This window comes from Muscardinus avellanarius (assembly GCF_963383645.1).
Source record: "Muscardinus avellanarius genome assembly, chromosome: 16".
Lineage (NCBI taxonomy): Eukaryota > Metazoa > Chordata > Mammalia > Rodentia > Gliridae > Muscardinus > Muscardinus avellanarius.
The window spans coordinates 59,572,709-59,644,062 of NC_137802.1; the positions used below are offsets into that span (position 1 = coordinate 59,572,709).

Consider the following 71,354-nt stretch of genomic DNA (forward strand, 5'->3'; position numbering starts at 1 on the left):
TTAAGATCCAAACCTGCCAGGTGGGGTGGTGCACGCATGTAATCCCAGTACTTGGGAGGCTGAGACGGGAGGATCGCAGGTTGGAGGGCAGCCTCAGCAAGGAGTGAGACTATCATCAACCTAGCAAGATTCTGTTTCAAAATAAAAATAAAATAGGGGCTGGGGCTGTAGCCCACACCTTGAGTTCAGCATATTTCCATTCCTTAATCCACCCAGTTTTTTTTTTTTTTTTATGACCGGCCCTTCTAATTTGATTAACAAACAACCCTTGACCCACCAGGGCCTGAGGCCCAGCACAGCCGCCCAGGATGAACGCTGTGTGCCCCAGGTGCACAAGGCCCCTGGCTTTCAGAACAGTCCTCTGGCACCACAGCCCAATTAAATGAGAACTGAATGCTCCCTCTCTCCTCCTCCCTCCCTCTTTGTTTGTTTATTTATTGTGGTGCTGGTGGTTAAAAATGTAGGAGCATTCTATCTCTGAGCTATACCTCCATCCCTTTCTTTACTTTTTTTTTTTTTTTTTTTTGTGGTACTGGGGGTGGAACCCAGAGGCTTTCTACCTCCGGGCTATACTCCCAGACCTATTTTCTACTTTTATTTGGAAACAGGGTCTCACTAAGTTGCTGAGAGCCTCACTAAGTAGCTGAGGCTGGCTTCGAACCCGTGTGATCCTCCTGTCTCAGCCTCCCAAGTGCAGGGATTACAAGCATGCGCCACCACGCCCGGCCTTTTTTTTTTTTTTTTTTTTTTTTTTTTTTTCCGTGGTACTTGGGATGGAATCCAGAGGCTTTCTACCTCCGGGCTATACTCCCAGACCTTTTTTATATTTTATTTAGAAACAGGGTCTCGCTAAGTTGCTAAAAGCCTCACTAAGTAGCTGAGGCTGGCTTAGAACCCGTGTGATCCTCCTGTCTCAGTCTCCCAAGCACTGGGATTACAATCATGTGGCTCCGCGCCTGGCTGAGACCCTATTTCAAAATAAATTAAAAAATAGGAACCTGGAGTTGTGGTACATGCCTGTAATTCCGGTACTTGGGAGGCCGAGACAGGAGGATCTCAGGTTCGAAGATAGTCTCAGCAAGTAGTGAGACTCTCATCAACCTAGGAAAACCCTGTTTCAAACATGAAAATAAAATAGGGTTGGGGGTGAAGATCAGAATACCCTGAGGTTTAATCCAAGTGTTACACACACAAGCCAGTATCAGCCAGGCATGGTGGCACACACCTGTAATCCCAGTACTTGGGAGGCTGAAACAGGAGGATTGCAGGTTCAAAACCAGCCTCAGCAATTTAACAAGATTTCCAGCAACCTGGCAAAAGCCTGTTTCAAAACAAAAAAATAAAAAGTGCTGGGGGTGTAGCTTAGAGGAAGAATCCCTCTGGATTCAATCCCACTGAAAACAAAACAAAACAAAACCAAGCCAGTCTCTGAGCCCCTCTGTTAGGCTGAAGCAGCAGAGGCAGCGATGAACTCGGTGCTGCCGGGCGCACTTCCACTGGATGTTGCAAGCTGCATTGGGCAGTCGGCTTCCCTTCCTCCCCGCAGTGGGAGTCGTGGCCGGGAGGGCAGAAGCAGGGCTGGTCCGCCTCCGAGCTGGCCGCATTTCAGTAACAGCCTGGAGGACTCTCCCGGGGCTTTCCAGGCATAATTAGCTCTGATGTGTGAAGTTCCTTAGGAGGCTCTGACCAGGATGCGATGGAAAGCCCATCGCATTCTCAGCACACTCTTAGAAAGAACATTCCCACATGCAAAGGCCGGTAGAGCCGGCGCGGAGCTCCGGGACGGATGTGAACAGCCAAGGGTCCTTGGGAGCTGCACTGGAGACTGTAAAGAAAGAGACCAATCGTTTCCAACTGTCTGGCCCTCCTCCTAGTCTCTAGAGCAGGAAATTATTTAAAGTATTTCCTGAACAGCTGAAGTATGTTAGAAACCTGCTTGCATTCTCTACATTATCTCCAGGAAATGGACACTGAAGAATTTTCTTGCAATAAGAAATACTGAGAAAGAAGCTGGGCGTGGTGGCGTAGGCCTGTAAGTCCAGGACTTGGGAGACTGAGACAGGAGGATCATGTGTTCAAAGACAGCCTCAGCAATGTAAGCGAGACCAGGTCTCTGCAACCTAGTGAGACCATTTCAAAACAAAAACAAGCCGAGTGTAGTGGTGCACGCCTTTGATCCCAGTACTTGGGAGGCTGAGACTGGAGGATTGGGGGTTCTAAGCCAGCCTTGGCAATTTAGTGAGGCTGTCAGCAACTTAACGAGGCCCTGTTTCAAAATAAAAAAAATAAGAGCCAGGCATAGTGGCACACGCCTGCAATCCCAGTACTTGGGAGCCTGAGACAGGAGAATACAGGTTCCAGGACAGTCTCAGCAAGTACTAAGACTCTCATCAACCTAGCAAGACCCTGTTTCAAGATAAAATAAAAATAGGGCTGGGAGTATAGCTCAGAGGTAGACTGCCTCTGGGTTCAATCCCCAGAATAATTAATTAATTAACTGGACATGGTGGCACACACTTGTAATCCCAGCATTTGGAAGGCTGAGACAGGAGGATTGCAGTTCGTGGACAGCCTCAGCTATTTAGTGAGACCCTCTGCAACTTAGTGAGACCCTGTTTCAAAATAAAAATATAAAATATAGGGCTAGGGGTATAGCTTAGAGGTAGAATGCCCCTGGGTTCCATTCCCAGTACCGCATAAATAAATAAATAAATAAATAAATAAATAAATAAATAAATGCTGATGGTATAGCTTGGAGGTAGAATGCCCCTGGCTTCAATCCTCAGCACCACAGGGAAAAGGTGGGGGTGGGGGGGTGTTCAGGTTTGGCTCAGATATAGAATGCCTCTAGTCTCAGTCCCTAGTACAAAACTAAAAACTCTGAAAAAGGATTCTTCTTGTATACACGTGAAAAGACACTTTTTAAATTTTTATTTATTTATTTTTTATTTATTTAGTAGTACTGGTGGTGGAACCCAGAGGCTTTCTACCTCTGGGCTATACTCACAGACCAATTTTATATTTTATTTGGAAACAGGGTCTCACTAAGTTGCTGAGAGCCTCACTCAGTAGCTGAGGCTGGCTTCAAACCTGTGCGATCCTCCTGTTTTAGCCTCCCAAGCACGGGGATTACAAGCGTGTGCCACCACGCCCGGCTCTTTTATTTTATTTTTTATTTTTTGCAGTACTAGAGATTGAACCCAGGAGCATTCTACCTCCAAGTTACACCCTCAGTCCTATTTTTATGTTTTATTTTGAAACAGGGTCTCACTAAATTGCAGAGGACCTCACGAGGTTGCTGAGGCTGTCTGAGAACCTGCAATCCTCCTGTGTCAGCCTCCCAAGTACTGGGATTACAAGCCTGTGCCACCAGTGACAGGCTTAAAAAGATACTTTTTTTTTTATAAAAATAAGTAATGCTCTCTCTCTCACCCTCTACACACACACACACACACACACACACACACACACACACCACTCATATATAGAGAGGGAATGAGAGACAAGTAGACAGAGACAGAGAAAAATTAAGAACTTTCTTTGCTAGTCTTTAGCTTATCAGTAGTATCTTCCTAGTTAGTTATTCTCACTTATTCTTTTGTGTGTGTGTGTGTGTGTGGTACTGGGGGTGGAACCCAGAGGCTTTCTACCTCCAGGCTATACTCCCAGACCTTTTTTTTACATTATATTTGGAAACAGGGTCTCACTAAGTTGCTGAGAGCCTCACTAAGTAGCTGAAGCTGGCTTCGAACCCATGCGATCCTCCTGTCTCAGCCTCCTGTCTCAGCGGGGATTACAAGTGTGCACCACCACGCCCGGCATATTCTCACTTATTCTATGGGTGGCTAAAAATGAGGTCAAACTCTTCTGTTCTCGGCAGGATTCTAGAACAAGCAACCAAAGGAAATGGTGTGGCCTTGGCGCACCTCTAGATCCCTTCCCTCCACAGCCTGCCCACAAATCGCCCCGGGGGGTGGGGGTGTGGGAACATCGCGCCCCAGTAAGCTGAGTTTGAACATCCCCGGCAAACCCGTGTTGCGTGTTGGTGGGATCACAGGTCTGGGAGGCACCTGGGGGCCGGCGGTGACCTTGGCTAGCAAATCCCCGGGTCTCCAACGAGAAGAGTGAGTATGATTACCATTGCAGAGACGCCAGAAGAAAATGGCAGTCGCCCCCTCGGAGCAAAGCACAGTCCCAGGAAGGAGCCAGTTCCTGGAGAGAATGACAGATCTGATTAAGCTGGTGAAGGCCAGGCCACTTCTGCGCTTCCTGACCACAGCTGGGAAGCATTCCTCCTGCAGCAGGAGGCCTGGAGCCGCACTGGGGCGAGACCTGCTTCTCGGAGGCCTGGCTGTCAGTGGGAGAACAGATCCCACTCAACCTGGTTACTGCCAACGCGGGGCCTGCGGGAAGCGGGACTGGAGGCCACGGAGAAGCACCCAGCGCTGCGGCGTCTCTTTCTCTTTGTGGGGACTGAGGGACCGCAGTTGCGTTTTTCCTCATGGTTTTGGAATGAATGTCTGTGTTAGCTTTCTGTCACTAGAATCAAATACCTGAGATAATTATAAAGAGGAAAAAAGAGAGAGAGAAAGAGAAGTTGATTTGGGCTCATGGTTTCAGAGATCCCAGTATGATCAGGGAGAGCCATTGCTCTCAGGCCTCCTGGTGATGGTGACAGGAAGCCTGTGGCAGCACAAACTGCTCCCCTCACGGCCAGGATGCAAAGAAGAAGAGATGAAATGGCCGGGCCCCACGGCGCCCGTCACAGGCACGCTCCCGATGACCTATGCGCCGGCGGTCAGGCCCCCCTCCCAAGCGCACCACCCTAGGGACCGACACGGAGGTCTCTGGGGACATTCAAGATTCAACCCATAGAGCCAGGGGTGGTGGCCCACACTTGTCATCCCAGCACTTGGGAGGCTCACAGCACGGAAGGATCACAGTTCACGGCCAGCCTCAGCTACTACTTAGTGAGGCCCTTTGCAACTCAGTGAGACCTGTTTCCAAATAAAGAATGCAAAAATAGGGCTGGGGGTGTAGCTCGGAAGTAGAATGTCCCTGGGTTCCATCCCCAGTACCGCAAAATAAATAAATAATGATAATATTGAAAAATAAAATAAGGCTGGGAGTGTAGCTTGGAGGCATTCTACCTGTGGTTTCTACCCCTAGTATCACAGTAACAAATAAATAAACAAACAAACAAACAAACAAACTGGGTATGTATCTGGAGGATCATGGTTCATGGGCAGCCTCAGCTACTTAGTGAGGTTCTCTGCAACTTAGTGAGACCCTACCTAAAAATAAAAAATAAAAAGTAGGGCAGGGGGTGTAGCTCAGAGGTAGAATGCCCCTGAGCTCCAACCCCAGTACCAAAAAAAAAAAAAAAAAAAGATAGGGCTGGGGTTATAGCTTGGAGGTAGAATGTCCCTGAGTTCAAACCCTAGTACCACAAAAAATGAAGAAGAAGAAGAAGAAGAAGAAGAAGAAGAAGAAGAAGAAGAAGAAGAAGAAGAAGAAGAAGAAGAGAAGAGGAGAAGGAAGAGGAGGAGGAAGAGAAGGAGGAAGAAAAGAAGGAGGAGGAGGAGGAGGAGGAGGAGGAGGAGGAGGAGGAGGAGGAAGAAGAAGAAGAAGAAGAAGAAGAAGAAGAAGAAGAAGAAGAAGAAGAAGAAGAAGAGGAGGAGGAGGAGGAGGAAGAGGAGGAGGAGGAGGAGGAGGAGGAGGAGGAGGAGGAGGAGGAGAAAGCAGCTGGGCATGGTGGCTCATGCTTGTAATCCCCATGCTATATATATAGGTCTGGGAGTGTAGCCTGGAGGTTGAAGGGTTTCTGGGAACTCCAGTACAACAACAACAACAACAAAAAAAAAAAAAGAAAGAAAGAAAGAAAGAAAGAAAGAAAGAAAGAAACTAGAGCCAAGAGCCAGACATGGTGGGACATGCCTGTAATCCCAGTACTTAGGAGGCTGAGACAGGAGGATCACAATTTTGAGGCCAGTCTCAGCAATTTAGTGAGGCCCTTACCAACACAGTGAGACCCTATTTAAAAATAAGGCTGAGCTGGGTCTGGTGGGGCACGCTTGTAATCCCAGTACTTGGGAGGCTGAGACAGGAGGATCATGAAGGTTCGAAGCCAGCCTCAGCTACTTAGTGAGGCTCTCGGCAACTTAGTGAGACTCTGTTTCCATATAAAATATATATATATATATATAATATATATATATATAATATATATATATATATATATTATATATATATGTCTGGGAGTATAGCCCAGAGGTAGAAAGCCCCTGGGTTCCACCCCCAGTACCACCACCAAAAAAACCCCAAAACCCTAGGGCTGGAGGTGTACCTCAGAGGTAGAATGCCCTTGGTTCTATCCCCAGTGCTGCAAAATAAATAAACAAACAAATAAATAAACAAATAAATAAATAAAAGGCTGGAGTGGAGCGTGGTGGCGCATGCTTATAATCCCAGCATTCAGGAGGCTGAGACCTGGAGGATCGTGGTTTGCGGACAGCCTCAGCTACTTAGTGAGGCCCTCCACAACTTAGCAAGATCCTGTTTCAAAAAATAAAAAATAGGGCAAGGGGTGTAGCTCGGAGGTCGAATGTCCCTGGGTTATATCCCCAGACCCTCAAAATTAAATTAAATTAAATTAAAAATTAAAAGTAAGGCTTGGACATAGAATGCCTTTGGATTTTACCTCTACTACCAAAAGCGGGCATGTGGTGTGTGTGTGTGTGTGTGTGCACGCGCATGCGTGTGAGACAATCAGGAGCAGGAGCTGCACGTGTGCTAGACAAGCACTCTTCTTCTGAGCTACATCCCAGCCCTCTTTCTCCTCCATACTAGTCTATTCCAACAGCACACACCACCTCCCGGAATTCGGCTGGAAATACATAACTGCAAAGCTGGGAGGAATGCATGAACCGATCGATTAAAGAGGGTTTGGTGTGTACAACTCCTACACAGTGTTGTGAAACTCTCAAATATTTAGGAGGAACTGGGTGTTTAGAGACACCAGAATTATGCTTTCAAACCATGCCAACAACATGCCACTTAACATACAAATGCTCAAAATTAAATGACACTTCTGGCCTCAGAAGACCCTACTTGATAGCTGGGGTGTTTTTGTCACCTTTATGAGCTGAGGTTATGAAACTGGAATCAGCATGTTGCTGAAACCTTTGATGAACACTTTCCCTTGGGGTATGGCGGGAGGGCTGCAAGCTTTGGCCAGGTTTTGTTCATCACAAATTAGGTCAACAAGCCAATTTCAAAAGAAAGCACCATTAATGACATGTTCCAAGGGCTTTCCAAAATCAGCCAGCAGGGCTTGGCAAGCCTCGGCACGGGCGGAGGGGGGTAAGGAGCCAGCTCGGCTTCCCTCCGTGGCTTGAGCTCGGGACCTCCACCTGGCGAGGTCTCCGACTGCCCGGACCAGCACCCGAAGGCTTGGCTCCTACCATCGGTGGGATGGATGGAAAGGAACGTAACACTCGGGTGATCGCAAGTTTTTTTTTTTTTTTTTTTTTTAATGGTACTAGGGGTGGAACCCAGGGACATTCTACCTCCAAGCTACACCCCCAGCCCTATTTTTATTCTTTATTTTGAAAGAGGGTCTGAGTTGCAAAGGGCCTAAGTAGCTGAGGCTGGTTGTGAACTGCGATCTTCTTGTTTCAGCCTCCCAAATGCTGGGATCACAAGCGTGCGCCAGCACGCCTGGCTACAAGTTTGGTTTGAATTGACTTGGTTCTGTTTAGCTCAAAAAAGTATATATATATACTAAGATATAATGAATCAGTGCTGTGTAAAATGCTTAACACTGATGTTTTGTCGATACGTTTTTTTGCAATGATAGGGACTGAGCCCAAGGCCCCCAGAGCGCTGGGCAAATGCTCTCCCTGAGCTCTGGCTCCAGCCTGATGTTCAGTCTTCTCTGTGGTACTAGGAATTGAGACTAAGGCCATGAAATCACTGAGCTATACCCCCCAGCATGTTTTATTTTGGAACAGGGTCTAAGTTCTGAGGCTGGCCTTGAATTTGCAATCCTCTTCTCTCCGCCTATCAACTATTGAGATTACAGGCATGTACCACCATGCCCAGGTTTTGTTCTTTATGGATTATTGCAATAGGTAGATTAGTATTAGCTGTGTGTGTGTGTGTGTGTGTGTGTGTGTGTGTGTGTGTGTGTGTGTGTTTACTGGGGATTGAACCTAAGGGGAATTCACCCTTTGAGCTACACCCCTAGCTCTATTTTTTTTTTTTTTTTTTTTTTTTTTCGGTACTGGAAATGGAACTCAGGGGCATTCTACCTCTAAGCTATACCCCTAACCCTATTTTTTCTTTATTTTAAAACAGGGTCTCACTGAGTTGCAAAGGGCCTCACTAAGTAGCTGAGGCTGGCCACGAACCGCAATCCTCCTGAAAACTGGTATCATAAGCATGTAGCCCCATGCCCGGCTCTTTAAAAAAAAAAACAGGGTCTGCCGGGCGTGGTGGCGCACGCTTGTAATCCCCGCGCTTGGGAGGCTGAGATGGGAGGATCACACAGGTTCGAAGCCAGCCTCAGCTACTTAGTGAGGCTCTCAGAAACTTAGTGAGACCCTGTTTCCAAATAAAATATAAAATAGGTCTGGGAGTATAGCCAGGAGATAGAAAAGCCCCTGGGTTCCACCCCCAGAACCACAAAAAATAAGTAAAAAAAAAAACAAAAACAGGGTCTAAGTAAGACATGGTGGCGCAAGATAGTAATCCCAACATTCAGGAGGGTGAGACAGGAGGATCATGGTTCTTGGACAGCCTCAGCTTAGTGAGGCCCTCTGCAACTCAGTGAGACCCTGTTTCAAAGTAAAGAATAAAAAATAGGGCAGGAGTATAGCTCGGAGTCGAATTCCCCTGGGTTCCATCCCCAAACCTGCAAAAGAAATCAAACAAACAAACAAAAAACCAGGGTCTAAGTTGTTGAGGCTGGCTTTGAACTGTCTCAGACTTCCAAGTACTAGAATTATAGCTGATGCCACCACACCTGGTGGGCTAGCAGTTTTAACTTTGATGATAATCTCATGAAACTATAAGTGTTACCTTCCCACCCTTACCTAGTATAGCACATTAAGAGTGAGGCTCTCAGCAACTTAGTGAGACCCTGTTTCCAAATAAAATATAAAATAGGTCTGGGAGTATAGCCCGGAGGTAGAAAGCCTCTGGGCTCCACCCCCAGTACCATCAAAAAAAAAAAAAAAAGAAAAAAGAAAAAAAGAAACTGGGCGTGATGGCACACGCTTGTAATCCCAGCACTGGGGAGGATGAGACCAGAGGATAGCATAGACAGCCTCAGCTACTTAGTGAGGCCCTTTGCAACTTAGTGAGACCCTGTTTCAAAATTAAGAATAAAAATAGGGCAGCGGGTGTGGCTCGGAGGTCAAATGCCTCTGGGTTCCAATTCTATCCCCAAACCCACAAAAAAAATAAAAATAAAAATAAAAAAGGGAGCCAGGTGTGGTGGCACATGCTTAAATCCCAGCATTCGGGAGGCTGAGACCGGAGAATCGTGGTTCGTGGACAGCCTCAGCTACTTAGTGAGGTCTTCTGCAACTTAGTGAGAGCCTGTTTCAATATAAAGTATAAAAAATAGGGCAGGGGGTATAGTTCAGAGGTCAAAATGCCCCTGGGTTCCATCCCCAAACCTGCCAAATAAATAAGTAAATAAGTAAATAAATATAAAAAATACAATGCACTAATAAAAAAAATTGCTAAGAAACAAAAAAAAATGTTGGCACACTAATAAATCACTAGCAATATGGGCACTGACACTTTGTAAAAGATGAAAAAGTTGATGGCTACGGAGTATTTTTATTGTCACTCCTTAAAATCACATTGTTATGAAAAGTCATTCTCTAAGATAAAATTTTGCCCACAGATGGTCAAATGAAAACACCCAAATGCCTCTCTGGCTTTCTAACAACTCCAAAGAAACTAGTATGTTAAGAATTTTATCTAAAATATGAAGAAATGTACTTCTGGAATCCGCTATCTCTGCCCCCATTACCTCACTGTTGAGTCATGCCTTAACAAATCCAGACTTTACCCTTTTATCACCATCTACTGACTAGTCCCACCCAAAACTATTACGCTACTCCCATTAGAAAGCAAACACCTAGAGCGTCAAGGTTGACTTTATATGATCTTTGCTCAGGAAGGAAGACCCAGCAGCCAAAAAGGCTCAGTTGGGGAGAGGAGCAAGAAGTGGGTGTCAAGGGAGCGAAGGCTCCCTTTCTGTGAAACTTCGTTCAGAAAAGCTAAAAGGGACCCAGGCTCCAATCAAGTACTCAGGAGGGGAACAGAAAGGGAGTGACCCAGCTGGGCGTGGTGGCACACTTGGGAGGCTGAGACAGGAGGATCACACAGGTTCCACAGGTTCGAAGCCGCCACAGCTACTTAGTGAGGCTCTCAGCAACTTAGTGAAACCCTGTTTCCAAAAATAGGTCTGGGAGTATAGCCCAAAGGTAGAAAGCCTCTGGGTTCCACCCCCAGTACCACAAAAAAAAAAAAAAAAAAAAAGAGAGTAACCCTTGACAAGAACCTTCCAATAAACATTAGCCAGAGTTCTCTACTTCTGCACCCAAACAAGTTAAGGATTAAACATTCTGTCCAGGGAGGGAACTTAAAGGGCTATTATCTGTCAAAGGCAAAAGGTTGATGAACCTGAGGAAGAAAACATTCCATGTATAGTCAAGGTAAATGGAAATGTGTTGCATTATACTACTGACCTGAGGAGTCACTTTGCTAAATACAGCAGCACTTTTTAGTCTTCACATCTCCACCTCGGTCACCACAGCTACCTAGGAAAGCAGCCATCAGAGAGGTCCTATTTATTGTAGGGAGGTTTGGTTGTTACTTTTCCACTAATTAAATGAGCTAAGACTGGTCGAGTACTTCAGTTAAGGTGCATTGCACTGTCAGCTTTTCTCTTGGTACAAGGGATTGAACTCCGGGGCATTCTATCTCTGTAGTACAACTGTAGCCCTTTTTATTTTAAACAGGATCTAAATTGCTGAGGTTGACTTTGAACCTGTAATTCTCCTGTCTAATCCCATTACTTCCCAAGTAATGGGATTAGAAGCATGTGCTACCACACACAATACGCCTTTTTGTGGTAGTAGGTACCGAAACCAAGGGCATTCCACCTCTGAACTATGCTCCTAGTCCTATTCCTAAATTGCTGAGACAACGCTCTGACTTTTCCTAACCCCTTTAAGTTTGGGAGAAATTAATTCAATTTACAGCTCTGGGAGAAATTCAGAATCAAATTTAATATTTAGCCAAGAGTGATGGGGCACACCTACTTGGCAGGGTAAAGCAGTATTCCAAGTTTGAGGTCAGCCTCAATTTAACTTGTTTTTTGCACTGGGGATTGAACCCAGGGGCATTCTACTTCTGAGCTAAACCCCAGTCCTATTTTATTTTGAAACAGGGTCTTATTAGGTTAATGAGTCTCACTACTTACTGAGGCTATCCTTGAACCTGTGATCCTTCTGACTCAAGTCTCCCAAGTACTGGGAATGTACTGGCCCAATTTATTTCAAAATAAAAACTGTAGCTGGGAGTAGTGGCACATGCCTGTAATCCCAAAGCTTAAGTGTAGTGTCGGTGAGGGCCTTTGCAACTCAGTGAGACCCTGTTTCAAAATAAAGACTAAAAGAAAAAAACAGGATAAAAGAAAAAAACAGGGATAGCTCAGAGGTAGAATGCCTCTAGTTTCCATCCCTAGTACCTAAAAAATAAATAAAAATAAAATATATATGTGGTGTAGTGGTACATGCTTGTAATCTCAGTACTTGGGAGGTTGAGACAGGAGGATCTGAGGTTTCGAGCCAGTCTCAGCAACTTAGTGAGATCTTATTTCAAACTAAGAAATAAAACAGAAGCCGGGCCTGGTGGTGCACGCTTGTAATCCCAGCACTCGGGAGGCTGAGACAGGAGGATCACACGGCTTCGAAGCCAGCCTCAGCTACTTAGTGAGGCTCTCAGCAACTTAGTGAGACCTTGTTTCCAAATAAAATATAAAAAAGATCTGAGAGTATAGCCCAGAGGAAGAAAGCCTCTGGGTTCCACCCCCAGTACCCTCCAAAAAAAAAAAAAAGGTAGGGATAGAGTCCCCTTCCCACTGCCCTCAAAAAATTTAATCATGGCCTATCTTCCTAACCAGTAAGACTAAAGGATATATGGGTTGACTGTTGTAAAAACGTCAGAAATTTTTTTCTGGCTCGTGCTAAGTGCCAGAAGCCATTACAAAGCAGGAAAGCAGGAATCCTATACCAAAGCCAGGAGGCCCAGAACCTGGCAGGAAGTTATCGCCCCTCCGTCCTGGATGACGACACAAGCCTTCTACCAAATGGTGTCTACGACCAGGACTGCCTCTGCTTAGCTTATTATTTGCTTGGATTACTCTTCATTTATCATGTCGAGAGCACCGAGGTAAAGCAACACAGGCAAGGTAAAGGGTGGAATTTAATCTTTATTTACAGGGCACTGAAAGATATGAAATTCCACATAGAAATAAGAACCCACTTGGAGGACAAGCTTCATACAGTATGTACAGTTTGGAACTGTTCAAGTATAGTTTTGTTGTAAAAAGTGCTACAATTAAACCACATTTAAAAAGAGTCCTTAGTAGAGAAACAGTAAGACAAACTCATACAGAACATAGCACACAACAAACAACTTCATGCCTGGGCTGTACACTTCAGAAGTTAAAGGTCCCAGCAGTCCCATCCTGAACTTGGAAGGCATAGCCTTCAGAGGTAGTTTCTGGCACAACATTTTGATCTTCCTCTTCCTGGAAATATTAAAAACAAATAATCTAAGAAATATGGCACATTTCTAACAGTCTAGAAGTTTGCATTTATTTGTTTCTGCAGTATTAGGGATGGAACCCAAGGGCACTCTACCACTGAACCAGTACTTTTTATTTTGAAATAGTGTCTTGCTAAGTTATCCAAGCTGGTCTTGAACTTATGATCCTATCTCAGCCTCTCCGGTAGCTGGGACTAGGGGTACTCCACACCCAACATAGAAGTCTGCACTTATTCCTACAGTTTTCATCTGAAACATTCATTCTTCAAGTTTTTTTTTTGTGTGTGTGTGTGGGGGGGGGGGTCTGGGGATGGAACCCAGGGGCATTAGACTTATATACCTCTCACCTTATTTTTTATTCAAAATAGGGCCCAAGTTGCAGAGGGCCTAAGTAGCTGAGCCAGTCTGCAAAACACGATCCTCCAGTCTCAGCCTCCCAAATGCTGGGATTACAAGCATGTGCCACCACGCCTGGGTTATTCTTCAAGTTTTTAACTATAATCCTGCACCATATTCGAGGGGTGGAAGAAAGAGAGGGGTGGCTAAAGCTTGACAAATTCACAAGTGCCCGGGAGAAATGCTACTACAGTTAACAGAAAACAGATTTTTCTCCTGCACCTATCTCTCTCAGCCAGAAAAAAGAACTGCTCATCAGGTCCAGAGCAGGGTCCTGGAGTGTATTTCCACAACTGCTACAATGACGGCAAGAAGCCTTAGTTCAGGACATGCTAGTATTTCCCAAAGACACAAATCTAGTGAGTCCTACACACACTGAGGACAGGGCTCATTTTAAAAAGTATGAGCCGAGCCAGGCGTGGTGGCGCAGGCTTATAATCTCCCTGCTTATAAGGGAGGCGGAGGCAGGAGGATCGCACAGGTTCAAAGCCAGCTTCAGCTACTGAGTGAGGCGCTCAGCAACTTAGTGAGACCCTGTTTCCACATAAAATATAAAATAGGTCTGGGAGTATAGCCCAGAGGTAGAAAGCCTCTGGGTTCACCCCCAATACCACAAAAAAGAAAGCGGACAGCCTAAGCAAGTAGTTAAGACTCAAACCCTGCAAGACTTTCAAAATAAAAATAAAAGAGGACGGGGAGCCGGGCGTGGTGGCGCACGCTTGTAATCCCCGCACTTGGGAGGCAGAAACAGGAGGATCGCGCAGGTTCGAAGCTAGCCGCCCGCGCTGGCTTAGGAGACCCTGTTTCCAAATAAAAATGTAAAAATAGGTCTGGGAGTGTAGCCCGGAGGTAGAAGGGCTTCCAGGAACCCCAGTACCCCCCCCCCAAAAAAAAGGATGGGGGATGAAGCTCAGAGGTAAAATGTCCCTAAGACTCAATCCCCAGTTCCACAAAATAAATATTATGAAGGAAGCCGGGCTTGGTGGTGCACACCTGTAACCCCAGCATTTGGGAGGCTGAGACAGGAGGATCACAGTTCCCGGCCTACTTGGTGAAGCTCCTGGCAACTCAGCAAGACCCTGTTTCAAAATAAATAAAAAATAGAGGCTGGGGATGTAGCTTGGAGGTAGAATGCCCCTGAGGTCCATCCTCAGTATCACCCAGAACAAAACAAAAACCAAAAACTATTAAGGACAAAAGTCTTCTCAGCTTGACTTCATGTGTATTTCCCAAGGTAACACTGCCATCCATTACTTACCTCTACTGAGAAATACTTCTCAATCAAGTTCAATGAGGCCTTGTACACAGACTCGTTTTCATGGTTCTGCAGAGCTTCAATTTTGTCCAAGCCTCCACATTCTTCAATCATTATACTAAGTTTTTCAGTTTCACCCAGTTTCTCAGCAGCCTAAAAAAAATTCCAAGTTTATTGGCTTACACTTTAAAATTTTTTACAAATATCCATACTTTTGGGATTACTATGTAGCAGACAGAAATAAATACATTTTTTCCTTTTTGGTACTGGAGATAAAACCCAGAGGCATTCAACCTCTAAGGTACACCCTCAACCCAATTTTATTTGGAAACAAGGTCTCCCTACCTAGGTTACTGAGGATCTTGTTAAGCTACAAAGATGCTTTAAACCTGTTATCTTCCTGTCTCAGTCTACCAAGAACTGGAATTACAAGCCTGTATTACAAGCCTGTGCCACCACACCAGATGAAATAAATACTTAAGAGTTTCTCAAGAACACTACAATCGTTTTATGTCCATATTTTATTTTCTTAAAATTCTCAGGTGCCGGACATGGTGGCGCATGCTTGTAATCTCAGCATTCGGGAGGCTGAGACTGGAGGATTGCAGTTCGCAGACAGCCTCAGCTACTTAGTGAGGTCCTCCACAACTTAGACCCTGTAAAAAAAAATAAAGCCTCAGCTACTTAGTGAGGTCCTCCACAACTTAGACCCTGTAAAAAAATAAAGAATAAAAAATAGGGTAGGGGGTTTAGCTCAGAGGCAGAATGCCCTGGGATCCATCCTCAGACCTGAAAAAAAAAATTCTCAGGTGATCACATCTGTATCTACTCTTAGCCAACTACTTGACTGTAGCTTTTAGCCACAGAGATAAAGTAGTTTGATCTTTTCCCTGCATCAAAATCTAAAAGCAACTTTTTTTGTCTGTGGTACTGGGGATGAAACCCAGGAGCATTCTACCTCCGAGCTACAACCCAACCCTATATTCTTTATTTTGAAACAAGATCTCACTGAATTCCAAAGGGCCTCACTAAGTAGTAGCTGAGGCTGTTCTCAAACCACAATCCTCCTGTCCCAGCCTCCCACGGCTTAAAAGCAACTTCTAAAACAACAGTGCATTCTGACTCAATTGTTCTGCAATAGAGAAAATTATGAGCCAGGCATGGTGGCACACACTTGTAATCCCAGCATTGGGAGGCTGAGACTGGAGGATCACAGATTTGCAGCCAGCCCCTCTGTTTCAAAATAAATAAAAAATAGGACAGAGGGTATAGCTTGGAGGTCAAGTGCCCCTGGGTTCCATCCCCAGACCTGCAAAAACAAAAGCCGGGTGTGTTGTCACAGACTTGTCATCCCCGCACTTGGAAGCCTGAGACAGGAGGATCGATCGCACAGGTTGGAAGCCAGCCTCAGCTACTTAGTGAGGCTCTCAGCAACTTAGTGAGACCCTGTTTCCAAATAAAATATAAAATGGTCTGGGAGTACAGCCTGGAATAGAAAAGCCTCTGGGTTCCAACCACACACACGCACAAAAAAGATAGTAAGCACATATGGACAGTCTCCAGGACACATCGTCACCTATTATCTGAATAACAGGGTCTTGCTATGTCGCTGAGGGTCTCACCAAGATGCCGAGGCTGGCTGCAAACTTGCCATCTTCTTTTCATAGCCTCTCAAGTCCTGGGATGACAGCTGTGCACCACCAGGTCTGGCTTCTTCTCTGTACCTTTTGTAATCCCTGTCTTCTATCTTGAGTGCGGTCCAGTGGGCACAGTGGTGCATACATACAGTCCCAGCTACTCAGGGAGCTGAAGCAGGAAGCCTGCTTAAGTGACCAGGAGTTCAACCTTTTTTGTGTGTGTGGTACTGGAGATGGAACCCAGGGAGGGGCTTTCTACTTCTGGACTACACCCCCAAACCTATTCTATATTTTATTTGGAAAATGGTTTCACTAAGTTGCTGAGGCTGGCTTTGAACCTGTGTGATCCTCCTGTCTCAGCCTCCCAAGTATGCACCACACGGCTGGCTTAACTTTGTTCCTTAAAAATAAAAAAACCAAGCCAGGCGTGGTGGTGCAACGCTTGTATTCCCTGCGCTTGGGAGGCGGAGACAGGAGGATTGTGTAGGTAAGAGACCCTGTTTCCAAAAATAAAAAAGTATAAAATAGGTTTGGGAGTGTAGCCCGGAGGTAGAAGGGCTTCCAGGAACCCCAGTACCACTAAATAAATAAATAAAAACCGGGGGAAAGCCGGGTGTGATGGCCGAGGGTGTACCACCAAAATAAAAAATAATATATAAATAACCAAAAGCCGGGTGCGATGGCCGAGGGTGTTATTCAAAGTTAGAATACCCCTAGATTCAATCCCCAAGTAACAGAAAAAATCAAGGGGGAGAAGGGGAAAAAAAGGGTGTGGGGTTCCACATGAACAGGCTGTGTGTGTGTGTGTGTGTGTGTGTGTGTGTGTGTGTGTGTGTGTAACTAAAGATTGAACCCAGGAGGCATTCTACCTCTGAGCTACATCACCATATTTTTTATTCTTTATTTTGAAACGAGGTCTAAATTGTGGAAAGCCTAAGTAGCTGAGGCTGTCCACAAACCTGCAATCCTACAGGTCTCGGCTTTCCAGGTACTGGGATTATAAGCATGCTACCACGCCTGACTCATGAACAGGCCGATTCTGAGCAGCCTTTCCCTGGGGTAAATAGTAAACTGATCAGGATTAAGCCCAAAATTCACAAAAATACCATCTTGTTAGGTCTTTCTTACCTGAAAGATATTTGAAATGGCATCCAGAATAACCAGAATAATTTTGGTATCTTTTGCAGTTAAGAGGTTCATCAATGGTTCTATTATGCCACAATGAACGAGGTACACAATCTGTTCCACTGTCCCACCACTTGTATAGTTGGTCACAGCCCATACAGCCTCCTTTTGTGTCTTGAAGTCTGCCTGATAAACATAAGAAAATGATTTTATTTCAGAGGACTCAGATAAATAAGATCCCAAAAGTACCGTTTCATAAAGACAGGATCAACTGCTTCTAGACAACCTTAAGTGAAAGGGTTATTGGTGATCATGTAACAAAGCACTGTACACAGGGGACAACAGTGAACTTTAAGTGCCGTATCAGACATAGCCTGTCTACAATACCTTAGAGAGAACGCCGACCAGGAAGGGGACTAATCCGTGATTCACAACTTGCTGTATTTGGTCCTGACGGCCAGCTGTGATGTTTGACATTGTCCATGTAGCCTCCTTCTGAATGTTAGTTTTGTGGTGGGTTAGCAAGCTGGGAAAGACAGAAAGTGCTCCTGCATCTATCACAACCTGAGTCTGTTCATCTGTCCCAGTGACAATATTTCCTATGGCTCTCAGCGCGGGAGTCTGAAAAAGGGAAAAAATGTTGATGCTGATGGTTACTACTGATTTTTTTCCAGCACTGCCCAAAAATTCTCTATCTTAAAAGTTTTGATGAGGTGGGCATGGTGGCACACACTTATAATCCCAGTACTTGGGAATATACCCGGTACTTGGCAGGCTCACAGCCAGCCTCAGCTACTTTGTAAGGCCCTCCACAACTTAGTGAGACCCTGTATCAAAATAAAGAATAAAATATAGGACTAGGATGTAACCCAAAATGCCCCTGGATTCAATCCCAAGTGCCACAAAAAAGAAAAAAAGGTTTTAATGAATGAGAGGCCCATAGTGGCTCTTAATAGGCTTCAGTACCATTGATTAGTTAAAAGAAAAACTAACAACTTACCACAATTGGCAAGTCAGTAGCTCCTAGAAGCTTCACAAGCTGGGGCACAACTCCTGTTTTTACAACCATTTCGATGCGCTCATTGGGGCCATCAGTGAGATAGGAAATGGCCCAGCAGGTATCTGCTAGCACTTCTGGGTCATCATGATGCAGGAGACGAACTAAAGTAGGAAGAATCTGCTCAACAGCATCCAACGGGGGTGCAGGGTTCTTGTTGCGACAAAGGTTTGAAAGTGTCCAGGTAAGATTACGTAAGTAGCCACACTATGGGAAAGAAAATGAGGAGGTAAAGTAACATGGTGTCTTGAGTAGGGAAGGAAAAACAGAACAAAAGTGATGATGAACTTGTGTTAGTTAACTTACTGCTAAAGATGACATATCAGGAACTGCAAGAAGAGCCAACAGTGGGTCCACTGCTCCAAATTTGATAACCAAGTCTCGGAAAACTGAGCCATCGCCTGAAACAAAAGCAAGACTAATCTCATCTACTCAGCCGGCACCATAGGCGTCCAATGACTACATGTACCATCAGGAAGCCCTAAAACTTACTCAGACACCTCTTTGTGCCTCTTTTAGGACCGTTCTCCATAATAGCGGCCAGCAGCAAGCTCAAAACTTGACACAAAGACCACTAGAGCTTGTAACACAGGCTTTCATCTCACTACATTCAGCCACAAGAATTTTAGGTATAAGTTACCTGCAATGTTTCCTAGAGCCCAGACAGCTTGTTCACTGATGTGAGCATGAGGAGACACCAGCAGAGAAATAAACGCTGGGATTGCACCTCCATCCACCACAGCCTTGGTCTGTTCTGATGTCCCAGAAGCAATATTAGTGAGTGCCCAGGCAGACTCAAACTGAATGGGACTACACTCATTTCTGCTCAAGAAGGACACAAATTTTGGAATCAAACCAGCCCGGATTATGTTGTCTATGGGCGGCTGCTTTTCCCTAGAAAGCAGTTTCCTAAGGGAGAAAAAAGAGAAACAAAAGTTAAAGATTATTAACAAGGTAAGTTTCTGTGAAAACAGATTTCAACCTTTCAAGCAAAGTACAAAATGCAAGGACACCTGAACTGTGAAGCTGAACAGAGTACTTTATCGATACATGTATTACAGCTAACCACCTTTTCTCCATGAATCAGATATTACCTACCTGTGACAGAGATTACTTTCCTCTTTACATCCATGCAAAAATCTACTATACACATTAAAGTTGAAATGCCGCACTGACAAAAACTTTTACTTTTTTTGGGGGGGCGGTACTAGGGATGAAACCCAGGGGCATTCTACCTCCGAGCTACACCTCCAGCCCTATTTTTTATTCTTTATTTTGAAACAAGGTCTCACTGTGTTGCAAAGGGCCTAAGTAGCTGAAGTTGTCTGAGATCCTTCATTCTCTGGTCTCAGTCTCCCCAATGCCGGGATTACAAGCGCACAACACCACGCCCGGCTTACTATTTTAAGAACTAAAAGGTAACTGGGTGTGGTGGCACACGCTTGTAATCCTAGCATTTGGGACACTGAGATAGCTGAGATACAAGGATCACCGTTCTTGGCCAGCCTCAGCTACTTAGTAATACCCTGTTTTAAAATAATAAAGAATAAAAAATAGGGCAGGGGGCATAGCTCAGAGGTCGAATGCCCCTGGATTCCAACTCAAGACCCACCAAAAAAACTAAAAGGTAGCCAGGTGTGATGCTACACACCTGTAATCCCAGTACTTGGGAGGCTAAGACAGGAGGATTACAGAGTCAAGGTCAGCCTCAGCAATTTAGTGAGACTAGTAAATAAAAGCTGGGTGTGGTGGCACACACCTATAATCCCAGGATTCAGTAGGCTGAGACCAGAGGATCACAGTTCATGGACAGCCTCAGCTAGTAAGGTCCTCTGCAACTTAGTGAGACCCTATTTCAAAATAAAGAATAAAAATAGGGCAGGAGGTGTAGCTCAGAGGTCAAATGCCCCTGGGTTACAACTCTACAAAAAGGGCCAGGAATGGTGGGAGGCTGAGACCGGAGGATCACTGTTCGCTGATAGCCTCAGCTACTTAGGCCCTCCGTAACTCAGTGAGAGGTGGTTTCAAATTAAAGAATAAAAAATAGGGCAGGGGGTGTAGCTCGGGTGTTGAATGCCCCTGGGTTCCATCCCCAGATCCATAAATAAATAAATAAATAATAAAAATAGGTCTGGGGGTATAGCTCCAAGGTAGAATGCCCCTGGGTTCCATCCCTAGTACTGAGAAGAAAAAAAAAGGGCTGGGGATATAGCTCAGAAGTAGAATGTACCCTGAGGTTCGGTTCAATCTCTAGCACCACACAAAAAAATGAAAGAATAAAACAGGGCTGGGGGATGCAGTTCAGAGGTAATACATCTCTAGGTCCCTTCCCCAGTACCGCAAAGACAGGGCTGGAGATATAGCTCAGACAGAGATAAAATGCCTGAATTCAATCCCCAGTACTGAAAGGGGTGGGGGTGAGTTAAGTCATTATTCTAAAGGTAGAATTTAGGCAATTAAATAAAATCATAAAATTTTACATTAAGAAAAACTAATAAAAATGGACCTATGGCTGCCTAAACTTTATTCTATTCCCATCTTCTGTATATCCTCTTCCTGCCAAAAAAGTTAATTTCTTAGTCACCCATGGCACAGCATACAGAACTTACCTAGCAGCTTGAGTAGCTTGGAGCTGGCTTTCCAAATTGTTGCTATTTATGCCTTTGACAATGTCATCAACAGACCAATTCACAGTGCCCTGAAAAAAAGTAAAATTTCACAATTTTAAAAATATATTCAATAAATCCATTCTTGCACAGTTTAAATTTCTTCTTTTTTTTTTGCGGTACTGAAGATGGAACCCAGGGGCATTCTACCTCCGGGCTGCACCCCCAGCTCTATTTTATTCTTAATTTTGAAACAGGGTCTTAGTTCCAAAGGACCTAAATAGCTGAGGCTGTTCTCAAACAGTGATCCTCCTGTCTCAGCCTCCCAAGCGCGGGGATTACAAGCATTCGGCACCACGCCTGGCTGACTTTTTACTTTTGAAACAGGGTTTCACTGAATTGTGAAAGGCCTCGCTAAGTAGTCAAGGCTGTCCAATCCTCCGGTCTCCGCCTCCCAAATGCTGGGATTACAAGCGTGTGCCACTGGCCTAGATTCTTTTATAGTCAATTATTAAAAGCTTAGTCCTTGAGCCAGACGTGGTGGTGCACACTTGAAATCCCCGCATTCAGGATGCTGAGACCAGAGGATTGAGGTTCGCAGCCAGCCTCAGCTACTTAGTGAGACCCCATTTCAAAATAAAGAATAAAAAACAAGGCTGGGGGCATCGCTCGGAGGTCGAATACCCCTGGGTTTCATCCCCAGACCCACACACACACAAAAGAATAGGGCTGGGGGTGTAGCTCGGAGGTAAAATGCATCTGGGTCCGTCCCATCCCTAGTACCTCGCAAAAAAGAAAACACACACATGCACACACACACAAAAACTTAGTCCTATATTTGTGTGTGTGTGTGGCACTAGAAATTAAACCTGAACCCAGGGCATTGTGCCTCTGAACCCCCAGCCCTTTTTTATTTTTTGTGGTACCAGGGATTGAACCTAGGGGTGTTCTACCTCTGAGCTATACCCCCAGCCCTATTTTTAAGTTCTACTTTGAAACAGGGTCATTAAATTTCTGAGGTTAGCCATGAACCTCCAATCCTTCTGTCTTAACCTCCTAAGTACTGGGATTACAGGCCTGCACCACCTTACCTGGCCATTTAATTTTGTCTGTTAAATACCATTTTAAATGTAAAACATTCTCAAATGAGGTGTTATTATTCACTGCAGTCTCAAGTTATAGAATATTCAAGGGAGCAGGGCATTCTGGCACACGATTGTAATCCCCACACTTGGGAGGGTGAGACAGGAGGATCGCACAGGTTCGAAGCCAGCCTCAGCTGGTTTAAGAAACCCTACTTACAAATAAAATATAAAGTAGGTCTGAGAGTGTAACACAGAGAAGGCCCCTGGGTTCCATCCCCAGTACCACCAAAAAATATAAATAAATAGAATATCCAAGCATTTTTGTCATTGAAAAAGATAGCTGGTGGGTAAATACTGAGGACTGAACCCAGGGGCATCCCATCTCTGAGCTATACACCCAGCCCTATTTTTTTATTCTTTATTGTCAAATAGTCTCACAAAGTTGCAGAGGGGCTCACTAAGTAGCTGAGGCTGGACATGAACCCGATTCCTCCTGTCTTAGCCTCTCAAGTACTGGGATTACAAGTGTCTGCCACCACACTCAGCTGTGAACAGTTTTAAAAGAGAAGGCTAGCCCGGCATGGTAGCACATACTTGTAATCCCATTATTTGAGAGGCTGAGACAGGAGAGGAGGATCATAGGTTCACGGCCAGACTCGGCTACTTAGTGAGGCCCTCTGAAACTGGAGGCTAAAACAGAATGATCTGGGTTCGAGGGCTAGAGGTGTAGCTAGCTTGGATGTAGAATGCCCCAGCATTGAACCCAGCTGGGTTTAATCCCCAGCACACACACACACAAAAAGTAGGGCTGGGGGTGTTGCTTGAAGATAGATGCCCTTGGGTTCAAAAACCTAGTACTGAAAAATAAATAAATAAATAAAATAGGCAAATAATTATTTCTACATTAGTCTTCATCCCTTGCATATAGAAATGCTTTGAGAGATAACAAGTTGGGAGTTAAAGGCAATGTGATAAGAGATTTTCCTATTACAGATATAATAGGCAAGCTGGGCATGGTGACTCACACCTATAATCCCAGTCATTGGGAGGCTAAGATAGATGTATCACAGGTTTGAGGCCAACCTCAGCAACTTACATGGTGGTTCACACTTATAATTCCAGCACTTGGGAGGCTGAGACAGGAGGATCGCACAGGTTTAAAGCCAGCCTCAGCTACTTAATGAGGCTCTCAGCAACTTGCTGAGACTCTCTTTCCAAATGTAAAAATGTGAAAGTATAAAAATAGGTCTTGAGAGTATAGCTCGGAGGTAGAAAAGCCCCAGTACCACACAAAAAATAAATAAGAGAGCCAGGCGTGGTGGCGCACGCTTAAAATCCCAGTATTCGGGAGGCTGAGACTGGAGGATCACGGTTCGCAGAGAGCCTCAACTACTTAGTAAGGTCCTTTGCAACTCAGTGAGACCCTGTTTCAAAATAAAGAACATGAAGCCGGCATGGTGGCACACGTTTGTAATCCCCGTACTTGGGAGGCTGAGACAGGAGAATGACACAGGTTTGAAGCCAGCCTCAGCTCCTTAGTGAGGCTCTCGGCAACTTAGTGTGACCCTGTTTCCAAATAAAATAGTAAAAAAAAAAAAAAAAAAAAAGGACTGGGGGTGTAGCTCAGAAGTAGAATGCCCCTGGGTTCCATCCCCAGTACTGCAAATAAATAAAATAAAATAATAAATATGTAGATGGGCGTGGTGGTGCACACTTGTAATACCAGCATTTGGGAAGCTGAGACTGGAGGATCACAGTTCGCAGACAGCCTCCTTAGTGAGGCCCTCCACAACTTAGTGTGATCCTTTTAAAATAAAGAATTAAAAATAAGGCAGGGGGTGTAGCTCAGAGGTCGAATGCCCCTGGGTTCCATCCCTAGACCTGCAAAAAAAAAAAAAATAGAAAAAAAAAAAGTAAAAAAGACAATCAGGGCGTGGTGGCACAACTCAGGCCTTTTACCTTTTGCCACTTAGTGAGACTGTTTCAAAATAAAGAATAAAGCCGGGCGTGGTGGCACATGCTGGTAATCCCAGCATTTGGGAGGCTGAGACCTGGAGGATCACAGTTCGCAGATAGCCTCAGCTACTTAGTGAGGCCCTCTGCAACTCAGTGAGACACAGTTTCAAAATAAAGAATCAAAGCCGGGTGTGGTGGCGCACGCTTGTAATCCCAGCATTTGGGAGGCTGAGACTGGAAGATCGTGGTTTGCGGACAGCCTCAGCTACTTAGTGAGGCTCTCTGCAACTTAGTGAGACCCTGTTTCAAAATAAAGAATCAAAAATAGGACAGGGGGTATAGCTCAGAGGAGGTCAAATGCCCCTGGGTTCCATTCCCAGACCGCAAAAAAAAAGAATGAAATAGTGCTGGGGTAGCTGGGAGTGGTGATGCATGCTTGTAACACCAGCATTGGGGCTGAGACCGAAGGTAGAATGCCCCTGTGTTCAATCCCCAGTATCTTCCCCCCCCCCTCACACACACACACCCAACATAAAAAACAAACAAAGACACCAACATAAAATGATAGCCATGTCTTCCTTGGGGTCAGCATCATCTGGATGGCTGTTCTCTGCCTCACAGCTCATCCAGAGGAAAGCCTCAGGGTCAGTACACACTGAGGCCCTCCCAAATACCTCCTGAAGGACCTGCCCAGGGCTCTTCATGGTAGTTTTCTTGCTGTTGTTTTCATCACTGATTTGCTTATAATCAAATACTGTACCATGAACTTTATTAATGAAACCCTTCATGGTTGGAGTCTGTGATTTAACTTTTTTTTTTTTTTTAAACTGGAACACCCAAGGGTGTTTTACCACAGAACATCCCCAGTCCTTTTTAATTGTTGTGATCCTCCTGTCTCTGCCTTCCAGATACTGGGTGAGATTATTGGCTTGTGCCAACACACCCAGCTCAGTTTACACTTTTTTTTGGTGGTATTGGGGGTGGAACCCAGAGGCTTTCTACCTCTGGGCTATACTCCCAAACCTATTTTATATATATTTTTTTATTTGGAAACAGGGTCTCACTAAGTTGCTGAGAGCCTCACTAAGTAGCTGAGGCTGGCTTTGAACCTGTGCGACCCTCCTATCTCAGCCTCCCAAGTGCGGGGATTACAAGCGTGCGCCACCACGCCCGGCTCAGTTTACACTTTTTAAGGTATTTATCAAGGTCTACAAAAACCTCTCCTAAGCCCCTAAGAACTCTCCACGAGCTCTGTTTCTTCTCCTACTCTTTCCTTTTCTCCTCTCTCCTTTAGCTACATGTTCTGATTCTAGTTCCATTATAATCTCATGTTACTACCTACGTATCACAATCTGTAGTTAATGGAAATGGCATGGCACACAGGACTGTACTTTTGAAAAAATTTTAAGATAATTACATATGGCACAGAATAACGGGAAAAAACTAGGAAGTTACAGTGAATATATTAGGAGAAAAAAAGACTTCAACAAAGCTCATGATAAACAGGGAATACCAAGATCAGACTGGTAGCACATACTTATAATCCCAATACTTGGGAGGCTGAGACAGGAGGATCCATGTTCACAGCCAGCCTCAGCTACTTAGTGAGTCCTTCCATAACTTACTGAGACCCCGTTTCAAATTTAAGAATAAAAATAGCATTCGGGAGGCTGAGACGGGAGGATCACGGTTCACGGACAGCCTCAGCTACATAGTGAGGCTTTCCTTAACTTAGTGAGACCCTGTTTCAAAATAAAGAATAAAACACAGGGCAGGGGGTGTGACTTGAAGGTAGAATGTCCCTGGGTTCAATCACCAGTGGGTGGTGGGCTAAAAAAAAGAAAAAGAAAAGGGGAGGGAATACCAAGAGAGAATCCCCAAAAGTCAGAAATAAGTCACAAAGTGATTGGTCCTAAACACAGTTAATGCCGGTACTCTGCTAGTAGCTAGAAATGCAGAAAACTGTAGCAAGGTCTTAACTCAAAGACCTTAGAATTAGGGTCAGGTGATTAAAAGGGTGGGTAGGAAAGAAGATAACACATAAAAATGATGGGAACAGAAAAAAATCTTCACAGATATAATAATAAAAACTCTAAAGCCGGGCATGGTGGCGCACAATTATAACCCCAGTACTTGGGAGGCTGAGACAGGAGAATCACACAGGTTCAAAGCCAGCCTTAGCTACTGAATGAGGCTCTCAGCAGCTGGGTGAGACCCTGTTTCCAAATAAAATATAAAATAGGTCTAGGGCCAGGCATGTTGGAACAAGCTTGTAATCCCTGCACTTGGGAGGCTGAGACAGGAGGATCACACAACTTCAAAGCCAGCCTCAGCTACTTAGTGAGGATCTCAGCAACTTAGTGAGACCCTGTTTCCAAATAAAAAATATAAAATAGGTCTGGGAGTCTAGCCCAGAGGTAGAAAGCCCCTGGGTTCCACCCCCAGTACCACCAAAAAAAAAAAAAAAAAAAAAGATTTCGAGGTACAGCCTAAGGGTAGAAAGCCCCTGGGTTCCATCCTCAATACCACAAAAAAAAAAAAGAAAAAAAATTTAAAGCTAGAAATAGTATTTAAATTTCTAATAAATATTCATACTGATTTTATGCATTTACCATAATTCATACTCTATAATCTTTACCTGATTGTTGCGGTTTTCCTGTAGTGGAGACGTAGCATCATCAGGAAATGAGCTTACATTTCTCCTTTTCAACATCTGGTCATCCTTCTTAGCTTTCCTCAGCTCCACATTAACTTCTATTCGGCGCCGCCTCATTTCCTTGAGAAAAAAAAATAAGTTATTTTACCTATCACATGAGTTTTGTCAAGAGAGGGCAATTTTTAAAAAAAATCAGTTTTTACCCCTTTCCAAAGAGCTTCCCATTTTTAAAAAGCCTACAGGAAAACAACAGAAGGTACTCACTGTACTGTCTTTTCCCTTGTTCTTGAATCTGTTAAGACGGGCAGCTGGTGAATTAGCATTCTCATTGGTGGACATGGTTATGAAACAAAGGGTGAAAGCTAGAAGGTAGAAGAGAAAAAAAAATCCCTTTTATTATTTGGCTTTACTAATAAAGGCACCAAATAAGAATTATCCAGCAAAAACGGAATCCATCTCTACATTATAGAAGGAACTTCCAAGTTCTGAGCACTACAGACATGGTTTTAATCAAAGGACAATTGTCTCCTCCCCTCTAAAGGGCTGAGCTTCCAAATACAGAGATGTCCATCAGAAAAATATAATTCAAGCCATATTAATATGTTTTCCAGTAACCATATTGAAAAGCTGAAAAAATAAAATTTTATTTTCTTTTCACCAGAAATATCCGAAATAACATCATCCCAACACGGTGTCAGTATAAGAAACTGAGATTTTTTTTTTTTTTTTGGTGGTACTGGGGGTGGAACCCAGAGGCTTTCTACCTCCGAGCTATACTCCCAGACCTTTTTTTATATTTTATTTGGAAACAGGGTCTCACTAAGTTGCTGAGAGCCTCACTAAGTAGCTGAGGCTGGCTTCGAACCCGTGCGATCCTCCTGTCTCAGCCTCCCGAGCGCGGGGATTACAAGCGTGAGCCACCACGCCCGGCTTGAAACATATTTTTACATCCTTTTTTTGTAGATCCTTTCTGGGAAATCCTATATGGATTTCACATAGCACACATTATCTCACTGAGCAGATGGTAAACCACAATTGGGACTAATCATTTTTTTTAGGTGCTCAGTAGCTACAAGCTCTAGCCCCCACCCACCCCGTCGGGCAGTGCGTCTGTGTACTCGAGTCATTACAGTTTATCAAAGTAGGGGAACCCAGACGGCTGTATCAGTTAAAACCCTACATCCTTATATAAATTCAGATCATCTGAAAGCGTTCCCAACTCGACTGTATTTAACCAGCCCAAACAAGTACATTTTCCACACTCGAAAGGTATATAAAAATGTGGCCCGTCATCAGGGGACGAAGCCCTCCCCTAATGGCTGTTGTCAACTGGAAACTTTCGATATAGGGTTCCATCCGCAGCACCTCGCACCTCTTTTCATTTCCAGAAATTTCCAGCGAATACATTCAATCAGGATGACATCAGCTGTGCGTCATCCCGCCCGAGATACTTAAGGGCAAAGACCTCCTTACAATGTACTGTCTTTAACTCCATTGTGCACCTCCACGACCCCCTAACGGCGCCAGGTCGGGGCCTCCGAGTCGGGCGCGGCTCTGCCCGGCCAACACCTCCGTGTCCATCCCCAGCCGGGCGCCGGCCCGTCCGGGAAGATGCAGCGCGGAGGGGGCGGCCGGGGGCCCCCGGGCCGCTCGCCCAACCCCGGGCCGCGGCGCTAAGCCCTCGCTGCCGAGCGCGGCCACCGGCGCCCGAAATCCCCAACCCCGCATGGCGAAACTAAGCCGCCCGGTCAACGCCCGCCGCCCCCAAGGCCGCGTCAAGCAGGAAGGCCGAGCCGGAGCCGGGGCCTCTCCCGGGCGGGCCAGCCGCCGAGCGCCGCCGCCGAGGGGCTGAGCGCGTACCTGCACCGCCGGCTCAGGCGTCCACAGGAGGATGTGCGGGATCCCAGGTGGCGGAGCCGCAGCCTCGAAACGTCCACCGCGGCTCGGCCCAGAGACGGTGTGCCTCGTGCAGCCGGCCGGCGCGATTTAAATTTCCCGGTGGCTCCGCATTCCGATTGGCTGGTTCGAGCCTAAGCTATGTGCCTATTGGTGGATTTAAAAAACACGTTAGGCGGGGAGGGGGGGGGACCCCAGGGTTGGGAAGAACCGGGAGGACAATCTCGCGAGATGAGGGAGCGGCCGAGCGATCCCAGAGCGGCTTCCGGCCGGAGTGGGAAAACTTCGGGTCCCGGCATGCAGCGCGAGGGGGCGGTCTCCAGTCCTGCCTAGCCAGTGCCTGGGTCGGTGCTCGTGGGGGTGTGTTAAGGGAGTGTGGTTCCTTTGCTTTTTTTTTTTTTTTTTTTTCCCCCCTCCTAGGCAGCCGCTTTAAGCAAACACTACAAAATGACTCTAAAATACATTATCTTAAAAAAAAAAAAAAGCAATTTTATGTTGACGTCCAGATTTGCTTTTTTTCTTGGTAGGACCCAGGCGGAACTTAGCAGGGGGTTCTAGGGAGGGATGGGAAAGTAAAGCAAATTTATGTTGCATTACTTTGTTTAAAATTGCGTCTTGAAAGACGCAAATACGGTAACAAAGAACTTACCATGCTGGACCGGTTTTTCGGACACTTTAATATTTTAAATTTTGTAATCAGTATTATTATTAGTACTGGAGATCGAATCCAGGGATATGCCACGTCCCAGCTATACCTCCAGCCCATCTTATTTTATTATTTTATTTTAATTTAAACAGAGTCTTCCAAAATTGTTGAGGTTCTCGCTAAATTGCTCCGGCTGGCCTGTCTCATCTTCCCAAGTACTGGGGTTACAGGCGTCTGCCAGCATGTTCTGTTTGCCTTGTACTTTTCTTTTCTTTCTTTTTTTTTTTTTTTTTTTTTTGGCACTGGGAATGGACCTCAGGGCATTCTACCTCCGAGCTACAACCCCAGCCCTACTTTATTTTTATTTTTATTATTTTTATTTTATACAGGGTCTCACTAAATTGCAAAAGCCTCACTAAATTGTTGAGTGTGACTGTGAGTCCTGGGACTATAAACTTGTGCCAACATGCCTCTCCTTTTTTTACGGGGAGGGTATTGGGATTTAACCCGGAACATTCTACCTCCAAGTTAAACCCCCAACCCTATTTTATTTTATTTATTTTATTTTGGAAAAAGGTCTCCTTATATTACTGAGACTGGCCTTAAACCTGTGATCCTCCTGCCTAAGCCTCCCAAGTACTGGGATTACAGGCATGTGCCACCACTTCTAGCTGATAGGTACTAAAAAAAAAATACAGCCAGATGTGGTAAGCCATGTCTGTAATGCTAGTACTTGGGAGGCTAGACAGAAAGTCTGCAAATTCCAGGCCAGCATCAACAATATAGTGCAGCCCTCGCCAACATAGTAAGACTGTTTCAAAATAAAAAACTAAAGCTGGGCATGGTGGCACCACTTGTAATCCCAGCATCCTCAGCATTCGGGAGGCTGAAACCAGAGGGTTGCAGTTCACAGAAAGCCCTGGCTACTTAGTGAGGCCCTCCGCAACTGAATGCCCCAGAACTGAGTCCCCAGTGCCACACACATACAAAGCAAAATTCACTGTAAGCATAAGGATCATTGGCATTTTTGTTTATTTTTGCAATTTTTCTGTGTCTTAGAATTGAATATATATTGCCGGGCGTGGTGGCACACGCTTGTAATCCCCGTGCTTGGGAGGTGGAGACAGGAGGATCATACAGGTTCGAAGCCAGCCACGCTGGCTTAAGAGACCCTGTTTCCAAATAAAATATAAAATAGGTCTGGGAGTATAGCCCGGAGGTAGAAGGGTTTCCAGCAACCCCAGTACCACCAAAAAACAAAAACAAACAAACAAAAAACAATGAATATTTAGCTGGGCATGATGGCACATGTTTGTAATCCTAGTACTTTGGAGGCTGAAATAGGATCACAGATTCAAGGCCAGCCTCTACTTTGTAAGGCCTTCCACAATTTAGTGAAACCCTGTTTCAAAATGAAGAATAAAAAATAGGGAGCCTGGTGTGATGGCGCACACTTGTAATTCCAGCATTTGGGAGGCTGAGATAGGAGGATCCGGGTTCACGGCCAGCCTCAGGTACTTAGTAGGGCCCTTTGCAACTCAGTGAGACCTTATTTCAAAATAAAGAATAAGAAAATAAGGCTGGGGGTGTGGCTCAGAGGTAGAATGCCCTTGAGTTCCATCCCCAGTACTGCAAAAAAAAAAAAAAAAAAAAATAGGGCTGGGCTGTAACTCGGAGGTAGAATGTCCCTGAGTTCAATCCCCAGTACTGCCAAAAAGAGGGGGGGTGTGTGTGGATATTTTAGCAAAGTTGTGTTGGTTTATTTTATTTTTTGCGATCTGGGGATGGAGCCCAGGGGCATTCAACCTCCAAGCTATGCCCCTGCCCTATTTTTTTTTTCTTTATTTTGAAACAGGGTCTCACTGAATTGCAAAGGGCCTCACTAAGTAGCTGAGGCTGTCCGCGAACCAAGATCCTCCAGTCTCAGCCTCCCGAATGCTGGGCTTCCAAGACTGCACCACCATGCCTGGCTGGTTTATTTTATACTCCAAGTAAATTCAGTGAACTTCGTTTACCCTTGCAAGCATTCCTGCCAGCCTCATTAGCTGTGCCACGGTGCAGGAGTTCTTAGGGAGTGGGATTCACTCTCAAATCAGCATAACCCCATTCTCCATAAGTGCAAGAATGCGGAGGGACTCCTCCCTAAGCCCATCGCTGCCCGCATTCTCTTGGGTACTGTGAACGGTCCGTGGCCAGGCACATGACCTAAATTCAGCCAGTCGGGAGGCCTCCGCCTTTGTTTAGTGGTTGAAAATGGGAAAGCAGGCTCTGTTCTGAACCCAGGGATGTGAGTCCTAGAAATCTGAATAAAGAAATTGTAGACCAATCTGGAAAGCTCTGAACATCAGTCGGCCCTATCTCTGAGGCTTGCAATTATACCTCTGAAAATCTGCACTTAGATGATTTAATGCCTTGCCTTTGTATTGTTAAATCTAATTCTCTTTTGCTTGAAAATAGTGAGCTCTATGTTCCTGGAAGCGTTCTGAGAGTTAATAAATTGAATTGTAACACCGCAGCTGAACTATTATCTGTTCCATTTTATAGATGAGAAGACTGAATCTTTTTTTTTTTTTTTTTTTTTTGCAGTACTCAGGGGCATTGTATCTCTGAGCTACACCCTCAGCCCTATTTTTTATTCTTTTATTTGAAAAAGTCTAAGGGCCTCCTAAGTACCTGAGGCTGGCCGCAAACCTGTGATCCTCCTATCTCAGCCTCCCAAGTACTTACAAGTTTGTGCCACCATGCCCGGCTCAAGGAGGCTGAATCTTGAGTACCTAAGTAATTTGTCCAGGAGAATACAGTTCAGCCCCAGGCTGTCTGTTTGCATGACTCATGCTCTCCATCACTATTCTGTGCTTTCCCAAAAAAATAAACTGAAAAGTATAATGTGCAAGTTGCCTTTTTAAAATGGTGGTGTCCTGGGAAACCATACTTCCAACACTCTTTGCCACTGTATAGGAAGGATCTTTTGTGTATGTGCGTGTCTGTGGAGGGGTGCTAGGGATTGCAACCCAGAGTCATTCATTCTACCTCTGAGCTACACCCCCAGCCCTATTTTATTTTTACTTTGAAATAGAATCTCACGCTGGGCAGCGCATGCTTGTAATCCCCACGCTTGGGAGGCGGAGACAGGAGGATCTCGCAGGTTCGAAGCCAGCCGCGCTGGCTTAGGAGACCCTGTTTCCAAATAAAAAAAGTATAAAAATAGGTCTGGGAGTGTAGCCCAGAGGTAGAAGGGCTTCCAGGAACCCCAGTACCACCAAAAGAAAGAAAGAAAGAAAGAAAGAAAGAAAGAAAGAAAGAAAGAAAGAAAGAAAGGAGAATCTCACTACTTGCTGAGGCTGTCCTCAAATCTGTGATCCACCTGTCTCAGCCTCCTAAGTATTGAGATTACAGGTCTCACCACTAGGCCACACTACAGGAAGAATCTTACCTGGATGAAGCTAATCAATAATTCCATCTTTCAGACACAGATTAGTTTGGTGATTGTTTGACTATGGTTTTGTCCTGAGAAAGATTTATCTGGAAGAGGGTCCAAGGAATTCCCAGAGTTCGAAGATGGAATTAGATTTCATACAAAAGAATTTCAGAAGCCGGGTAGGGTGGCGCACGCTTGTAATCCCAGTACTTGGGAGGCTGAAATAGGATCACAGGTTCATGACCAGTCTCAGCTACTGGGTGAGGCCCTCTGCAACTTAGTGAGTCCCTGTTTCAAAATAAAGAATAAAAAAGGGCTGAGGGGGTAGCTCGGGTTTTAGTATGTTTTCCATGGCTATGATCAAAGTACTGGGGGGCTCACAGTTCCAGAGGTACAGTCCACAGTCAGCTAACTCTAAGGCCGTTATGAGAGCAAAGTGTGTGGCAGAGGACAGCAGGTGGAAAGCAGACAGAGAAAAAATACCCCCAGTGACCTTCCTCAAGCCACCTGCCTAAACTAGTGCCCAGTAAATCCATTATTAATCCCGTAGAGGATATATCCAGTAATAAGATTACAAGCTGATGCAGTTATTTCACTTCAATATTGTTGCACCAGGGACATGGTTTCAACACATGAATCTTTGGGGGAACATTCTCTATATATTACCCAGCCTCCGGTATTTTGTTACAGCAAAACAAAACAGACTAAGACAATGATAAATGCAATCAAGTGTTTATTGAGGCCTCTTAGAGGGAGTAAGATGCTCCCTATTTTTATTTTGTCTATTTATTTTGGTATTGGGGCTTGAACCCAGAGGCATTCTACCTCCAAGCTACATCCTCAGCCATATTTTATTTTTATGTTTGAAACAGGCTCTCTCTAGGTTGATGAGAGTCTCACTATTTGCTGAGAATGTCCTTGAACCTGGGATCCTCCTGTCTCAGACTCCCAAGAAGTGGGATTCCAGCCCTGTGCCACCACACCTGGCAATTTATTTATTTATTTTTGCTCCCTTTTTTCAAGGACTGTGTGCTGTGGTGATAGAGCCTGAGAATGGCACTGTTCCAGAGAAGCAAACCTAAAAGGTAGATCTTGGTGGTAACGCTGAATCAGCCCAAGCCCAAGGCTGGGTCTCCTCATGGGCTCTTGTTACATCTCTATAAATTCTCTTTTTCTTAAGCCAGATTGAGTTGAATATTGTATGACTTGCATGGGAAAAGTTTTTTTTTTTTCTTCTTCAGTATTTGGGGATAGAATCCAAGGGCATTCTACCTCTGATCCAAACTCCCAGCCCTATTTTTTATTCTTTATTTTGAAACAAGGTCTCACTAAGTTGCCCTATTTTTTATTTTTATCTTTTTGGTATGCGGATGAAACCCAGGGGTCTTCTACCTCTGGGCTACACTCCCAGACCTATTTTTTATATTTTATTTGGAAACAGGGTCTCACTAAGTAGCTGAGGCTGGCTTCGAATCTGCACGATCCTCCTGTCTCAGCCTCCCAAGTACTGGGATTACAAGCATGGACCACCTTGCCCGGCTTTTGTTCTTTACTTAGAAACATGGTCTCACGAAGTTGCAGAGGGCCTCATTAAGTAGCTGAGGCTGTCTGAGAACCAATCCTCTAGTCTCGGCCTCCTGAATGCTGGGATTACAAGTGGACGTCACCATGCCTGGCTCTGGCTCCTATTTTTTATTCTTTTATTTTCATACAGGGCCTCACTTAAATTGCTGAGTCTGACCATGAACCCCAATCCTGTCTCAGGCTCCCAAGTACTGGGATTACAAGCTTGCATCACCACACCCAACAAGACCCTGTTTCAAAATAAAAAAAAATAAAATACGGCTAGGGTTATAACTTTGAGGTAGAATGACCCTGGGTTCAGTCTTCATTACCCCCCAAAAAAAATAAATTTAAAGAATTTCTCCCAGTCAGTCATGGCGGCACACGCTTGTAATCCCAGCATTCGCGAGGCTGAGACCAGAGGATCGCGGTTTGCAGACAGCCTCAGCTACTTAGTGAGGCCCTCCGCAACTTAGTAAGACCCTGTTTCAAAATAAAGAATAAAACATAGGGCAGGGGGTGTAGCTCGGAGGTCAAATGCCCCTGGTTCCATCCTCAGACCTGTAAATAAATAAATAAATAAATAAATAAAACATAAAGAATAAAAATAGGGCTGAGGGTGTAGCTCAGAGGTAGAATGCCCCTGGGTTTCATCCCTACTACCGCAAAAGAGAATAAAAAATAGGGCTGGGGGTGTAGCTAAGAGGTAGAATATACCCAGGTTCAATCGCCAGTACCTGTGAAAGAAAGAAAGAAAGAAAGAGAAAGAAAGAAAGAAAGAAAGAAAGAAAGAAAGAAAGAAAGAAAGAAAAGAAAAGAAAACATGGTCTTGCTAATTTGATGAGGCTGGCCTGAAAACTGTAATATTCCTGTCTCTGCTTTTAAAGTACTGCAATTACAGGTGTGTTCCACCACGCCGGGCTTTAACTAGGACTCATAGGCTCACACACTAGAACTTAAATTCAATAAGAGCACACGTTTTGTTCTCTTTTGTCCACTACTGAACTGCCAACACCCAGAACAGTGTCTTGTACATTGCAGGTACTCAATAAATAGTCATTAGATGAAAGTATGATACAGGGGCCTCTTAGACTTCAGTTAAGTAGAAACTTACCTATATAGATTCAGGGATGGTGGCACACACCTGTGACTCCATTACTCAGGAGGCTGAGACAGGAGGATCGCAGGTCGGAAAATAGCTTCAGCAATTTAGCAAGACTCCATCTCAAAATAAACAAACACTGAGGGAAGCCAGGCATGGTGGTCTACCCCTCTAATCCCAGTACTTGGGAGGCTGAGACAGGAGGATCACAGATTGGAGGACATTCTCAGGGAGCAGTGAGACTCATCAACCTAGTGAGACAGTTTCAAAATAATAAAATAAGGCTGGGGATGTAGCTCGGAGGTAGAATGTACCTGGGTTCCTTCCTCAGTACTACAAAAAAAAAAAATGTTAAAAAGATAAAAGGGACGAGGGTGTAGCTGGGAAAAGAATGCCCCTGAGTTCAATCAATCTCCTCCCCAGTTCCGGGGGAAAAAAAAAAAAAAAAAGGAGACAAGGGAGGAGGGAGAGTTAATGCAGGAACACCCGCCCATCTGCAATCTGAGATCTGGGAGGAAGGTGCTTCATGGACAGTTCCAGGGGACTCTGGAAAATGCAGACGCCCAGACCTGCACCAGGCAACTGGGTTGAAGGAGGAAAGGGTAGGAATTGGCCTCATGTTGTCCAGGGGTGCCTAAGGTGCAGACAGTGTAGAAAACCTTCCAAGAACCCAACCAAACGAGACCGTCCAGCTTCAGCCCACGCCGCACACACTGAATTCTCAGGCTGCAGGGCGCTGGGAGAAACACCTGGATCGCTGCCACTGCCAAGTGCCCGCGGCCGTCCTGCGCAGGCGCATTAGAGGCTCGGGCGGTAGCCTGGAACGGCTCCGAAGGGCGCAGGCGCGCGCGGCGGCCGCTGGGGGAGCTTCAGAATCACACGCTGTCCGATGCGAGAGTTCGGTGCGCGGGGGCGGGGCTGCGATGATGGCATCACGTAAGGGGATGGTCCGAGAAGCCGAATCCTGTGGTGACCCAGTGGCCTAATGGATAAGGCATCAGCCTCCGGAGCTGGGGATTGTGGGTTCGAGTCCCATCTGGGTCGCACAGAAACTAATTTTGGAGAGAGAAACAACGAAGGACAAGAGTGTAGATTTTGAAACAGTCGTAATACAAACTAACTAAGAGATTATCTGAGCGTTTTAAAATACACTAGAGACCTTGTGAAAGAATTGTCAGTGACAAAGATGGCTAGTTACTCTTATTTTTGCAGTACTGGGGGTGGAACCCAGGGGCATTCTAACCTCCACTCTACACCCCCAACCCTATTTTTTACTCTTTATTTTGAAACAGGTCTCACTAAATTGTGGAGGGCCTCACTAATTAGTTGAGGCTGGCCGCGAACCTGTGATCGTCCAGCCTCAGCCTCCCAAATGCTGGGATTACAAATGCGCCAACCACGTCTAATGTAGTTACTTTTTTTTGGTGGTGGTGGTGGGTTTTGTTTTTGTTTTTTTTTTTTTTTGCAGTACTGGGGATTGAACCCAGAGGCTTTGTACCCCGAGCTACACCCCCAGCCCTACTTTTTTATTTTTTATTTTGAAACAGGGTCTCACAGAGTTGCAGAGGGCCTCACTAAGTAGCTGAGGCTGTCTGTGAATCGTGATCCTCCTGTCTCAGCCTCCCGAATGCTGGGATTACAGGCGTGCCCCACCACGCCGGGTTTAGATACTCTCTTTTTAAAATAATTTCTCCAGTTTTATTAAGGTCTAATTGATTTTGTGGCACTGGTAATGGAACCCAGGGGCATTCTACTCCTGAGCTACGCGCCCAGCCCGTTTTATTTTTTATTTTGAAACAGAGGTTCGCTAAATTACTGAGGGCCTAAATTGCGGAGGCTATCAATCCTGCAATCCTCCTATCTCAGCCTAAACACTGTATATATTTAAATAGAATTTACTCTTGCTTAACTTACACTGATTCATTGATTTTTTCTTCCCTATCCTGATTTCTATTTTTAATTATTTTTCATTGCTGGGGATAGAATTGTGGGTCTATACTGATCTTTGAAAGATAAAAAGCTTAGCCAGTTGTTGGTAGCACAATTATAATTCCAGTACTTGGGAACCTGAGACAGGGAAATTAAAGGTTTAAGGACAGCCTCAGCAAGTAGTGAGACTCTCGTTAACCTAGTGAGACCCTGTTTCTAAATAAAAATTAGCAGGGTGTGGTGGCCCACGCTTGTAATCCCAGCGCTTGGGAGGCTGAGACAGGAGGATCTCACAGGTTCAAAGCCAGCCTCAGCTACTCAGTGAGGCTCTCAGCAACTTAGTGAGACCCTGTTTCCAAATAAAGTATAAAATATGTTTGGGAGTATAGCCTGGAGGTAAGAAAGCCCCTGGGTTCCACCCACAGTGCCAATAAATAAATAAATAAATAAATAAAAATTAAAGCCAGCCTCAGCTACTTAGTGAGGCTTTCAGCAATTTAGTAAAACCCTGTTTGCAAATAAAATATAAAATAGGTCTAGGAGCGTCACCTGGCGGTAGAAGGTCCCTGGGTTCCATCCCCAGTACCACGAAAATAAATAAATAAATAAATAAATAAATAAATAAATAAATAAAATAGGAAACCTGGGCTTGGTGGCACATGTTTGTAATCCCAGTACTTGGGAAGATGAGACAGGAGGATCACAAGCTCCCAGCCAGCCTCAGCTGGGTGAAGCCCTCTGCAATTTAGAAAGGCCCTTTTTCAAAATAAAAGATAAAATATTTAGGGCTGGAGCCAGGCGTGGTGGTACATGATTCTTATAATCTCAGCATTCGGGATTGCAAAGGGCCTCACTACTCGTAGCTGAGGCTGTCCCCGAACTGTGATGCTGGGATTACAAGTGTGCGCCACCATGCACAGCTGAGACACTGTTGGGGGCTGGGGGTGTAGCTGGGAGGTAGAAGGCCCCTGGGTTCCACCCCGAGTACATTGATAGGCGGGGGGGGGGGGGGGGGGGGGCTGGGAGTATAGCTCGGAAGTAAGCTCAGAATGCCTCTGAGTTTAACCTCCAGTACTGCAAAATAAATAATAAATAAATAAATAAATAAATAAATAAATGGGGCCGGGCGTGGTGGCGCACGCTTGTAATCCCCGCGCTTGGGAGGCGGAGACAGGAGGATCTCGCAGGTTCGAAGCCAGCCGCGCTGGCGTAAGAGACCCTGTTTCAAAAATATAAAAAAGGTCTGGGAGTGTAGCCCGGAGGTAGAAGGGCTTCCAGGAACCCCAGTACCACCAAAAAAAAAAAAAAAAAAAAAAAAAAAATGGGGCTGGGTGTGTAGCTTGGAGGTAGAATGACCCTGGGTTCAATTTCCAGTAAATAACACACACACACACACACACACACACACACACACACACACACACACACAGCTCTAGGACGCACAAACTGGAAGCTCGACAAAAGGGACCCTTCTTTTGCTGTCTAGCTTTTCTCCCTTTGTCTCACCCGGGGCAGCTACATTTGTAAAACTTTCTCTCCATCCTTATTCCAAGGGATGTGTGAGCAGTCCAGCTGGATCTGCTCGTGCACAAATGAAATAAATATGATTTGTAGTTTCTGTCCTCAAAGTCTTATAAATAACAATTTGTAATTAGAACGTACAGGAGCGTGTGTGTGTGTTCTACAAATTCATTTTTTCGTTTCTTTTTCTAGTACTGGAAGTTGAACCCAAGGATGTTCTATCTCTGAATATGCACCAGCCTTATTTATTTATTTATTTATTTATTTATTTATTTATTTATTTTGTGGGTCTGGGGATGGAACCCAAGGGTATTCGACCTCCTAGTACACCCCCTTCCTTATTTTTTTATTTTTTATTTTTTATTGGTGTGTTATATTCATACCCCCTTCCCTATTTTTTATTCTTTATTTTGAAACAGGGTCTCACTAAGTTGTGAGGGCCTCACTAAGTAGCTGAGGCTGTCTGCGAACCGCGATCCGGTCTCAGCCTCCCGAATGCTGGGATTACAAGCGTGTGTCACCATGCCAGACTTTTATTTATTTATTTATTTATTTATTGCGGGTCTGGAGATGGAACCTAGGGGCATTTGACCTCCGAGCTACACCCCCTGCCCTATTTTTGATTCTTTATTTTGAAACAGGGTCTCACTGAGTTGCAGAGGGCCTCACTAAGTAGCTGAGGCTGTCTGCAAACCACGGTCCTCCTGTCTCAGCCTCCCAAATGCTGGGATTACAAGCGTGCGCCAACACGCCCAGCTGTTTTATTTATTTATTAATGGTACCAGAGATGAAACCCAGGGGCATTCTATCCCCGAGCTATACCCCCAGCTCTATTTTTTATTCTTTATTTTTGAAACAGGGTCTCACTAAATTGCAGAGGGACTCAGTAAATAGCTGAGGCTGGCAGTCAACCTGTGATCCTCCTGTCTCAGCCTCCCAAGAACTGGGATTTGAAGTGTGCACCACTACACCTGGGCCCAACCTCTTTTCTTCCTTCCTTCCTTCCCTCCTTCCTTCCTTCCTTCCTTCTTTTTTTCTCTCTCTCTTTCTCTTCTTTCTTCTTTTTTTGGGACTGGAGATCGGACCCAGAGGCATTCTACCTCTGAGCTACACCCCCAGCCCAATTTTTTATTCTTTATTTTAAAATAGGGTCTTGCAAAATTGCACAGGCCTTGCTAAGTATCTGAGGATGGCCACAAATTCATGATCCAAGTACTGGGATTACAAGCATGCCTCACAACACCTGGCTTTTTATTTTTTTATTTTTTATTTTTTTTTGGCGGTACTGGAGGTAGAACCCAGAAGCTTTCTACCTCCGGGCTATACTCCCAGACCCATTTTATATTTTATTTGGAAACAGGGTCTCACTAAGTTGCTGAGAGCCTCACTGAGTAGCTGAGGCTGGCTTCGAACCTGTGCGATCCTCCTGTCTCAGCCTCCCAAGCGCGGGGATTACAAGCGTGTGCCACCACGCCCGGCTAAAATTTTAAAACAGGTTCTTGCTAAGTTGCTGAGGCTGGTCTCACACCTGCAACCCTCCTGTCTCAGTCCCCAAGTATTGGGGTTACAGGTGTGCGCCAGCACGCTCAGCTGAAAGTTTTAAGAGGGGTCATCTCCAACACCATTGTGAAGAGCAACAGCTTCCTAAACCCTCAGAGACATAACCCGCGCCAGCAGTTTTGGTTGAGGTCTCCAACCAGCGTGTGCTGCGCGTGCACACTGATCTTGAAACTATGATCCTCCTGTCTCAGCCTCCCAAATATTTGGATTACAGGGGTGTGCCACCACGCCTGAACTACAAGTTCCTTAAATAAAAGAAATATGAAATTCAAACTGTTAACTCTGATTCAGTTCACTAGAAAGAAAAATTTCAACTCTTGAAAACTTGTACAAAAAGATCACTGAATTAATTCCTGCTCTTTGAAAACAACTAAACAACTAAGGGCAGTGTGGTAACCCAACCCAGACCTGCAAAAAAAAAAAAGAAAAAGTTTGGTGTGGTGGCACACGCTTGTAATACCAGCTTTTGGGAGGCTGAGACAGGAAGACAGCCTCAACTACTTAGTGAGAGCCTTTGCAACTCATTGAGACCCTGTTTCAAAATAAAGAATAAAAAATAAGGCTGGGGGTGTAGCTCTGAGGTAGAATGCCTGTGGTTTTCATCCCCAGCACAAATAAATAAATAAATAAATAAATAAATAAATAAATAATAAAATAGCTCTGGGTTATAGCTCAGAGAGAGAGCCCCTGGGCTCAATTCCTGGTACCAAAAAAACAACAAAAACAAGAACTAAAGAACCAAGGGAGATTTTTTTTTTTTTTTTTCTGTACTGGGGATGGAACCCAGGGGCATTCTACCTCCAAGCTATACCTCCAGCCCTATTTTTTGTTATTTTGAAACAGTGTCTCACTGAATTGTAAAAGGGCCCCACTGCGTAGGTGAGCTGTCTGCCAACCGCCATCCTCCAGTCTCAGCCTTCCAAATGCTGGGATTACAAGTTTGTGCCACCACGCCCAGCTCCAATGGAGAATTTTTAACTGATATACCCATATCCGTTTTTGATTAATTAATTTTGTATGTGTGTGTGTGTGAAGGGGATTGAACCCAGGGGCATCCTTCCTCTGAGCTACACTCACAGCCCTATTTCATTTTTTATGTTAAAACAGGGTCTCACTAAGTTGTTGAGGCTGGCTTTGATCCCGCCATCCTTCTGTCTTAGCCTTGCAAGTACTGAGGTTATACACTTGACTTACCACGCCCGGCCCCCTTTCTCAAATTTGGAATGTAGTGCTGAGTTTTTCCACCAAAAAGCTCTAACAAATAAAAGACCAGGGGATCATTTCCAGCCCTACTCCTGGTATCTCAGAGTTGGGAGTTGGCAACTCGGCGAGGGCTCCACACAGGCCCCACTCGGAAGCATCTGTGCCGCGCTGCCCCCTGCCTTCTTGTTTTTACTCAACAATTTGTTAACCTGTTTTGTGCTAGGACTGTTGGTGGATTCCAGGCATTACCACTCTAACAGAATTTCAAATCTGTCCTCTGTCCCAAGCAATAGCGACACCAGATCCCTTCCAGACACACCCTTCCCCGCAGGATTCAGGGAAAAGGAGGGCTCCTCCATTCCCAGGCTGATGCCCTCTTTGTTCTGACTCACCCCCTCTCCTAGGACACGTGGCAAGGCAGAAGGTCCTCTCCCTCGTGCCGCTGTCTTCGGCTGCTCTTTCCTCTGAGCCCCAGAGCATTCTGGGCTCCTATGTCCCTGAAGAGCTCATCTCTGGTCCTGGGGCACCGCGTGGGAATCCTGACAGCCTTGGGTGCACAGCCAGGCTGCCTCCTGGGCGGCTCCCATGCGTCCCCAACCCAGCTCGCTTCTCCCCTCTCCTTGTCTTACTTGACCTGGCTCCAAAGTTTCCAAGTGTGTGTGTGTGTGTGTGTGTGTGTGTGTGTGTGTGTGTGTGTGTTACTGGAGATTGACCCCAGGGGCATTCTACCTCTGAGTTACACCCCAGCCCTATTGATTATTTTTTTTTTTTAGCACCAGGAATTGAATCCAGGGGCATTCTACCTAAGCTGCACTCCTAGTCCTACTGTATTTTTCATTTGGAAACAGTGTCTCACTAAATTGCAGAGGGCCTTGATATGTGGCTGAGGCTGGCCTTGAATCTGTGATCCTCCTGTCCTAGCCTCCCAGGTACTGGGATTACAGGTGCATATCCCCAAGTCAGACTTGGAATTTTAATTTTTTTTTTTTTAGGGCTGGGGGTGGAACCCCGGGGCTTTCTACCTCCAGGCTATACTCCCAGACCTATTTTATACTTTATTTGGAAACAGGGTCTCACTAAGTTACTGAGAGCCTTACTAAGTAGCTGAGGCTAGCTTCGAACCTGTGCGATCCTCCTGTCTCAGCCTCCCAAGTGGAATTTTAATTTTTAAACACATGGATAAATAAAATATTTATTAGTATTTTATTAGTCCAGATTTTCAAAACTCATTTTAAAATGTCAGAAAATACAGCAAAATTAATACTAAATACAACTTTATTAATATCCAAAATTACACCTTAAATTTCACCAGCTTCCAGCATTGAAAATGACAGTAATGATAGCTGGGCGTGGTGGCGCACGCTTGTAATCTCGGTACTTGGGAGTCTGAGACAGAAGAATAGCAGGTTTGTGCCAGCCTCAGCTACTTAGGCCCTCTGCAACTTAGTGAGACCTTATTTCAAAATAAAGAGACCTTGTTTCAAAATAAAGAATAAAAAATAGGGCTAGGGGTGTAGTTCTGAGGTAGAATGCCCCTAGGTTCAATCCCCAACACCCCCTCAAACACAGTGAAAGTAGTGAGCCAGGTGTGGTGGCGAAAGCCTGTAATCCCACACTTAGGAGGTTGAGGCAGGAGGATCACCGGTTCAAAGCCAGCCTCAGCTACTTACCAAGACTCTCAGCAAACTAACTTTACCCTGTTTCAAAACAAAAAATAAAGCCAAGTGTGGTGGCACACACCTGTAATCCCAATAATTGTTAGGCTGAGCTAGGAGAATACCAAGGCCAGCCTCAGCAACTCAATGAGGCCGTCCATAATTTAGCAAGACCCTATTTCCAAATACAAAATAAGATAGGGTTGGGCATGTAGCTCAGAGTTAGACTGCACCCGGGTTCAATCCCTAATACCAAAAAATAAAAATAAAATAATTCAATAAGTGTGTGTGTGTGTGTGTGTGTGTGTGTGTGTGTGTGTGTGATCGATCTTGGGGATGGAACTACTCAGGGGCATTCTACCTCTGGGCTACACCCCCAGACCTAATTTTTTTTTTTTAATAGGGTCTCACTAGGTTGCTGAGAGTTGCATTGAGGGGCTGAGGCGGGCCTCGAATCTGTGATCCTCCTGTCTCAGCCTCTCAAGTACTGGGATTATCAAATGTGCGCCACCACGCCCGGCTTTATTGTGTCAATTTCTAACCTTCTTGGAAATTTCACAGCAGCAACAAGGGGATGAGACTCACAAACATCACTTTCAACAACTGGGAGGCAAGAAACTCTTCAACCGGGCGTGGTGGCGCACGCTTGTAATCCCCGCACTTGCGAGGCTGAGACAGGAGGATCGCACAGGTTCGAAGCCAGCCTCAGCCACTTAGTGAGGCTCTCAGCAACTTAGTGAGACCCTGTTTCCAAATAAAGTATAAAATAGGTCTGGGAGTATAGCCGGGAGGTAGAAAGCATCTGGGTTCCACCCCAGTACCACAAAAGGAAAGAAAAGAAAGAAAGAAACTTTTCATACCAGATGAAAAAAAAGGGTTATCCGGACTCAAGAGAGGACAACAGAGTCCTACAATTAGGGCAGGTTCCTAGCCGCAGATCTCAGGAGAGGCCAGCAGAGGGCGGGCCTCCTAGGTGTGGGTCGCACTGCGACAGATGGACAGCGCCTCTTCTTCTCAGGGAGGGACTCCTATTCCGAGTATGATTTGCCTGCCTCGCCTGCAGGGCTCCTACAGGATGCCCAGGCCCAGAAACCACGAGAGAAGAGCTGAGAGGCACCCCACATCCCCGCCTCAGGAAGTGTGAAGCGATACAGGTTTATTGTTCGGATGGTAACTAAGCCGCCAGTCCATGGGAGGCTGAGCCAGAAGGCTCCCAAGTTCAGACAGCCTCAGAAATATAGCGAGACCCTCAAAAACTTAGTAAAACCCTGTTTACAAATAAAAAATAAAGTAGGAAGGAGGCGTGGTGGTACACACTTGGAATCCAGTACTTGGGAGGCTGAGACAGGAGGATCGCAGGTTCCTAGGCAGCCTCAGCTACTTAGTGACGCCCTCACAACTTAGCGAGATCCTATTTCAAAATAAAGAATGGAAAAATGAGGCTGGGGGTGTGGCTCAGAGGTAAAATGTCCCTGGGTTACATCTCTAGTACCATAAATAAGTAAATAGCCTTGGATTCAATCCCTAGTACCACATTAAATAAATATAAAATGAAGAGCCAGACATGGTGGCGCATGCTTGTAATCCCAGCATTTGGGAAGCTGAGACAGGAGAAGCCCAGGTCAAGGACAACCTCAGCAACTCAGTGAGACCTGTTTCAAAAGAAAGAATAAAAAATAGGGCTGGGGGTGTAGCTCGGAAGTAAAATGCCCCTGGGTTCCACCCCCCAGTACTGGAAAAAGAGGGGGGGAAAAAAGCATCATCTGTAACCCAGTACTTAGGAAGCTGAGACAGGAGAATCACAGGTTTGAAGACAGTCTCAGCAAGTAGTGAGACTGAGGCAGGAGGACAGCCTCAACAAGTAGTGAGACTCTCATCAGCTCTCAAGACCTTGTTTCAAAATAAAAATAAATAGAGTTGGGGGAATAGCTCAGAGGTAGAATGCCCCAGGGCTCAATCCCCAGTACTTCACACTAAATAAATAAATAATAAATAAATAAATGAAGAAAGACAGAAAGAAAGACTAGAGGTGTAGCTCAAAGGCAGATTGTCCCTGGTTCAATCCTCAGTATGGAAGGAAGGAAGGAAAGAAGGAAGGAAGTCAGGTCGGCAGGCCAACTGGTATGGTGTTGCACGCCTGTAATCCTAGTATTTGGGAGGCTGACATAGGTGGATCACAAGTTCAAGGACAAACTGAGCAAGTAGTGAGGTGTTCACCAACAAGCAAGCAACAAGCAAGACTCTGTTTCAAAGTAAAAAAAAGGGCTTGGGGAAGTCGGGCGTGGTGGCGCATGCTTGTAATCCCCACGCTTGGAAGGCAGAGACAGGAGGATTGTGCAGGTTTGAAGCCAGCCGTGCTGGCTTAAGAGAACCTGTTTCCAAATAAGAAAAAAAAATTATATATATACATATATATATATATATATATATATACACACATACATACATATCTATATATCTATCTCTATATTTATAGAGATAGGTAGATAGGTAGATAGATAGATAGATAGATAGATAGATAGATAGATATGTCTGGGAATGTAGCCCAGCGGTAGAAAGGTTTCCAGGAACCCCAGTACCACCAAAAAAAAAAAGGAAAAAGGGCTGTAGGAGACTAAGAAGGAAGACCATAGGCTTGCAGTAGGCCTCAGCAACTTAGTGAAGGCCCTGTTTGAAAATAAAAGAGAAAGCCGGGCTTGGTGGCATATCCTTGTAATCTCAGCATTTAGGAGGCTGAGACAGGAGGATCCAGGTTCGCGGACAGCCTCAGCTACTACTTGGGCCCTTTGCAACTCAGTGAGGCCCTGTTTCAAAATAAAGAATAAAAGCCAGTCGTGGTGGCGCACACTTGTAATCCCAGTACTTGGGAGGCTGAGACAGGAAAGATCACCAGTTCAAAGCCAGCCTTGACACTTAGTATTGTTAACAAAACAGATAACGATATTTTCAAAAGACCTATAAGTTAGGACACTCTCCAGCTTATATGTCAATCAGATAATATAGACTGAAGTTGACCAGACCACCAGAAACTGCCTGGGGGTCCAGCAGACTGAGATCCCGACATAGCTCCTCTAGCCCACCCCTTATGAAGGTCCCTACGGGAAAAGAGCCCAGCACTCTCCAAAATGTCGCTCTCCCTTTTGAGATGGCCCATGCATTCCCCTTGAATGAGTATTTCCTGCTTTCCTAAATAAGCCTCGGTGTCTCTGACTGACATGTGCTTTTTAGATTATTTTCCTTCATGTTAAACAAGGACCCCGCCGACCCTGAGTACCTGAGTTGAAAATGGACTTGTTGCCCCAACACACACCCCCGCCCCCCAGTGAGGCCAGGGTCAGCAGCTGGAAGCAGAGGAGCACATGGGCTCTACTCACCTCACAGAGGCCAGAGAGCAAGAGAGCCATCAGGCAGAGGGGCCACAGGGCCTGCGGTGTGTGAGGCCTACCCCAGGGCGCCCTCCAACCACACCCACCGCAAGCCCACAGCCCAGTAAGTTCATTACAATGACTGTATCTACTGATGCGAAAACGAAAACCGCAAACACCAACTTATGAGCTCTTCAGGGGACAATATACATCTAACCATGACAGACGGTCATAGACGACCCCTAAGTGTACTCACAATGCGAGGCTAAATTATAGGATACGAGGCCATAAATCCTTCCCTACTCATAGTTGATTATGGGGAATATATATATATATATATATATATATATATATTTGTGGTACTGGAGGTGGAACCCAGAGGCTTTCTACCTCCAGCCTATACTCCCAGACCTATTTTATATTTTATTTAGAAACAGGGTCTCACAAGTTGTTGAGAGCCTCACTAAGTAGCTGAGGCTGGCTTCGAACCTGTGCGATCCTCCTGTCTCAGCCTCCCAAGCGTGGGGATTACAAGCCACCACGCCTGGCTCCCCCCTCTCTTTACCAGCACTGGGGATGGAACCCAGAGACATTCTACCTTCAAGCTACACTTCCAGGACAATTTTTTACTTCTTATTTGGAAACAGAGTCTCGCTTAGTGATGAGAGTCTTACTACTTGCTAAGGCTGTCCTTCAAACTACTATCCTACTGCCTCAGCCCCTCTATGTACTAGGGTCACAGGGGCGTGCCACCACGCCTGGCTCTGAATATTCCTTCTCATACTGAAATTATTTTTATTTATTTATTTGTGCAGGTCTGGGGATGGAACCCAGGGGCATTCGATCTCTAATCTACACCCCCCACCCTATTTTCTATTCTTGATTTTTTTTTGGTGGTACTGGGGGTGGAACCCAGAGGCTTCCTACCTCCGGGCTATACTCCCAGATGCATTTTATATTTTATTTGGGAACAGGGTCTCACTAAGTTGCTGAGAGCCTCACTAAGTAGCTGAGGCTGGCTTCGAACCTGTGCAATATCCTGTCTCAGCCTCCCAAGCGCGGGGATTACAAGCGTGCGCCACCACGCCTGGCTCTTCTATTCTTTATTTTGAACCAGGGTCTCACTGAGTTGCGGAGGGCCTCACTAAGTAGCTGAGGCTGTCTTGAGAACCGCGATCCTCCGGTCTCAGCCTCCTGAATGCTGGGATCACAAGCGTGCACCACCACGCCTGGCTTGTCGCTGGTATTTTGAGACAGGAACTGTCAACGCGGCACGGGAGACTCTTCAGCGCCACTGACTGTGGTGCCTGAAGCTCCTCACCGTGCTTCCTGTTGCTGCAGTCTGAAGCTTCCACACCAGGTGCACCACCCGAGGCTGTGGCTTGACCTGATGAACTTCTTCGCCCCTTTGGTGAATGCTGTTTCTGTCCAGTGTAAGGGAGAGGGCCCTTATTAGCTCAGGACTCACATAAAGTGCCATCCAAGACAGACCTCGCTGGGCGTGGTGACACACGCCTGTCATCCCAGCACTTGGGAGGCTGAGACTGGAGGATCGCAGGTTCGAGAATGGCCTCAGTAAGTAGTGAGATTCATCAACGACGTAAGACCCTGTTTCATTTTTTTATTTTATTTATTTATTTTTTTGCGGGTCTGGGGATGGAATCCGGGGGCATTTGACCTCCGAGCTACACCCCCTGCCCTATTTTTTATTCTTTATTTTGAAACCAGGTCTCACTGAGTTGCAGAGGGCCTCACTCAGTAGCTGAGGCTGTCCGCGAACCGCGATCCTCAGGTCTCAGCCTCCCGAAAGCTGGGATTACAAGTGTGCGCCACCACGCCCAGCTTAAGACCCTGTTTCAAAACAAAAATAAATGTGAGCCTGGCTGGTGGCGCACACCTGTTATCCCAGTATTTGGGAGGCTGACACAGGAGGATCTGGGTAGGAGGACAGCCTTGGCTACTTAGTGAGGCCCTTTGCAACTTAGCGAGACCCTATCTCAAAATAAAGAACAAAAAATAGGGCTGGGGGTGTAGCTCAAAGGTAGACATCCTTGGTACTGCAAAATAAATAAATAAGTAAATAAATAAATAGGCTGTGAGTGTAGCTCAGTAACAGAACACTCGAGTTCAATCCTCAGTCTTTCTCTTACACACACACACACACACACACACACACACACACACACACACACAGCCAAACCTAAGCAGAAAATGGGTCCTTTTCCTTAGGGAGGATAAAAAGGGCTACCTAAGCTCTTTCACTCAGTTTTGTCTTCCAGCATCCAGCAGGTAAAAGGCACTCAGCAAGCACGTGAATCTGGCTAACTAAATACCAATTTCTGGTGCGATGCACCTGTAAACCCAGTACTTGGGAGGCTGAGACGGGAAGATCACGGGTTTGAGGCCAGCTTCAGCTACTCAGCCAGAATGTCAGCAACCTAGGGTCAAAACAACCAAGTTTCAAAACAAAAAAAGGGTTGGTGGGGGGCTAGCCTGGGGGTAGAAGGCCTCTGCCTTCAATGCCCATTAACCTCAACAATAGAAGATAAAACACATCAGGGCGTGGTGTGGTGGCGCAGGCCTGTGATCCCAGGACTGGAGAGGCCGAGACAGGAGCTGGAGGACAGCTTCAGCGACTGGCGAGGGAGGCGCTCAGCAACTCAGCAAGAGCCTGTTTCCAAAGAAAAGGGTGTCCCCGAGAGGTAGAATGCCCCCGGGTTCAATCCCAGCACGGCCCAAACAAAACCACCAGCAAACCGCCCACACAACACGCGAACAAAACCCCCGATTCCACGGGGCGGGTGGAGAGTGGAGCGGGCCACGCACACGCCCGCTCCCTCCCGCCTGGAGTGAGGTCTGGGGTTGCGGCTCTTTGGGGCATGCCCGCCTTGCCACCGTCCCCCCACCAGCCCAGGCTGCCCTGGGCTCCCGTTTCGTTTGTTGTCCCGGAATCTAGCCGAGGCTCGGGCGCAGGTGGGCCGGGCGCCGAGCATCCTCGGGGAGACCCGCGGCCTGGGGAGGGGGCTCGGGCGGCGAGGGCCGCCCCGCCTCGCCCGGGGCCGGGAGCGCGCGGCGGCGAGATGACAGCTCGGGCGCTCTGGCTGCTCTGGCTGCTCGCGGGGTCGCCCCCCCAGGCCCGGGTGGCCCCCGGCGAAGGTGAGGTCGCTGTGATCGGAGCCCCGAGGGGCGGGGCCCGCGGGCGGGGGGCTGGGGGGGGGCCGCAGGCCGGTCCCCCAGGTCCTGTGTGTGTGGGGGGGGCGGCCTTTGGGGAAAGAAGGCAGTTCGCCGAGTGAACCTTCCCCGGCGGGCGAGCCCGGCAGGCTGGAGAAACTTTGCATGTTAAGTAGTTGCGCCTTCCCCGGAGGAGGGAAAGTGTCAGGGGAGGGGTCGCGGCGCCTGGGGGGAGACCCTCTCCCCGCCGCCCCAGCCAGCGGCCTCGGGACACCTGGGCCGGCTCTGCCTTGAGACACCGTAAGCACGATTCATGCACGAAACGAAATTGTTAGGGAGCTCGGGAGAAAGAAATGGGGGTGGGGGTGGGGGTGGGGGGTGGTCCCCTGCGAAGATCCTGTTTTTGTTTTGCTTTGCTTTCTCGATGCTCTGCTCCCTTTGCTATCTCTGGGAAAAAGAGCTTCCGCACCTCACAGGGCAATTGGGCTTTGGGTTATTTTTCCACAGGGAAATCGGATGACTTCAGCAGCATTTAACCCAAATATCGGGTCATCTTTCCCATGACAACAGATGATATCAACGGGGAAGCAGTTGTGGGGTCAACAGTTGACAGCCAGGCGCTGGGCAGCCACAACTTTACTCAGCTGTGTCCTGTAGCGAGGCTCGGTCACCTCTGCGGAGCCCAGAACCCTATCCATCTTACTGCAGCTCTTAACGCCGGGCAAAGCTGATTTTAAAGATGACCCATTGGGCAAGAGAAATCGCTTGAAACCAAGCGTTACCCGAGCTGCAAATAGGCGGACCCAGCTCTTTAATGCAATGAGAGAGAGAGAGAGAAAAAAAGACTGCTCCCCAGTTCCCGAGTCTGATTGGAGGGCGCTGGGACCCAGGCAAACAGGGAGCCGAGGTTGTATAACCGGGAATGGAAAGGTGCCCAGCTCCCAGGCTGGCCGGTTGGCTCACCAACCTGTCTGCAGAGCTGAAGAAAATCATTAATAATTGGAGAAAATGTGTCTTCATGCCATCCCACTTAAAGAGATTTTCTCCACCTCCTAATGGGGGTAAAATTGGAAGTCATGGTGTGCTTTTATACTTAACGAGGGGCCTCGGCCTCCCAGCCAAGCCTTTAAAAACCTTTCTAAGCTGTGGTTTACCAGTTAAGTGGTGTCCAAGAAGCCAGATAAAAATCCACTCACAAGTGCTCCATTCTGCAGAAACCAGGATGAGTGTGTAAACAGCGATGGGAAAACCAAATAGTTCGGTTGTCAGGGGCGCTTAAACAATTAGGAGAACCTGGAACAGGAGACTCCTCCCCTCTCCTGGGGCTTGCTCTTGGGACTTGCTCTACAGACTGTAAATAGCAGAAAGGCGGATGTTTATACATACATACATACATACATACATACATACATATGTGTGTGTATGTATGTATATATGTATATATATGTATATATATGCATATATATATATATATATATATATATATATATATATATAAAAGGAAGGGCATAAAGAGTTTGCTGTTTAACCCGTTATCAGAAATATTGAGTCCTAGGCCGGGCGTGGTGACGCACGCTTGTAATCCCAGAATTCGCAAGGCCCAGACAGGAGGATCACGGTCGAGGGCAGCCTCAGCTACTTAGTGAGGCCCTCGGCAAGCCAGTGAGACGCCACTTCAAGAAATAAAAGGAGCCGGGCGTGGTGGTGCACGCTTGTAATCCCCGCGCTTGGGAGGCTGAGACAGAAGGATCCGGTTTAGTGGACAGCCTCGGCTACTTAGTGAGGTCCTTTGCAACTCCGCGAGACCCTGTTTCAAAAATAAATAATAAGTAGAGGTGGGGGTGTAGCTCGGAGGTAGAATGCCCCTAGGTCCCATTCCAGTACTGCAAAAAAAAAAAAAAGTTAATTAAAAAAGAAATATTGAGTCCTAGAATAATTAGAGAGCTATTATGTGAAAAGCCATTGATTTGACAAAGCTCCTGATCACCCTCGCGGCCCCTGCACTTTCTGGGGGGCCCTTTGCCAGGAGAGGGGCCGGGACCGTGCCCCTCCCCTGGCCACGGGTGGCCTCCCGGTTCTCCTTCATTCACTTCCAGGAGCCTCCCCACTCCTACTTCTGCGGGTGTTCATTAAATCTCCCAGGACCCCAATCTCTCTCCCAGGGCCCTCCTCCCCCCTTTTAAAAAAATCTTGATGAACTAGGGATCGAGCCCAGGGGCATTCTACCTCCAAATGCACCCCCAGCCCTCTTTATTTACTTACTGCGGTGCTGGGGACCGCACTCAAGCCCACCCTAGCTCTAAGCCACACCCCCAGCCGGCCCCTTTTTAACGTGAGCTCGCCAGGTGGCTGAGGCTGGCCTCGACCCCGCGATCCTGCTGTCCCGGCCTTCCCAGCACCGGGATCTTTGGGCTCCACGGGCCTCGGCTCCCCGCCCGGCCTCCCGCTCACGGGCCTCCGCCCTTTCCCCCGCAGCCTCGCCGCCCCACCGCACGAAGCCGGACGCCGCGCCCGCGCCCCGCACGCAGCCGGTCCCCGAGGCGCCGCGACGGCCGCGCACGGCGGAGGCCGCCCCGCGGGCCTGGCCCGACGACGCCCGGCGCCGGAAGCCCCCGCCGCCCGCCGAGGACCCCGCCGGCTTCCGGGAGAGCGCGCGCGCGCCCGCGGCGCCGCCGGACCCGCGCCTGGCGCAGGCCGAGAACCGCGCGTCGCGGCGCCGCGCGTCCCCGCCGGACGAGGCCTCGCGGCGCGCGCGCCCCCGGGCCCTGCGCTTCCCCGGCGCGAGGCCGCACGCGCATGCGCACGCGCCCGACCCCGCCCACAGCAACCGGCCGCGCGCCGCCGCGCCGCCGACCGGCTCCGCGCACGCGCACGCGCCGCCGCCCGGGGACGCCGAGCCGTGCGCGCGCGCCTGCAGGACGGAGCTGGACGCGCGCGAGGCGGTCTGCGGGAGCGAGTTCGGTGAGCGCGGGCCCGGCCCAGGCGAGCCTTCGCGAGCCCCGGACCCCGGGGGGGTTTGCCAAAGCCGGAGAAGACCCGGAAAGTCGCAGTCACCCCCCACTCTTGTGTTTGGAAGCAGCAGTGAACGGCGTGGTGCACGACGTGGACGTGCTGGGGCCCGGGATCCGCCTGGTGACCCTGCTGGTGGACCCCGGCGGGCTGTACAAGATGGACCGCCTGTACTTCGCCCCCGACGGCGTGTTCTTCCGAGTCCACCTGTTGGCCCTGGACGCCCCCGGTTGCAATAAGCCATGCCCAGCGTTTAAACCTGGTACTGAGCCGACCCGAACGACCCCTTCGGAGACGTACTTCATTTTCGTGGTGCTGGGGATGGAACCCAGGGGCATTCTACCTCCCGGCCACACCCCCAGCCCGTTTTATTGTTTGCTATGGAAACGGGGTCTCTAGGTTGCAGAGAGTCGCCCTAAGCTGGCGAAGCTGTCCTCCAACCTGCAATCCTCCTGGCTCAGCCTCCCAAGTGCTGGGACTATGGGAATGTGCCACCACGCCCAACCATAGGTGTATTTTATTTATTTATTTATTTATTTATTTATTTATTTATTTATGGTACTGGAGATGGAACCCAAGGGCATTCTACCTCCGAGCTACACTCCAGCCATATATATATTTTGCTCTTTATTTTGAAACAGGGTCTCACAGAGTTGCAGAGAGCCTCAAAAGTAGCTGAAGCTGTCATCGAACCGCGATCCTCCTGTCTCAGCCTACCCAATTGCTGGATTACAAGCGTGCGCCTCCGCACCCCCCCGCTTACCCCAGCACTTTTTGAGAAAGAACTATGACTAGTAGAATTTACAGCAGGTGTCATTTTGGCCCCTCTGATTTAAGCGCCCTCCCCCTCCCCCCAAAAAAAAGGTGAGATCAGCAGGGATCGCCATAAAGCAGGTACTTAGTATCTTAACAAATAGGGTGCAAGAGAAATCTGTGCCAGAGGGAGAAGAGGTTCTGTGCAGAACCGAGAAAGGCCCTTCTCCCCTTGGGGTAACAGCACAGGGTGTGCTCTGATGCACTGTAATGCTGATTGTCTGCCTGTTGTCAGGAGGTTATAGCTTCTACAGGGCAGCAAGATAAGACTCCGTTCTGGGCGTTTCCTAAAGGTGGTACCCACGGCTCTCCTGGGCTCAGGGCACCACGGACAGTGCTCACTTACACTTGGTTCTTTCGTCCAGGCATCAGGTACATCGTGATGGGCCACATCTACCATAAGCGCCGGCAGCTCCCCGCGGCCCTGCTCCAGGTCCTGCGAGCGCGCCTGCGGCCGGGAGACGGGCTGCTCAGGGACAGCAGCAGCTACGTGAAGAGGTTCAACCGAAGAAGGGACCGGCAAGTTCTGGGTGCACTGCGCAGCCCCTGCCTTTGAGACGCGGCCCGCCAGGCATTTGCGGGTCACAAGGGGCTTGCAATTCAGCAAGTCCTCAAAGATCTAGCTCTAGGTTTTGGGGCCTTCCTTTAAAACCGGGCCCACAGGCACTGTGCAGGCCGAGCACAGCCCCAACCCCACCCCGAAGTTATTTTCTTACTTAAAGAAGGCCGATGTAGTGGGCCCGGGGCCCTCGGGAAATGCACCACATCCAGTACCAGGGCTTCGCACAGGTGCTGGGCCTGTGGTCCACAAAACAGATCACTGCTTCGGGTTCCGTTTTTAAATTATTTTTTAATACATTCTTCAGTAAAAAGAGTTAACCAACATTTCTTGAATTTAAATATACAACTTTGAATCGTTTTTGTCATGTATCAAACCAAATTTTATACTCAGACCATACCATTTAAAATTCTGTACATTAACAGCGCACTGGTCAAAAGAACATATACAGACGGAATGTCATTCAGGTCACACACGAGGGTCAGCGCTTAGGGTAAATGGGAGACGTTTTACATTAAAGAATACCGAAGGGCTTAATTCCAGCAAACTACCATTTAAAGCGAGTGTTCCTGATGTGCCAAAATGTAAGATACAGGGTTTCCATGCCTCCCTGCTCCCATAACTCATGTTCTGCGCCAGCCTGGCAGCTCTTACAGTGCTCACTGTTTCTGGGTGTATCTGATAGCATTTTTCTATTGAGACCAAGTATCGTGTTTGTGTTTGTAAAGCAGTAAACCTTGCCTTGAAATCAGATCTTGGATGCACCTGTTTTTTTTATTTTTAAGTCTCCCTGAGCCTAAACGTTTGGGAAAAAGCGTTTTCTCAAACTCATTTCTAAACCCTGGAGCCAATATTCTTCAGTGACTACTCCCACTTGCCAGTTAGTTTGCAAAAAAAGTTTTTTCTTTTCTTTAAATTTCAGTACTGGGGATTGAACCCAGGGGGATTCAACCTCCAAGCTATATCCCTGGCCCTATTTTTAGTATGTATGTATGTATGTATGTATGTATGTATGTATGTATGTATTGGCACTAGGGATGGAACCCAGGGGTCTTCTACGTCTGGGCTACACTCCCAGACCTATTTTATTTGGAAACAAGGTCTCACTAAGTTTGCTTCGAACCGGTATGATTCTGTCTCAGCTTCCCAAGTACTGAGATTATAAGTGTGCGCCACAACACCCGGCTTTTCTTTCTTTCTTTCTTTCTTTCTTTCTTTCTTTCTTTCTTTCTTTCTCTCTCTCTTTCTTTCTTTCTTTTTTTTTTTTTGCCGGTCTGGGATGGAACCCAGGGGCATTCAAACTCCGAGCTACACCCCCTGCCGTATTTTTTATTCTTTATTTTGAAACAGGGTCTCACTGAGTTGCAGAGGGCCTAAGTAGCTGATATTGTCCCTGAAACACAATCATCCTATCTCAGCCTCCCAAGTGCTGGGATTACAAGCGTGCGCCACTACACCCGGCTCCAGTCCTATTTTTTATTCCTTATTTTGAAACGTTCTCACTGAGTTGCGGAGGACTAAGTAGCTGAGGCTGTCCGCGAACCTTGGATCCAACTGTCTCGGCCTCCCAAATGCCTAGATTACAAGTGTGCACCACCATGCCCGGCTTACTCTATTTTTTATTTATTTTTTTGTGGTAGGGGAGTTCCTGGAAGCCCTTCTACCTCTGGGCTACAACCCCAGACCTATTTTATATATATTTTTTTCTTTTTTTTTTTTTTTTTTTTTTTTTTTTTTTTGGTGGTACTGGGGTTCCTGGAAGCCCTTCTACCTCTGGGCTACAACCCCAGACCTATCCTATTTTATATATATATTTTTCTTCTTCTTCTTCTTTTTTTTTTTTTTGGTGGTACTGGGGTTCCTGGAAGCCTTTCTACCTCTGGGCTACACTCCCAGACCTACTGTTTTATATTTTTGAAACAGGGTCTCTTACGCCAGCGTGGCTGGCTTCGAACCTGCGTGATCCTTCTGTCCCCGCCTCCCAAGCGCAGGGATTACAAGTGTGCACCACCACGCCCGGCTTATTCTTTATTTTTGAAACAGGGTCTCACTAAGTTGCAGAGGGCCTCACTAAGTAGCTGAGGCTGATGGAGAACTGTGATCTTCCTGTTTCAGCCTCCCAAGTACTGAGATCACAAGCATGTCCAACTATGCCTGGCTGCAAAAAATGGCTTGATCACTAGCATAAAAAAATTTTTTTTTAGGTACTGAGGATTGAACCCAGGAGTCTTCTAACCACATCCCTATTTTTTAAATTAATTAATTCTTTTTTGTGGTACTGGGGATGAAACCCAGGGGCTACACTCCCAACCCTATTATTTAGTCTTTTCTTATTTTTTGAAACAGGATCTGAGTTGTGAAGAGCCAAGCTAATTAGCTGAGGCTGTCCACGAACCACCATCCTCCAGTCTTCGCCTCCTGAATGCTGAGATTACATGTGTGTGCCACCACGTCCGGCTATTTATTTATTTATATTTTTTGCGGTACTGGGGATAAAACTTAGGGGCATTCTACCTCCTAGCTACAAACCCAGTCCTATTTTTTTTTTTTTAAAACAAGGTCTCAGAGTTGCCAAGGGCCTAAGTAGCTGAGGCTGTCCGAGAACCGCGATCCTCTTGTCTCAGCCTCCCAAAGTGCTGGGAATACAAGCGTGTGCCACCACGCCCAGCCTCAGCATGTCTTAATTCAAACCAAAATTTTTTTTTCTTTTTTTTTTTTTTTGAGGATCTGGGGATGGAACCCAGGGGCATTCGACCTTCAAGCTACAGCCCCTGCTCTATTTTTTATTATTTGTTTTGAAACCAGGTCTCACTGAGTTGCAGAGGGCCTAAGTAGCTGAGGCTGTCTGTGAACCGCTATCCTCAGGTCTCAGCCTCCTGAATGCTGGGATTACAAGTGTGTGCCACCATGCCCGGCTCAAAACTTCAATAAGAGAGAAAGCCGGGAGTGGTGGTGTACACTTTTTTTGAGGGAACCCAGGGGTTTTGTACCTCTGAGCTATACCCCCAGCCATATTTTTTTATTCTTTATTTTGAAACAGGGTCTCACTGAGTTGCAAAGGGCTTCACTAAGTAGTAGCTGAGGCTGTCCACGAACTGCCATCCTCCTGTTTCAGCCTTCCAAATGCTGGGATTACAAGCTTGTGCCACCATGCCCAGCTTGGCATACTTTTTTTTTTTTTTTTGCAGGTCTGGGGGCGGAACCCAGGGGGCATTTGATGTCTGAGCTACATGCCCTGCCCTATATTTTATTCTTTATTTTGAAACTAGGTCTCACTGAATTGCAGAGGGCCTCACTAAGTAGCTGAGGCTGTCCATGATCCTCCAGTCTCAGCCTCCAGAATGCTGGGATTACTAGTGTGCGCCACCATGCCCGGTTTTGGCATACACTTTTAATACTTGTAAGGTTAAGACAGGAGGATCACAGTTCACAGCCAGCCTCAACTACTTAGTGAGGTCCTCCGCAACTTAGTCAAACCCTGTTTCAAAATAAAGAATAAGGTTGTGTGTGGTGGCCCACACTTGTAATTATAGCACTTGGGAGGCTGAGACAGGAGGATCTCACAGGTTCGAAGCCAGCCTTAGCTGCTTAGTGAGGCTCTCAGCAACTTAGTTAAGACCCTGTTTCCAAATAAAGCATAAAATGGGTCTGGGAGTATAGCCCAGAGGTAGAAAAGCCCTTGGGTTTCACCCCCAGTACCACAAAAATAAAATAAAATAAAAAATAAAAGCCAGGCATTGTGGCACACCCTTGTAATCCCAGCATTCTGGAGGCTGAGACCAGAGGATCACATTTCATTGACAGCTTCAGTCACTTAGTAACTCAGCAAAACCCTGTTTCAAAAAATAAAAAGACTAGGCTGGGTGTGTTGGCGCATGCCTTGTAATCTTAGTACTTGGGAGGCTGAGACAGGAGGATCGCAGAGGTTCCAGGTCAGCCTCAGATACTTAGTGAGGCTCTCAGCAACTTAGTGAAAGCCCTGTTTTCAAATAAAATGTAAAATAGGTCTGGGAGTATAGACCGGTACCATAAATAAATAAATAAATAAATAAATGAATAAAATAAAAAGACTAAAAAAATAAGGCTGGATGCCAGGCGTGGTGGTGCACCCTTGTAATCCCAGCATTTGGGAGGCTGAAAACGGAGGATCGGAGGTTCATGGTCAGCCTCAGCTACTTAGTGAGGCCCTCCGCAACTTAGTGAGACCCTGTTTCAAAATAAAGAATAAAAATAGGGCAGGGGGTGTGGCTCAGAGGTTGAATGCCCATGTTCCATCCCCAGACCAGCAAAAAAAAAAAAAAAAAAAAAAAGGGCTGAGTATGGCTCAGAAGCACAATGACCCTGGGTTCCATCCCCAGCATTTCAAAAAACTAAAAATAAATAAATAAATAAAATAAGGAAACTGCCTGGGTAAACTAAGGCCATTGTTAAAGAGCTTGGCCACAGACACACAATCAACCCAAGAAGCAGGGGTTAGGGGTGTGAACAGGAGAAGAATCTCCTTTTAGTCTGGCGTGGTGGTGCACACCTCAGAAACTCACTGAGACCCCTTTCAAAATAAATCAAAGGGGCTGGGCGTGTGGCGCATGCTTGTAAACCCCGCGCTTGGGAGGCTGAGACAGGAGGATCGCGCAGGTTCGAAGCCAGCCTCAGCTACTTGGTGAGGCTCTCAGAAACTTAGTGAGACCCTGTTTCCAAATAAAATATAAAATGCGTCTGGGAGTATAGCCCGGAGGTAGAAGAGCCCTTGGGTTCCATCTCCAGTACCAATAAATAAATAAATAAACCACTCAAAAAAGAGAAAAAAATCTTTTTTCCCTTAACATTCACTCAGGGCTGGACATGGTGGTACATGCCTGAAAACCCAGAATTTGGGAGACTGAGACAGGAGGATCTTGAGGACAGCCTCAGCAAGTAGTGAGACTCATCAACCTAGGGAGTACCCGTTTCAAAATAAAGTAGGGCTTGGGGTGTAGCTCACTTTCCAGTGTTCAATCCCAAGCACCACAAAAAACCTCAAGAAAACAAAACAAAACAAAAATTCAGGGCATTGAATACAGTTGTTAATTATGGAAAATTTTAATGAGCTAATTCATTATCATTTTTTTTTTTTTTTTTGGTGGTACTGGGGGTGGAAGTTAAGAGGCTTTCTACCTCTAGGCTATACTCCCAGACCTTTTTCTATTTTATTTGGAAACAGGGTTTCACTAAGTTGCTGAGAGCCTCACTCAGTAGCTGAGGCTGGCTTCAAATCCATGCGATCCTCCTGTCTCAGCCTCCCAAGTGCGGGGATTACAAGCATGCGCCACCACGCCCGGCACCATTATCATTTCTAATCCTATTTTTTTTTGTGTGTGTTACTTGGGATGGAACCTGGCCAGGGGCATTCTATCTCTGAGTTACACCCTGGAGCCCTATTTTGTACTCTTTATTTTGAAATAGGGTCTCACTGAGTTGCAAAGAGCCTCACTAAGTAGCTAAGGCTGGCCCTGTGAACCACGATCCTCCTGTCTCAGCTTCTCAAATGCTGGGATTACAAGCGTGGACCAACACATCTGGCTTCTAATCCTTTTATCTCATGGGCAGATTTTTCTTAGCACGTGGATTCATCCTCCAAAGACCATATACACATATAATAGTTCCTCATGGATGCAATACTCACTTGCCATTGGGAGTGGTTTAACAGTACCCTTCCTTCAAATTAACTTGTTAAAGAGTTCAAGGGGGAAAAAAAAGAAATTTTCTTTTTGTAGGGAAAGATCAATAAATCATGAGCTTTTTTTTTTTTTTTTTTAAGAAACTAGCTTTTAAAGACTTTTTTTTTTTTTTTTTTTTTTTTTTTTGTGGTACTGGGGATGGAACCCAGGGGTTTTCTACCTCCGGGCTATACTCCCAGACTATTTTATATTTTATTTGGAAACAGGATCCCTTAAGCCAGCTAAGGCTGGCTTTGAACCTGCGCGATCCTCTTTTGTCTCAGCCTCCCAAGCACGGGGATTACAACTGTGCGCCACCACGCCTGGCTAAAAATTTTGTTGTTTAACCCGGGCATGGTGGCACACGCTTGTAATCCCAGCATTTGGGAGGCTGAGACTGGAGGATCTTGGTTTGTGGACAGCCTCAGCTAGTTAGTGAGGCCCTCTGCAACTCAGTGAGAACCTGTTTCCAAACAAAGAATAAAAAAATAGGGCAGGGGGTGTAGCTCCAAAGTCAAATACCCTTGGGTTCCATCTCCAGACCCGCAAAACAAAAAACAAAAAAAAAAACCTCCAATTTTTTTGGGTGGGTATGGGGATGGAACTCAGGGGCATTTGACCTCCGAGCTACACCCCCTGCCCTATTTTTTTTCTTTTTTTTATTATTCTTTATTTTGAAGCAGGGTCTAAGTTGCGAAGAGCCTAAGTAGCCGAGACTGTCTGCTAACTGAGATCCTCCGGTCTCAGCCTCCCAAATGCTGGGATTTACAAGCGTGTGCCACCAATCCCAGATATTATTTATTCTTTATTTTGAACAGGGTCTCACTGAGTTGCAAAGAGCCTAAGTAGCTGAGACTGACTGCAAACCTAGACCCTCTTGTCTCAGCCTCCCAAATACTGGGATTCCAAGCGTGTGCCACCACGCCCGGCTGTTTTTAATTTTTTTTTGGTGAACCAGGCGTGGCGGCCCATGCTTGTGATCCTAGTACTTGGGAGGCTGAGATAGGAGGATCACAGGTTTGCAACCAGCTCCAACAATATGTGAGGCCCTCTGCCACTTAGTGAGATCCTGTTTTAAAATAAAGAATAGGAAGAATAGGTCTGGGAGTGTTGCTTGGAGATGGCATATCCCCAAGGGCATTCTACCTTTAAGCTGTACTCTGGTCATTTTTGTTTTCTACGTTGCTGAGCCTGGCCATGGAACCTATAATCCTGGCTGGCGTGGATGGCACACATCTGTGATCTCAGGACCTGGGAGGCCGAGACAGTAGGATCATAGGGTTCACTCCATTTTCATCAATTTAGTGAGACCCTCAGTAACTTAACAAGACTCAACTTTAAAATAAAAAAGGGGCATAGCTTAGAGATAGAATGAACCTGGTTTCAATCCCCAGTACAAAAACAAAACAAAACACCAAAATAACCCCGAGATCCACCTGCCTCAGCCTCCCAATTAGTAGGATTATGGGCTTGCACCACTTTGCCCGGCCTTTAACACTGACTTGTAAGCACAGTGTGGAAGTGTACATCTGTACTCCCAAAACTCAGGAGGCTGAGACACAAGGATCACAGTTTAGAGGCCACTGTGTAGTGATTTAGTGAGATCTTGTTGCAAAATAAAAAGTAAAAAGGGCTAAACCAGGCATGGTGGCGCACACTTGTAATCCCAGTACTTGGGATGCTGAGACAGGAGGATCACAGGTTTGCAGCCAGTCTTGGCTATGTAGTGAGGCCCTCTGCAACTTAGAAATTTAGACTGTTTCAAAATAAAAACTAGAGCTGAGGGTGTACCTCAGAGGTGTAATCTCCTGGGTCCAAACCCAGGTCACAAACACAAAAAAGGGCTCAGAAGTAGCTCTGTGGTAGAATCCCACTGGCTTAATCCCCAGTACCAACATTAAACAAACAAACCTAAAATAGCCGGGCGTGGTGGTGCACATCTGTAATCCCAGTACTTTGGAGGCTGGTACAGGAGGATCGCAGGTTTGAGGCCAACTTCAGCAACTTAGCAAGATCCTGTTTCCAAATAAAAAATAAAAAGGGGTGTAGCTCAGAGTTAGAATGCCCCTCTAAAATCAAACAAACACCAACACACACACACCCAACTTGTCACAATACATAACCTTAATTTTAGGACACAATTGAGTTTGCAATGAGCAAGGGTTTTATTATTAATTTTCAAATACAGATTACTTCTGAAGTTGAATTTGGTCCAAATTGGGTCAAATGTGATCTTCTGAGAAATGCTTTTTTCAGTATCTCATTTTAAGTATGTAGACGCACTGCAGACCACTTCAAATGATTAAAAACCCTTCTCTGCGGGCACCCTTCTCCTCAACACTGACAGCCACTTGCTAAACACAGACGCCAGCACCATTCCCATTTGAAGACGGGAAGCCGAGTGTGCTGGGACCGCGGCGGGCGTCCCACAAGCGCTGTCTGCCAGGGTGCGCCACTGTGCAGATTCCAAAGGCCACGAGGGGGTCTCTTTAATATCAGAAGTACAACAGAGTAGCCAAGAGTTTGCCTTCATAGGAACGAACAGAAAAATGAAAGAATTTTTTTCATATTCTAGGAAGGTAGGTCAAAAAACAGTAGCCCGTCTCGGGGTTTCTAACACTCAAGACAACCTGAGATATAAAATTGTTAATTATTTCAACCTAATGCAAGACATTACAAATCCTGAAGGATTTGGGTAGGGAAAAAAAGCTTTAGCCGTATTATAGAAAGGTCTTAAATAGGGACTACTCTTGGCTGATGGAACACAACACTGAAAGTATTTTTAGTGAAAGAAATCTATGAATGCAAATGAAATATATTTACTGGCCCCAAGACTGGGGTAGAAACATCTTGACAGTTTCACAAATGTACACTATACTACTTGAATTATTGCAAGGAAAATAACTATTTCAATGAATAGTAGAAGCTTGTCACAGAATACTTATAGAAAAGCAGCTTTTGAGATAACTTTTTTTTGGGGGGCAGTACTGGGGATTGAACTGCATTCTACCTCGGAGCTATATCCCCTGCCCTATTTTTTTTATCCTTTATTTTGAAGCGTGGTCTAAGTTGTGGAAGGCCTAAGTAGCTGAGGCTGGCCAAGAACCCGGGAGCCTCCCGTCTCAGTCTCCCAAGTACTAGAATTACAAGTGTGCGCCACCACGCCTGGCAAGATAACGTTTTGTGAAAAAATTACTTTTGAAAGACCAAAGTTCTACAGTTGATAAAACTATAAAATGTCTTTATGTATTTATATTGCAAAATGGGTCTATATCCTTATACACATATGAAATTAACATCTTCCTGGTCTCAGGATTTCCATCAAATTTACCTTTTTTGTACAGTTTGACAATGCCAACAGCTTCAGAAAATATATCAACCAGCCACTCAACCAACCAACAATTGTTTCATTAGAAACTGCACCAAATCCAATGTCAAAAACATTACTTTATTTTTCTAGGATGAAATGTCCTATTACGTACAAAAAGAGTTTAGAATTTGCCACAATTTGTTAAAAACATAGCAATCTATTGCCTACAGGTAGGAAAGTTCTTGCTGCGACAAGTGTTTAATGATTAAGCTCATATATATTTATATATATGAATAAATAGTACAGAAACTGTGACATGGTGAGATGCAGAATAACTTTATAATTCGTTAAAATGTAGAATTCTTGCATCAGCACAGCGCATACAATATGTAACATTTTTTTTAAAACTAAAAGGACAAAATAACCTGTATTGACTACTTCCATCTGAATAGTTAAGCAAAGATTTTGTTTCCACATTGAGCAATTGATTATTCTCTTTAGTTTGTAAGCTTAGGCCTAAGTGCCATCTTTATGCACAAAAAGGGATGGGCTCCATTAGACAAAGCTGACCCCGAAGAACCTGTACACCTGAGCCTGGGGTAAGAAAGAACCCGGAACCGTAGCAATGCCTTTCTTTTAAGAAAGGAAGGTCTGGGGAAGGCTTTGCATAGCAGGGTAACATTAAACAGAAGGAAACCTTTAAAAAAACAACAAGGTAAATTGCAGAACTCGGTAGGACAAAGCTAGTTATGAGTTAGTGCAAAATCTAGGAAAAGTTTTGCAAAGCCGTATAATCCGATGCAGGCAGATCTTAGAAGCCATTATCACAAGAGCCGTACAACGCGGGAGGCGTGAACACGGGAAGGCAAAGCAGGCTCCGCGCGCCGTCCCCTGCAGTCTCTGCTCCTTTCCTAATGCTTCTGCTACTTTTCCTTACATGGAGCCAACAAACAAGACACACACAGAGGATGAGTCGTCTAAAAACGCCCCTCGTACAACATAAGCGTCTCCCTGGGTGCAAGCTCTGCCTGGAGTCACAGAAGGTACAGACCAAGGCAGCGGGCGTGTCACACCGCGGTGACCACCAACCCGTCTCCCGATGTAGGATGAGCACCCCGGAGGTCTCTGACCTGGGTTGCAGAGCCAAGGGCCACTGCTGTCCTGGAGGCCCCATCCGGTGCGGGCCTTTCATCCACTGGCAGATCCCCCCACCCCAAGGCTTACAGAGAATCATCAGCGCACAAAGACACCTCCATCTGTGGGAGAGAAATTATCTCCATTTATTTTGTTTCATATACATCCATAGTTGAATTTTAATACAAAAAGAAAAATTAGAATCTGACAAATGTTTACAAACAAGATACCTTCAAATAGATTTTGCTCACTTTCCCCTGGTGGAGAGTGAATGACAAATTATGCCGGATGTTCAAGGCAGCAGAGGCCATAGTCCAGGCCCGCCCAGCCCAGCCTTTACGCAAGCAGAACTTTCATCTACCGTGAACAAGAAACGCATTGTTGATTCCCAGTTGTGTGTGTGCACACGTGTACATAGCAGCTCCTTTCATAGAAAGAAAAGACATCGAGAGGTCGTCTTGTACTTTTACCTTCAGGAATCATGATAAGATACAGGATGGATTACATGTAACCGGGGCTGGATTTTATAAGAAAAAATAATTAGCTGACAAATGAGGGCAGCAATAAAAAAGCGTCTTTTTTGCAACAATAAATAAATACAGTCAAAGTTTTCTGTGAGACTCTAAGCCAGCTTCTTCACTGAAGAGCAGACGTGGCATCTCCATGGAGTTACACTTCACCCCATAGTATCTTTTTTTTTTCTTGTTTTTTTTCTTTATTTTTTTTTCAACAAACAGTTTTCCCGCTTCTGCCACAACAGTAAAACCATTTGATCTTGACAAAAAAATGGTGTCGTTGACTTTGCTTTTCCCTTGACCGTTGGACAAAGTTAGCCAAGAATATAATTGGACTGTATGAGCAGTAAAAATGAAGTTAGGCCAAGTCTTGTCAGGATGACCTGACTAAAATCATCTGGCTCCTTACTTTAAGATAGTTCAGACAACCAGATTCTTGCTGTGTTTTAGGTTAGGTTAACACGCTGAACTTTAAGAAGCTGTAGACTGCAGTTTGTTGTTATGAGACCTACAGAATACAGAGAAAAGGGAACGATTAAGCACCCTTCATGTTTGGAAACAATGATGCTCTCAGGTGGATGCCAAGGCCAGGCTGGGGAGCAGCCATGTTCTTCCACTCGCCCTTGGCAGGCCAACGTAAGAGGACAATTACAAAACTTTAACCTGTAATAGTAAAACTTTTTCCTGTACACTAGACATGATAACTCATTGGGAAAAAGCCAACATTTAAAAAATATAGATATATATATATATATATATATATATATCTAATAAAGATTATAACATTTTAGCCAGTGGGACACAGACATTTACAGAAGCATGATCACTGTAGTAAAAGTGTGTGTGTGTGTGTGTGTGTGTGTGTGTGTGTATGAATGTGTTTATTTACAATGAGTTGAGAAAAATTGAAGAAAAATTATATTAAGAGAAATAGTAATATTAAAATCACATTTTTCTATTAAAGTCCAGAAAGTCTTCTTTCTAGTTTCACAGTTTTATTCACAACTTTCATCAGTAAACCAAATTACTGTACAGTTACCAAGAGTAAGTCAAAGTACTTTATGTTGCAATAAGCAGATAAATACAGTATTCCAAAGAGTTTACAGTCTTTAAATACATTGTTCAACATGGCTGCTAGAATAAATTTTTTTTTACCACTATACATCTTTTTTAACATTAAAAAATTATATTAACTAATTTCAGCTTTTTGGGGGGCATTTTGAGTTAGGTAATCATGTGGTACAATAAAACAGTGACCCCAACATCCAGTTCTGATGCCAGTTAAAAATTCAGACTAAAGATATCACAATCTGTAAGAAAAGAAAGAATATGGATGGTATAAATGATGAATTATAACAAAGCACAGTAATGAAAATCATGTGCAAACAACACTGGAATACATAAATTAAAAATGAAAAAATATGGTAAAGGAAATACTGGAAATGCATACATAAACAAATTTCAATACCTGGCTATTTATAGATCTCATTCTGCCTTAAACCTAGAAGTACAAGGAAGTCTCTAAAAAATGAGTCATCTTTCTAAAACTCGGGATGCTGCAGCTTTTTGGAGTCCCCCGTCCACTTGGAGGTTGACAGCAAATGGTTAACACGTGGGCTGTTGTAACTTTAGAGCCCTGGTAGTTTCCTGGTCTCCAGTCTGCCTGCCTGCTTTCCTTCCTTTACTGAGAAGGTCACTGGACACCTCAGCCAGGCTTGTCCTTCGTGATTATTATATGTAAACTGACTCTAGAATACAGTTCCTGGTAACCAGCTACCTCGATGTATGAGAAGACAAAACACCCAAAATATTTTCCTCAGTGAGGAAAGCTGCTAGGTAGAATGGTGATTTGGGTAGAGCTAGGGACGGCGCCCAGGCGCACTCGCCAGTGACTACACCTCAGCCCTTCCCTGGCGCTGGCCAGACCTGCCATCCCCTGCCTCAGTCTCCCCAGGAGCCGAGATGCAGGTGCAGCCACTGCCCTGGCTCCCAGCCCTTTCTAGTTTTTACCTCAAGACATGGCCGGGCGAAGTCGCCCAGGCTGGCCTCGCACTTGTGATTTTCCTCCCAGGCAGCTGGGATTAAAGAAGCGCTCCACTATGCCCAACTCCAGAATGTTGGTTCTAACACTTGGCACGGAGTCCTTAGGAACTGATTAGATAACACACAGATGCCAGGAGCCAGCAGCCCAGGCCTGCCAATCTGAGCATGTTTAGGGATGATCGGGGCACAGGCTGGCGGGCGGCTACACACGGTGACAGTTATTGCAGGAAGAAGAAAATTGTGGGCTTGGGAAGGGGCTGTGTTCAGAAACAGATGGGCAGGAAGGTCACAGAAACTGAATGTCACAAAGTTGCTCAAAGCTCTTATGTCAGATGTTCGAGAAAAAGGCCTGTGGATTTAAACTTGTGTACAGAACATATGTCCAGAAAAACTGAACATTGATTATTTTGAAGACAGAGCACACAGAGATCAAGGAGAGAGTGCTAAATGTCCCCACTGTGTCGCTCCTGATGGGCTGTGTATTTCTTGAATCCCCCAGAGAAGGCAAATGCAAGGACTGCAAGTGTGCTTGCTGCCCACCGACAGACCCCGCACAGAGGACGTTGCCTTCCATCCTGTGAGCAGGTCATTAATGCTTTTAAATTTTTCTTTTTTTGGCAGTATTGGGGATCAAACCCAGGGATATTCTACCTCTGAGCTACACCCTAGCCTTTATTCTTAACTTTGAAACAGGGTCTCAATAAGGTGCAGAGGGCCTAAGTAGCTAAGGCTGGCTCCTAAGTGCGATTCTCCTGTCTCAGCCTCAAAAGTACTGAGATTACAAGCATGCCACCATGCGTGCCTTGATTTAAAACAAACAAACAAACAAACAAACCACTTTTTATTCATTTTTTACTGGACATTGAATCAGGGCATTCTACCTCTGAGCTACACCTCCAGTCCTATTTTATGATTTTTTTTTTTTTTTTGGTGTGTGTGTGGGTCTGAGGATAGAACCCAGAGGCATTCGACCTCTGAGCTACAACCCTTGCCCAATTTTTTATTCTTTATTTTGAAACAGGGTCTCACTGAGTTGCAGAGGGCCTCACTAAGTAGCTGAGGCTGTCCATGAACTGCGATCCTTCGGTCTCAGCTTCCCAAATGCTGGGATTACAAGCGTGCGCCACCATGCCCAGCTATGATTTATTTTAAAACAGTGTATAAGTTGTGAAGGGCCTAAATTGCTATGGTTGGCTTTGAACTTGTAACTGTCCTGTCTCAACCTCCCAAGCTCTGGGATCACAAGCATGGGCCACCATGCCTGGCTAAATATAACTAATTTCAAGCAAATCAAAGAGAGACCAGGAATCTCTCATTACAGAGCCTGTCCACTTGTCTCTGATACATCATGTCTTGATTTTTTATTTATTATTGTGGTACTGGTGATGGAACCCAGAGGCATTTGACCTCCGAGCTACACCCCCAGCCCTATTTTTTACTCTTTATTTTGAAACAGGGTCTCACTGAGTTGCGAAGGGCCTCACTAAGTAGCTGAGGCTGTCCGCGAACCATGATCCTCCTATCCTCAGCCTCCCAAATGCTAGGATTACAAATGTGCACCACCATGCCTGGCTTGAACTTTTTTTTTTTTGGTCGGGTCTGGGGATGGAACCCAGAGGCATTTGACCTCAGAGCTACACCCCCTGCCCAATTTTTTACTCTTTATTTTGAAACAGGGTCTCATTGAGTTGCGAAGGGCCTCACTAAGAAGCTGAGGCTGTCTGTGAACCGTCATCCTCTAGTCTCAGCCTCCCAAGTGCTGGGATTAAAAGCGTGCGCCACCACGCCCGGCTTGAGCCTTGATTTAAAAAAAAAAAACCTTTGCCATTAAGGTTCAAACCAATAATCAACTGTATTGAGATGGTTCCTTAGGACAGAATAAAGAGTTTGTAGAGGAGAATAATTCGGAACACTGAACATATTTGCTTACCTGCTAGCCTTGAATCCTTTCAATTTCTGTACAAAGAATGATTCTAAAACTTCTGCACACTGGTAGAAAGGGGAGTCACTTGGATTGTAGTAACGACAGTTATCAAAAATTTTGGTCATATCTGCCACAAATTCCGTCAGCTTTTCGTAATATCGTCTTTGTACTCTTTCTTCCATGGTGGCAAGGTCTTAAAAATACAAAATGTAAGCCATTTTCAAAGGTTTTAAAGGTTTTCCATTTTAAAGGTTTTCCAATAGGAGTATGTCTTGCAGTCCTGACTAACTAGAAATATAAATCTATGAATTGATGATTCTCAATGCATGAAGAACACACCAGTACTTCTTCAATTTCACCTCTGATTGATTAGAATTCTAAAATATAATCGAGGTCACTGCTAAGAAGTTATTCCTAGTTAACTACATAGAACAGCTCATTCAACAGGCAAAGGAAACCGCACCAATAGGATCTAGGCATATCTAAGTACAAGAAGCTTTCACATGTGACCAATTAAGTTTATGCACGAGTATGTGGGAATCCAGAATTATGAACAGAACTTCTGTACTAGTGGCTTAGACCCTTTTTGTTGGGTATGTGGTACTGGGGATGGAACCCAAGGGTTTGTTTCTACCTCTGAGCCACACCCCCAGCACTATTTTGATTTTTTTTTTTTTTTTGGGTGGTCCTGGGGTTCCTGGAAGCCCTTCTACCTCTGGGCTACACTCCCAGACCTATTTTTTTAAAAAATATTTTTATTTGGAAACAGGGTCTCTTAAGCCAGCATGGCTGGCTTAGAACCAGTGCGATCCTCCTGTTTCCGTCTCCCAAGTGTGGGGATTACAAGCGTGCACCACCACGCCTGGCTATTTTGATTTTGAAACAGGGTCTCAAGAAACTGCAGAGGCTGGCCTCATGTGAACCTGCAATCCTGTAGTTTCACCCTCCCAAGTACCGGGATTACAGGTATGCGCCACCATACTTATCTTCTTGCAATAGACTTCAATAATAACGTTTTTGGTGTGTGTGGCACTGGGGAATGAGCCCAGGGGCATTCTACTTCCAATCTACACACTCAGCCCTATTTGATTCTTATTTAGAATCGGGGTCTCACTAGATTGATGAGAGTCTCCCTACTTGCTGAGACTGTCCTCGAACCTGTGATCCTCCTGTCCCAGCCTCCAAAGTTCTAGGATTTTAAGTGTGCACCACCACACCCAGCTCAACATTATTTCATTGTTCTTTTTTTTTTTAATTCTGGGAATGGAACCCAGGGGCATTCAACCTCCGAGCTACACCCCCTGCTATATTTTTTATTCTTTATTTTTAAACAGGGTCTCACTAAGTTGCGGAGAGCCTCACTATGTAGCTGAGGCTGTCCGCGAACCGCAATCCTCTGGTCTCAGTCTCCTGAATGCTGGGATTACAAGTGTGCACCACCATGCCCGGCTCTCATTGTTCATTTTTACTGTGAAAAGTGATATTATGGTATAAACTGTTTACTGAGAATAAATGCAAGAAAAAATAATAGATGGCGTGAGTGAAAATACTGGTATGTGACAGTAAACAGGCGAGCCAGGCGTGGAGGTACACTTGTAATCCCAGTACTTGGGAGGCTGAGACAGGAGGATAAGGGACTGCAGCCAGCCTCAGCTACTTAGTAGGCCCTCCCCCTTCAACTTTGTGAAACCTTGTTTCAAAATAAGAATAAAAAATTGGGCTGGGGTGTAGCTTGGAGGTAGAATGCAGCTGGATTCAATCCATAGAGAGAAAGAGAGAGAGAGAGAGAGAGAGAGACACACACACACACACACACACACACACACACACACACACACACACAGAGGCAGAATGCAGAAGTGGCAAAAATCATTACTGTGACAGATATGGATAATATTGTGAAATACATGTGGTCTTCATCTCCATTTTTTGACATACGGCTCCCCAAATCCTCAGACTGTCCAGGGTGATGAGGGGAATGCTGGTGAGATGCCAGGTGGCTGAGGTCCCTACGCAGTTTTAGGATAGGGGCTGGACACCAGGAAGACCAACCGAGATTAGAGGACTGGAATATTCACCCCACCCTCAACCTCCAGGAAGGAGAAAGGGGCTGAAGGGTGGGTTGGACATCAATGGCCAATGATTTAGTCGAGAACTGCCACTAAGGAGACTTCCATAAAACCTCCAAAGGACTAGCTTCTTAGAATCTTCCATAGTGCTGAGGACATGAAGGTTACATGAGAGGGCTGGGAGCTTTGTGTACCTGCCCCAGTTTGTACTGTCCAGCTCTTTATCTGGTATTCATTCGTATCCTTTATAATTTCTCTTACAAAAAACTCAGTAAATACAGATGTTGCAACCATATAGAGTTGTGGGAGCTCCAATTTACAGTCTAAAATACAATTTTAAATCTTTGCTAACTTATTAGCAAAGATACTCCAATTTTATTCCTCAAAACAATGATACCAAATTTATATTTCTAACAGCCTTGCCGCAAGACATCTTCATGACATGTATTTTATGGATGATAAATATCTTACTGAGGTTCCTAATAATTTTTTTTCTCGTACTGGGGATGGAACCCGGGACATTCTACCTCCAATCTACACCCCCAGCCCTATTTTTTATTCTTTATTTTGAAACAGGGTCTCATGTTGTGGAGGTCTCACTAAATAGCTGTTGCTGACCGTGAACCTA

General features: G+C 45.8%; 3 protein-coding genes across 4 annotated transcripts in view; 1 reads left to right on the forward strand and 2 right to left on the reverse strand.

Moving 5' to 3' along the window:
- Positions 1–12,742: 12,742 nt before the first annotated feature.
- KPNA2 (karyopherin subunit alpha 2) lies at positions 12,743–26,964 on the reverse strand (the record flags this gene model as incomplete). Its single annotated transcript, XM_080713325.1, has 10 exons — positions 12,743–12,835; positions 14,507–14,656; positions 17,269–17,451; positions 17,653–17,886; positions 18,266–18,529; positions 18,629–18,723; positions 18,963–19,231; positions 20,932–21,020; positions 26,608–26,745; positions 26,890–26,964. The coding sequence occupies 10 exons, from the start codon at positions 26,962–26,964 to the stop codon at positions 12,743–12,745; spliced, it is 1,590 nt and encodes a 529-aa protein (XP_080569451.1).
- A 22,599-nt stretch (positions 26,965–49,563) lies between these two features.
- On the forward strand, positions 49,564–54,032 carry LOC308275756 (UPF0450 protein C17orf58; the record flags this gene model as incomplete). The annotated part of the gene is made up of 4 exons (XM_080714109.1): positions 49,564–49,639; positions 52,130–52,615; positions 52,734–52,925; positions 53,842–54,032. The coding sequence occupies 4 exons, from the start codon at positions 49,564–49,566 to the stop codon at positions 54,030–54,032; spliced, it is 945 nt and encodes a 314-aa protein (XP_080570235.1).
- Positions 54,033–65,161: 11,129 nt separating this feature from the next.
- BPTF (bromodomain PHD finger transcription factor) overlaps positions 65,162–71,354 on the reverse strand; it is a gene marked incomplete at both ends in the record, with an annotated part of 152,889 nt that continues 146,696 nt past the window's right edge. For both annotated transcript variants that reach the window (XM_080713422.1, XM_080713423.1), the window contains 2 exons: positions 65,162–65,198; positions 68,664–68,850. In XM_080713422.1, coding sequence (XP_080569548.1) covers positions 65,162–65,198; positions 68,664–68,850 — 224 coding nt within the window. The remainder of the gene's footprint in view (positions 65,199–68,663; positions 68,851–71,354) is intronic.